The sequence below is a fragment of the Equus caballus genome, chromosome 10 (genome assembly GCF_041296265.1).
Source record: "Equus caballus isolate H_3958 breed thoroughbred chromosome 10, TB-T2T, whole genome shotgun sequence".
Taxonomy (NCBI): domain Eukaryota; kingdom Metazoa; phylum Chordata; class Mammalia; order Perissodactyla; family Equidae; genus Equus; species Equus caballus.
Window position 1 is genome coordinate 207,060 of NC_091693.1, and position 72,089 is coordinate 279,148.

The window sequence follows — 72,089 nt, forward strand, 5'->3', positions numbered from 1 at the left end:
CTGGGGTGGATGCTGGCTCTGTTTCCGCAGGGTTATCAGTTACCATAAGTGCTTCTGAGTGGGGCTCTCCTGAGATGCTGGGCTCTGTGAAGGCTGTCCAAGCATGCTGGCTTCTCTTCCGGGAGAGGCATGATGGGAGTTTGTGTGCAGAGCTCGTGACTTAACCACCCTGCTCAGCAGAGGAAGGACACCCACTCCATCTGTTTGCTTTCGTTGTTAATAGCCCGTTCACATTTCAGATGACTGTTATGCCAAATTAACCTAATTACGTATGACAGCTAATTTTCTGAATGATAGGCAAGTCTTTAGGGCTTTTTAAAAAAAGAATTGTGGAGAACATGCAAATTACAGCTGTGAGGCTTTGGTAGGGGTGGGAGTGAGGAAGAGAGGTGGCAGTCATCCAAGAGGAAGCCTGTAAAAGAAGGAAGAGCAGATGTCATTCCATCACAACCTGCCCACAGGGTCCCTTCCAGACTTACTTCCCATTTCTTCCTTTCGTGCTCTCTTTCTCTATCTCTGAATGACTACCCAAATCTGGTATTTTCCAAGTAGGTTCGCTCCAATCATTTACTGGAAACAATTGCTAATGGCCACCAGGAGTGGTGTGGATAAAGACTCTGGGACTGTGTCTCATTTAACAAGAAATGCAGAGTGGCCAGTTTACAATGTCCTCTCATACCCGCCCAGTTTTTCACTTTTCTCCATCTCTGAGGCCCCAGTCTTATTCTTGGTATCATCTTTTCCCACCTGGACAACACCAATGCCATCCAAATGATGTCTCCATGACCACTCTTTTTTAAAAGTGTTTTTTTGCGAGGAAGATTGGGCCTGAGCTAACATCTGTTGCCAATCTTCCTCTTTTTGCTGGAGGAAGATTGTCACTGAGCTAACATCTGTGGCAATATTCCTCTCCTTTGTGTGGGATGCTGCCACTGCATGGCTTGATGAGTGGTGCTAGGTCCGCGCCCCGGATCTGAACCTGCAAACCCCGGGCTGCTGAAGTGCAGCGTGCGAACTTAACCACTACGCCACTGAGCCAGCGCCCCCACGACTACTCTTGTCTTCCCTTTGCTCTTGCCTCCACAAGCTGCCAGATCCCTGGTGAATCTTACCAGGAACACCAGGGCTTGGGGTGGGGCAATTCTTCATTGAACAGGACTGTCCCGTATGTCGCAGAGTATTTAGCATCCCCGGGCGTTCCTAAATGCCAGTAGTGCACTCAAATCATTGTGACAACCAAAAATGTTCCTACACGTTATTAAATGTCTCCTGGGGGTGGCTGTACTGTCTGTGTTGAGAATTATTGTTAACATATTTTAGGAGCAAGAAATCCATCTCATCCTTGTTTAAAATCCTTTAATGATAGAAACAAAATAACTGAAAATGAATGTTTCTATGACTTCACATTTTGCTTAGGATAAATTCCAACTCTTTACCATGACCCGCAGGCTCTGCTCACCTCCTCTCTGATTCTGTTCCAGCCACCCTGACCCTGTGCTCCAACACACATCAAGGTCAGGCTCTCCTAAGGGCCTTTTCCCCACATGCAATTTTCTCTGCCTGGAATGTCCATCCATCCCCTCTCCCTAACCCTAACTTTCACAGGGTGGGCTCCTGCCCTTGCTTCAGGTCTCAGTTTATCCCTCACCTCCACAGACAGCCTTCCCTGATCCTGATCACTGTGTCTAAGTAGCCCCTCCCCCACCATTTTCTGCTACCATTGCCTTCTATTTGTTCCCTTACAGCACTTTCTCAATTTGTAATCTCATATTCATTTACTTGTTCACTGTGTGCTGTTTGTTTTCTGTCACTGATTCCATAAGGGCAGAGACAAAGTCTATTTGATTTGTGACCCTGTGCCCTGGATGAGCCCTGAGGACAGCTAGTGGCTGTAGAGACCCTCAATGAGTTTGGAGGGACCTGCTGCAGAGGGGTGCTAAACTCACTGCCCAGTGTGTCTGGGGGAGCCCCAAAGCATTCCTATCCTAATTCAGTGCAGTAATACTTGGCAGTGGGAAGAATGAATGTGCGTGTAGATACCAAAGGGCCTGTGACGGCCCCTCATAAAGGGCGAGGCAAAGAAGCCAAAAGTTTTCTGCATCTGAGTTTGGAAATGGGCAGGAAAGTCTTTGGGTCCGAAGGAGACATGTGGATGTTGGAGTGACTGTGGACTCAATGCTCTCCCACACGAAGATTCAATGAAAATACCGCCCTGTCCCTCACCTTCGCCTTGGGATAGCTGAGATCTCCTATCTAGGAGAAGAGGGCAGAGAGGAGAAAACATTGACTTTGAAGCCTGACATTTCTGCATTTAGCTTGGAGAGAATGACTTTACCTGGGGTTAACTAGATTAAGTTTATTTACCAGGCAAAATGGGAGCTTAACTCAAAAATTGAGTTCAATTATAGCAAACTACATTTTTGCACATTGAGTGTTGTGACTGAAAATTCATAGACTGTGTAATGATAATGAATGTTAATAACAATTATCCTGATATCTATAGCACTTTATGTAATCACGTCTGTCTGATCCTTACAATGACACACTGAGCATGAGATAGAGCTGGGCCCTGAATACAAGCGATCTCTCTCTGGAAGCCTGTCTCCTTGTCGCTGGGCCCTGTGCTGCATCCCAGAGCAGTCGGGGAAGGCTACGCATGTAGATCAAATACAGAAAGCCTTCTGTCTTGGAATCCTGGGTTGGCTGCCTGCCTGCCTAGGTAACCTGTTGTGTAGATCTGTCCAGAAGAGGTGGGTGGAGACCTGGGATCCACACATGGCATTTCCTGGAGTCTCCTGAGCCACCAGAAGCTTGAGATCTCTCAGCATTTGTCCTTTGCCTCACTCAGTCAAGCCCCAGGAGCAGGGCTCACTGTGGTTGGATGAGTTTCCAGCAGCTTCTCTGACGGGTTTGAGGCTGGGAGGTGCCTGCTGGTGGTTATGGGCTGAGACTGTGATGCAACACCCCACTGCTGGACTCAGGGACTTGAAGGAGGTTCCTGTACTCCTTGGTACTTGTGTGCACCACATGGGGCCTGATGGGACACTGCTGTATATGGGGCAAGTTGTGGGCTTAGGCCTGGCCCCTGCTTAGGCCCTGGTGGCCTGTTAGGCTGCTAGTCCTACCTCTAAATCTTACATGCTGTTGTCAGGGCTCCCTCAAACTTAAGGTTGAATGGTGAAATTAATACTAACATTAATGGTGTTATCACCAAGAGGAGCATTTACTGACATCTATTACATGCTAGGCACTATACTAAACCCTTTTCTATGCTAGTTCATATAATCCTTGCAATAATTCATTGCAGAGATACCATTATTGCCTTCATTTCACTGATGATGAATTTCAAACTTAGAGACATTTGGAAATAACGTCCAAAGTCAATAGCTGCACCTTGGTGTGTCTGGCTCTAGAGTGGTATTCTGAGCCACTATGCCATGTCTTACAATCACAATCATGGTCATAATGGCTGCCCTAATATGGCAGGTACTGGGCAGAGTACCTAGTGCCTAAGGGCGGTTCTACAGTTACATGCAGAGTGTACCAGTAGTCGTTCATGGGTAATTGCAAATCACTGCTAGCAAACCTCCAGAGTCAATTATTGACACCTGAACTGGACTCATCAGTGTGCTCATCAGAGGTGGTGAAGGTACCACAGAGGCCTGGCTCTCCTTCCCTTTGTGACTGAGCTTGGATATTGGGCAGGGGCTGATAAGGCTGTGCTGCTACCCCTGTGGGCTGGGTGGAAGCTGCATATCCACCTGGCTCTCTGGATGAGGCTCTTACTGTCTCTCAGGAATCCACTGCCAAGATAATCCAGAATTGACTGGTTTATCTCTGAAACCTGTAATTACTTTGCCTGGTAAGTATTGCTCTCCCCATTTGACAGACGGAGGATGTGAGACCCAGAAACCTTAAGTGTGGTGTCTGAGGATGTACAACTAGTCAGCAACAGGGCTGAAATCTGTCTGTCCTGTTCTGATGCTGGTGCTTGTGTTATCCTCATTCCTCTGCTGCTCAATCACCATCAATCTTTGAAAATTTCCTCCTTTTATTTTCTTCCTTTCAGTATGACAGTAAGACAGATCTAAGGGGCTTGGGAAAAACCATTTTGTGGTCCTAACATATATACACACATCTTCTCCATGAGTCTCTGATAAGAATTATTTAAATAATATGTTCACAGAGATTTCTCCCTTCTTTCTGAGTTTCCCCCACAGGCTAAAGCTTGTTGGTGTGCAGTGGCACAGTTGGTGGTGATGTTTTGCAGATCTGCTGGTCATCAGAATTATTTGGGGAGCTTTTGAAAAAATACCATGCCTGGGCCCACTGTGGAGTTTTGCTAGGGGTGGGTAGAGAAAAGAAGCATGTGTTTTTAACAGTCCACAGCCTCCATAGGTTTGGTAGCTACTGACAAAGAGTACAGAGTCCCAGCCTATGAGCTTGGGGTCCTGGGTCCCTATCAGGGATCTGTCAGTGGCTTGTATCTTGACTTCAATCAAGTACCTTCTTCTGTCTCGGCCTCTGTTTCTATAACTAATAAATAAGGGGATTTGGAACAAATCAGAGGCCTCAAACTGATTTCCTGTAGGGTCAATGCTCCTGGCGTGTGTTTTGTTTGAACTGTACACAGAGATGGTAGTGAAAATAATTCACAAGCATAGTGCAGGCACCCACCAAGCCACACAGACGCTGGCCGTGGTGCTGAAACGGGCTCCTTGAGGTCTGTCGTTAGGTGTTAACCCTGTAGTCGCTGGATGATGGTGCAGTCTGACAGAGGTTCTGGGCAGGCTGGGCTGCCAGGGTGATGGTGGGGATCATTTGAAGGGCCTGGGATAATGACTACTTGACAATTTAAATAGAACGATTTCGCAAACCCTGCAGCAAAGCTGGTGAGTACCTGCTGGCTATCTTTCTTACCTGTATAGTGATTTTATTAATATTATTATTTGGTTTTATTACTTTTTAAATATTAAATTAATTATCAATATTTAAGAACAGGGACATTTTCACTTATAAACATCAATATACATCTTCTCTTGAAAAACCTATCTGGCCACAATGGATCAGAATTCCTGCCTGGCAACAATTACTTGTGATTGAAAAGTCATTGCTCCTACAGGTCCTCTCTTTCCCTGAGGGAGCCTGACCAGCCACTTGATTCCCTCATGCTCCCTGCTGGCTACGATAGGCATTTGACTCTGAGATTCCCTGGCTAGTAAGGTCCTCTCCAGGCCCTAAGCTTGAGGCTGTTTTGACTCTTTTGCTCTCCATTCCCATTCCTGAATGAGGTGAAATGGGTAGGCATGTAAGAGCTGTACTGAAAAACTGGACCCTGTAAGGAGTCAGTGATTTTCAGGTGAGATTTGAAGCCTATTAAACCTGATGAAATCTCTTAAAGCTATAAATTACCCTCTGTCAGGAGCTGGGTGAGGAAGGCCTTTAGTGCAGATTAATCCCAAGACTGTTTCATTAAAATCTCCGTGTAGCCAGCAGTGGGAGGTGACATGCTGACGTGACTCATATTTTTTCCAGAGGTGACATACCTGTGCTTTATGCCACAAACTCTATCTCCCGCTTCTCCCGCTTTCAGCCTCAATTATACAAGTGGCTTGTCGACTTGGCTTTAATGCTGAATTACCTCCTTGAGACTGTGCTGGCTAAGGTCAATACTTTCTGAAGTCTTGTTAAATGTCCATCACAGAGCTGACAGTCTTGGAGATTTTCACACTGAAGAGCTAGTAGTCTCTGCCTTTGGAACCATGACTCAGACAGAAGAACAGGGCAGGCATTACCTCTCACCTGGCAGCCTTTCCTCAGAGATCCCAAATCCCAAATCTTTCCTCATTTTCCCGAAGTGAAATACAGGGGTCCCAGAACCTGATTTTGTTCCAAGAATCAGACATGTTGCTGAATCTTCTCAGTGGAGGGTGGGCTGTGTGTTTTATGCAGAATGACAACACCAAAAAAATGATAATAAATGTTTTCCTCTTTTTTCCCTCACTTATTGACTGAGCATCTATTACCAGACGCAGCGGCAAATAAGTCATCTATAGTCATCATAGGCTTACAGTCTTAGGAAGGAGATTATCTTAGTCTGGGCTGCCTCAGAAGCAGATCCTGAGACAAAGATTCCAGTGCCAGTAGTTTATTTGGGAGGTACAGGAAATAGGTGAGACGGGGAAAGTGATACAGGCAAGGGAAAGCAGTCAGCAAAGGGTGTCCTGCTTATGCCAGATACCACAGTGACCCACTGAAGCTTAAACCCATGGGAGACTGAGGAAACATGTAAAATACACACCTCAGAATTGTCCCTCCCAAGGGGAAAGGGAGTTATGGTATTTCTATGCCAACTCCAGAGGATCATGATTTGAGTGCTGCTGCCACAAGCTGTTAACTCCTTGGTACTTCAGCCCACTGGACAATAGCCTTCCAGGGTTCCAAGAAAATCTCTCAGGACCAGAGATACAGAAACTGGATGAGCCTCCTAAAATGATAGTGTTGGAGGGAAATGGGTGTGGCATTGAAAATATCTCCTATGGATACAGAGATTAATTAAATATTAACCCAGAAAAACCCGTAAAATGACAACTGTGATAAGATTTCTTAAGGACAGATGCATTTAGCAGAGGTTTGTCTTGGTCAGGTTTATTTGAACAAAAGCTTTACATATGCAGTTTATTGGGTCTTCTTTTTTTTCAAAGATTAGCCTTGAGCTAACATCTGTTGCCAATCTTTTTTTTTTCCTCTTCTTCTCTCCAAAGCCCCCCGGTACATAGTTGTATATTCTAGTTGTAGGTACTTCTAGTTGTGGCATGTGGGATGCCATCTCAACACAGCTTGATAAGCGGTGCCATGTCTGCACCCAGGGTCTGAACTGGTGAAACCCTGGGCTGCCAAAGCAGAGTGTGCGAACTCAACCACTTGGCCATGGGCCAACCCTTATTGGATCTTTTAAAACTGATGAGATTGAATAACTTGCCAGTCAGAGGCAGAGCCAAGACTTGAAGCCAGGGCCCTAAGTTGGAAACTTGTACTTTTTTCTCCCATTAGGCTTTTGCCACATATAAACTCATTTTCTTTTGGCAATATGCAGAGTGAAAACAACAGGTAACTAATTGCGTCTGAGAGAATTAAATAACAATGTGGATGTACCCCAAGGAGAGCCTTCCTTCATCTGTGTGCAAACCTAGCCTGCCATCCTTGGATTCCTGTCGTTGTATTTTTTGGAAAAGCACCACTGCATATTCCAAGAGGTGGAGAAGAGCCAGAGTACCTCTAAGAGAGAAGAAATTGTCCTTTTTGCCTCCCTGCCTTTTCATTAACTCTTAGAGCAGATCCCTAGCCTCCAAATTTCAAGGAAGCTAATAAAAGTGTCTGGCCACAATTCCAAGGATTGCTGATTTTTATTTCATGAGCTGGACACAATTTTTCATGACTGATTATGCACCAGGCTCCAATGTTGCTATTATATAACCATTTGCAACAAAAATATTCGGTAACAGCTCATCTAAAATGTTATAGTGACAGAGAATTAGGACCAAATGGCATGCCATGTTTCATAGTGAAAATAAATCCCTCTCTGGACATGGACATCTCAGGACAGCAAAGATTTGGTTTTAGATGTTTCCCTAAACTGAATGGCTTAAGGGACATAAAGGGAATACTTCTGCATTTTTCCTGGATAAACAATGATCAGCTAAAAGTTAATTAGAGGTTTTAACCCCTAGGAAGGGCAGCTTGAAGAGACCAAGGTCATTCATGCCCGTTGGTCTGTGAACAGATACCAGCTTAGTTGGATTAATACTGTATGACTTGTTTTGAAATCAGAGGCAAATTAGCAAGTGTTTACTGAGTGTCCAACTTTTCTCTTAAGGCTAACATCATTTTTACCCAGGGTAGTACTAAGGCCTTTGAAATTAGCATCAGATGCTCTTAATTTGCAATGGCTTTTTTTTGGAAATAGCAGGAAATTATGCCCAACCTTCTAAAAAGTTGAAGCATTCATTCAGATGCATGATTTTTTAACAGTGCATGGAATGGGCTTGAGAAGACCTTAATTTGATATTGGTTCCCCAAGTTACAGCCTGTTTAGACTATAAAAGAGCACTTTCCTCTTTAGGCCTTGGTTCTTCATCTGTGAAATATTAGGGTGAAACTAGGTGATCTCTGAACTCACTTCCCCTAAGAATCTGGAAGCTTTATCTCTTCTTTCTCTTCCTCCACATTTCCTCCCTTCTCTTTTCCTCCTCATCCGCTGAGCATCTACTCTGAGCCAGGTACTTGGTCCTAGGAATACAGCGGCAAATCCCTTCTTTGTAAGACTTCTCACTTGAGTGGGGGAGAGAGAGAGCCATGTGCAAAAACTGTTAGAACAACAGCACAACACACAAATAAACGCATAGGTACCGAGAACTGATTAGTAATTACCAGAGGGGAGGAGGGGTGGGGAAGGGTAAAATGGATAAAGGGGGACAGTTGTTTGATGATGGATGGAAACAAGACTTCTGGTGGTGAAAATGAGGTAATGAATACAGAAGTCAAATTACAATGATGGACACCTGAAATCTGCATGATGTTATAAACCAACGTTACTTCAATAAAAAAAGACAATTACAACACAGTGTAAGTGCTGTGAAAGAAGGGCAAGATAGTACAAGCCAAGGCTGGGATAGCATTTTAGGAAGCTCACTTTGGCTCTTTTTGGCTGGATCCTGATCCAGGTGAGAGGTGATGACAACCGGCAGTGGAGGTGGAGGAAAAAAAGAGAGATCAGAGAGAAATTTAGAGCAGAATAAGCTGTGTGTGTGTGTGTGTGTGTGTGTGTGTGGTGTGTGTGTGAGTGAGAGTGTGTGAGTGTGTGTGTGAGTGTGTGTATGTGGTGTGTGTGTGTGTGAGTATGTGTGGTGTGTGAGGTGAGTGTGAGTGCATGTGTGTGTGTGAGTGAGAGAGTGTGTGTGTGTGAGTGTGTGTATGCGGTGTGTGTGTGAGGTGAGTGTGAGTGCATGTGTGTGTGAGTGAGAGTGTGTGAGTGTGTGTGTGAGTGTGTGTGTGAGGTGAGTGTGAGTGCATGTGTGTGTGTGAGTGTGTGTGTGTGTATGTATATATGTGTGTGTGTGTGAGTATATGTGTGTGTGTGGCTTGAGAGCTGGGAGGGGGACTGGTGCTACCTTTTGCTGAGATCTGAGACCAAGGAAGAAAAGGAGGTTATGGTTAGAAGGAAAGAGGATGAGTTAAGTCCTGGCAGTACATGAGTTCTGCCTTTTGTACTCAACTTCAGGAAAATTACTCAAGCAACAGGAACGTCAGTTTGCTTCTCTGTAAAGTAGAAGTAGGAATAGTATCTACATTCCAGGGAGTTATTCTAAGGATTAAGTCTCACCTTATGGGAGAATGCTATACAAATCAGCGTTGCTGTCCAGGTATGAAGGATTACTCTATTACAGTGTGATCTTTGGTCTGTTCAGCGTTGGGGCACAGATCAGGAGAGCGGAATTTGAGTCTGGTCTTTGCCTCTTGCCAGCAGGTTGGTGGCACTGGGTAAGACATTGCCCATTGCGGGGTTTAGTTTACTCCCTGCGACCACCCCCCGCACCTGCACAATGGATATTCTGGCAACTTATGGGCTGAGTGTGGCCTCAATATATATTATATTTGAGCCACACAGTTTTTAAGAAAGCAAATTATTTGACACCATTTAAAGACAGGAAAATTTCACCTAAAATCTTGCATCTTGAACCTTAGTTCCCACATGCAATGGTCAACTGACGCCAAGTGGAGGCTGCTTATGCAGGGGGTGCCTCCAGTGCAGATGGGGGCCACCACTCCTTCCTGCTCCTGGTCCCTGCAGCTGAGTGCCGTTGGCCACTTTTCATTGTCCTTGTGCTATTTCTATTCTCACTCCTTGCCTCTTTACTCATTTATGTTCTCTTCCTGGCTCTGTATGTTTTTAGATTTGTGACCCCCTTAATATATAGTCTTCTCTAAAGTCACATCTGTCTTTCAAATTCTGGAACTCTGTCTCTAAAGATCCTATAGTGGCCTCTTGCAGGCTCGTAATCTCTGATGCAGTGGCTTCTATGATGTGTTTCTGGAGTGAATGACTGCTTCTTGATAGTGTTTCATCTAAAGGCACAATTTCACTTCCTTAGGTGGCTAGTTTAAAGCATAGAATGAAAAGGAATGACCTAGACAAGTGTGTCAGTTCGATTTTCCATTCCTTCTAAACCAAACAGCTCTAACTCACTCCGGCTTGTAGGGAAGAGGGGATTTATCAAGCCATGTGGTGACCAAACAGACTAGTCAAGTGAGCTCTTGAGACAGGGGCTCAGAAAGATGTCGCTGAGCTCAGTTTCCCTCCATTTCTTGGCTGTTCTTTTCTGTTTTGGCTACAAGATCAAACTCTACCAAGAGCAAGATGGCTCCTAGTGGTTCAAACTCCTTATTGTTTCGGGTTAAAAGCTGGTGAAAAAGAGAGTTCTGGCTGGGCCATGCACCTGTCGTTTAATTACCTGCCATGGCCAGGGGACTGTGATGCATTGGCTGGTCAGTCCTGTGTGCCATGCCCTCTCCTCAGCCAAGGGGATGTCAATTCTGCCTGATGTTCATGGACTGAGAGTAGTGAGGGGTGATTTCCTATAGGAAATGGCAGAATTACCCAAAGAAGGGAGACTGTCTGTTGTATGGATGTTGTGTATCAAAACAATATGTGTCCTTGCAGTAAATATGGGCCTTTTGCCTAGAAAAACTGATCAGAAGACTGTCAGTTCTTAGAAAACACTGTCCTTAAGGGTGAGGGGATCACAATGCCGGCATCACTAGCAATGGAATAAATCATTCATAATAGATATAAAATTATTAAAACAACTTTTCAATTTAATAAAGTAGTTTTAAAGCAGCATCAAATGAAGAGTGTGATGGTAGATAAATGGGGGCATTTTGAATGCTTCATTTTTCAGCAGGTCATTTTGACAGGTGGTGGGAGCCCTGACATTGCCTTCCGTTAGAGAGGTTTCACACACAAGACAGTGATGACGATGGCAGCACAGTGCTTCACCTAGCAGTCAGTGCGTGTTAGCCTCTCAGCGCTTTAGATGCGTGCACACTTTCACTCATTCATGTAGTCATTTAATAAAAGTTTATTTTGGACACCTAATCTGTGTCAGGCATTATTCTAGGGGTCAGAAAATTTTTTCTGTAATGAGATAGTAAATAATTTAGACGTTGCAAGCCACATACTGTCTCTATCACATATTCTTGTTCCTTTTCCTCAAATATTTAAAGAATGTAAAGACCCTTCTTAGCTCTTGGGCCGTACACACAGGTGGTGGGCTGCATTTGGTGTGCAGGAAGAGTTTACTGAGCATACCTGGACTCTAGGTGAAATGGATTATTCATTGAACAAAATAGGTGAAAATATCTGACCTTATGAAATTTTAACTCTAGTGTACATTTAATTCTCAGAAAAATCCAACATAGATACCATATTTAACCTTATTTTATTCTATTATTTATTTATTTAGCATGCTAATTTTTTTTATTGAGGTCACATTGGTTTATAACATTATACAAATTTGAGGTGTATGTCATTATATTTTGACTTCTGTGTAGACTGCCTCGTGTTCACCACCAAAAGTCTAGTTGCCATCAATCACCATACATATGTGTCCCTTTACCCCTTTTGCCCTCCCCCCATCCCCTTCCCTTCTGGTAACCACCAATCTGTTCTCTATAACCCTGTGTTTGTTTGTTTATCTTCCACATAGGAGTGAAGGAGTATGGTTAACGGCCAGACCACCCTGAATATACCCAATCTAGTCTAAAACCTTATTTTAGAAATAAGGGGAAAGAATAAGTAATTTGTCCAAAATCACAAAGCTAGTAAGAAGAAGACCTGGGCTATGAACCAAGCTCTGACTTCAAAGTCACTTTTAACCCTTGTGTTTAACTCCCTGTCACTTGCTGTGCCTTTCTCCATGATGAACCTGGAACTTCTGGCTTCAAGTCAATTAATAAAGCAAAGATAATGGAGAGACTACATGTGTGAGGTACTGTCCTGGGCATTGAGAAATTCTGCTGAACAAGACAGACATGATTCTGCAGATGGATTGTGTTTGATGCCTTGAGAATGAGAGAAATCCCTAGGAAGAAATTTGAAGAGGCAAACAGTTAGGGCTAAACCCTGAGGAACTTTGATATGTGAAACTGAGTGGAGGAGGTGGTACACCCAAGAGACAGGGATTGAGAGATATAGGAAAGCCAGCAGAGCATGCAGTCACAGAAGCCAGAGGACATTTCAAGAGAAATGACACATGCTCCCAAAAGGCTATGTGAAGTGGGGATTAAAATGTAGCCATTGGATTTAGAAACATGGAGGCCCCTAGTACCTTTGGTGAGGGCACTTTTGGTGGAGTCATGATGATGAGGCCAGCTTAGAGTGGATCTAAGAGAGAACGAATGGAAGTGAGAAGATGTGGCGACAGTGTATACAGACAACTCAAATTCTTTTGAAGACTGACTATAACGAGGAGGAGAGGAATAAGACAGGAATAAGACATGCTAAAGAGGCATGTGGGGTGTAAATAGTTTCCTTTTTTAAAGATGGGAGAGAGTAGAACATTTTTGAATGTTTATGGGATGTATCTGAAGAATAAGGGGGTGATGAAGTTACAGGAGGGGCAGAGAACAACAGAGTCAGTGGGGTTCCTTAGACGGATGGAAGGGTTGAGGTTCACAGCACAAGCAGGGGAAGGAGGCTTCCACATATGTGGGAAAGGACTTCTTCCTCAACTGCAAGGGGAGAGAAAGAGGAGAGGTACCGATGCAGCAAAGTTTAGAGATTTGGTAGATGGAAGATAAGAGAATTTCCATCTACTGGCTTCTATTTTTTCTGACAACTACATATTTCTCTAGAGTCCACTGTTATTTCTCCTGGGCCCACATATCTGGAAGGATTGATTTCAGCCTCTGTAGGGTAACAGAGGGAGACTCTGAGCTGAACACACGCAAATTGGCCACTACTCTTATTCTCTGCTTTTGTCCTTTGCTGGAAATAATCCTCTCCATGAGTTTTGCAGACAAAAGAAGCTTGTTCTTGACAAAGAAAGAAGCATGATGCTCGAAGAATAGTATGCTCGTGTCATAGGGCTGAACAGGCTGACAGCACTTGGGATGTTTGCATTGTTTGTCAGAAGCAGTGAGGCAGGTTTCTAACCTTGCATCAAATTTGCAAAACTCTTTAAAGGAATGCGTCTATAGAAAGTACGAAACCTAATACCCAAGGCAAGCATATGCAGTCCCCACTGGACCATCCATCCATGCTGCTCACAGCTCGATCTGTATGTCTCTGCCACACCAATCACCTCACCGGCAGTTGAAAAATGAAATGTCCCTGCTGAATTAGAAAATGACTCCAACTAATATTAAGACTGGTCTTATTCCTTGGAGAGTCAAACACCGAAGTTAGTTTCTTATATTTTTCAGATCACCAACCTGATCTCTAATTATGTTTCTATAAATAGAAAAATTAGAAAAAAAAGAAAAAAAACCAAAATTAGTTTTATGCTGCCAGCCTGCATTGTTTCTCGATTTTATGGTAAGGAGTGCAGAATACAAAGAACAAGGTTCCCAGGAATGAAAGGAACCGGTGCTCTAGTCATGTGAATCATAGCATCCTGAGGTTGGAGCAGACCTCAGAAGTCAGTGGTAGAACCTTTTCCTGAGGCAAAAATCCCCTCTTCATCAGCCCCGTCAGCCTTGGCCTGATGTATCAGTGAAGGGGCCCTCGCACTGCTGTGACCTTTCTAGGAGGCTTTGGTGGTGATGGAGTTCTTCTTCATGTGGAGTGACTTCGGCTTTCCTGTGTCTCACTAATTCTGTCCTGCTGAAGTATGTGGAATGTGTGGAATCCTCCTCATACAGAATGTATATCTTTTTATTGGAGAGCAAATATCTTGGCCTTCATGCAGTATAAAGTATAAAGTTATATCTTCTCTCGGAGTATCAGTCTCGCATTTATAAAATGGCCTGATTCGAGTGCCTGCCTCCTAGGGCAATTGTATAGCCTGAGTTTTGTGATGAACTTAAAGGTCATAATGCAGTGCTCTGAATTCAGAGACTCCGCATCTCATAGTAAATTCACCATCTCCCTGCTGAGTGACCTTGGGAAAGCTGCTTCATCCCTTGGTGCATCTGCTTCCTCGTGCACAAAGTAGCCACCTCACGAGGAGGCGGTGAGGTTCAACATAAACTGCTTAGAGCCATGCCTGGCACATAGTAAGTACGCAATAAATATTTAACATTTATTAATAACTAGCGGGCTAATTAGATTAATTATAAATCAGCTAATTATTAATGATAATTAATATAGTACTATTATTTATAGAATACCTGGTTCTTATATATTCAAGGAGACATTCAGCACATATGATAGCTTCTTGTGATTTATAATTGCACTTAGCAAAATTCTGGGTTAGTTAGTAGTTACTCCATCATTACTAACTGATTTTCCCTAACTAACTAATTGAACTAATTATCGTAATTTTCTGTTGTGTCTTTGTTGGCAGTTTTGCCAGAATTCTCCTTAGCAAAGATTTGTAAGCATCCTTGAAATGCAAAAACAAAAGGAAGTGGTTGACTTGGTATTACTGAGGGGAATACAAGGACGTGGCTTGCTTTCTAGCACTCCTGAAAAGCAGCAGTGCGGTCAAAGAACCTGCCTCTCCGGTTACCATCTTGAACACTGATGGACCTCAGGATCTCGGTCCATGTGTAAGCCAGTGGAGTAATACACAGGAACATTTGTTTTCAGTACTGTATTCCCCTTCCTTTTTCATCATCAATTTGAGTAAGACCTGGATTTTTTGGGTCTAATTTATGTGATCAAGATAATTCTACCTGTTTTCTCATGAGACTTTTCTGAAAAGCTTTGCCATCTTTTGTCTCTGCACACAATAAAATTTCAGAGCTATCTCGTGTTTCAGGGAAGGCTATAATAAAGAGATGTTATTGAACAAGGAAACTAAAACAGTTCACTGATTCCCACCATGTGCTTGCATTTTCTTAATGAGCATCAGACTTCTCACCCCCAAATTGATTTGCCTCACGGGGTGTCTGTGGATCTCTGCAGGGAGACGCCTCTGCTTCTGCATCTCTGATCCACTGAGGCCCCTCTGTTCCCTCCCACTACCTAGAGACGTCAGAAAATGGAAGTTTTGTCTTTCAAGTCCTTTGCATTTCAGGTGCCTGATGATTCTTTACAACTTAAAATTTGACTTGATCACCAGCTGGACGACTCTGTTTTATATCCAATGTGAAGATAGAAGGATTTGTACAGTCTCAATATACTGCAACTAGAGAAGGCTTTTGCTGGACTAGTCTATATTTTTCCTGAAGGATAATTATTCAGTTAGAGTAGTGACTACTAGGGTCTTCTTTCCATATTCGGACCAGAAGGGCCATCCATCCATGGCTTCGCATAACCAGATTAACAGGTGGGTAGAATCCAATTTAATATACGTGTTCATAAAAAACTCACCAGAAGTTGGGCCTCTGAGGGAAGACCCAAAATCTCTTGTTCCAGATCAGACCTGGAAGGGCAACTCTGCTCTGATGTTTCACATGCACTTCAAGCTCAACATGTACAAAACAAAACTCATAAAATTTCTGCCTAGAAATCTAATTTCTCCTTAAGTGTTTACATTTCAGCAAGCAGCATCATCATTCTCCCCTTTGCTGAAGCCAGAACCTGAGAGTCATTCTTGCCTTCTACCTCTTCCTCACTGCAATGCCTAAATCCTGTTGATTCTACTGTCTAAATAGTCATCGCATCTGTCTACTTTTCTTCATTTCTACTACGTCTACCAGCATCTCAAACGTGAATCATTGCAACAGCTTTTGTGGCAGGTAGAATCTAAGATGGCTCCCTTTGATCCCGGTGTCCTGGTGTTCATGACCCTGTGTAATATCTTCCCCTTGAGAGTGGGTTTGGGTGTAGTGACTTGTTTCTAGTGAGAGGAATATGGCAAAAGTGATGGGACGCCACTTCTGAGACTAGATTATCAAAGACTGCGACCTCAGCTTTGCTTGCCTGCTCTCTCTCTGGCTCGTCGCACTTGCTGGCTGTGATGAGGCATACGGCTATGTTGTGAGTCTCCCTGTGGGCTTCTGATCAGCAGACAGTGAGATATCGAGGCCCTCAGTCTAACAGCTGCAAACCACCATGACTGAACTTAGAAGAAAGTCCTTTTCCAGCTGAGCCTTGAGATGACTGCAATCCTGGATGGCATTTTGATTGCAGCTTTGGAAGCAACTGTGAACCTAAATATCCAGTTAAGTTGTACCCAGATTCTTGATTCACAGCAATTGCGAGATAATAAGTGTTGTTTTAAACCCCTAAGTTTTGGAATAATTTGTTACATAGCAGTAGATAACTAAATACAGCATCCTAACGGGACTTCCCATACCCACTGTTGCTAAACTACACTGTAGCCAAATTTGCACATTTACTAACGTGTAAATCTGATTTCCTATTGACTCATGATAAAGCCCAAAGTTCCAAACACTTGGTCAAAGATCTTTTTGACTGACTGAAGCTCTCCAGCCTCATCTCCCACGTTTCTCTCTCTGGACTCTGGACTCCGACAGTCAGTCTTTTCCAGTTTCTCCTGGCGCCATGTTCACCCTCCCCTGCAGGCCTTTGCACTTGCCGTGTCTCCTGCTGGGAGCTTCCTTTCTCCTCACCCTTTACCTGGCTGCCTTGTTGGCATCTTTTTTGCCTCAGCTTAGTATTCCCTCCTCAAGGAGATCTTTCTTTCCTGGCCCCGCCCTATGGACGAGGCTGAGAGCTGCTCTTTTTACTCCCACAGCACGCTGTGATTTCTCTACCACCACACTGAGTACTCTAGTATGAAGGTTTTTTATGTGCCTCTTAACTCTTACCCAGCTTGAGCAAGGAGCAAAGCAGACATAGGCCTGGAACATCGCAGGAGCTCATTGTACAGGAGAAGGGGAAGTTTCCTTTCTTCCCAAGGGGTAATTTGGCTGTTCAAATATTTTATGGGCGTCTCAAACTCAGCTTGTGAAATATTGAAAGCTGTTTGGGGGGAATGGCAGGGAGCAGCAGTCTCAGTCCGTTCTGCCACCAGCGAGAAGGAATTCCATTTTTACAATGTTCCAGGCCCAGTGCAGCAGGGAGTGCCAAGTGACACTGTTCCCACCAGAAAAGCACTTCCACAAATGCTTCGCTTTGCTCAGGGCTTTTGGTTTCACAAGAAGTGGGTCTTCATTATGGCTGTGTGGAGGACTTGGAGTATGTGAAACAGTATCAGTTCTGAAGATAATCTTCCAGTAGAACTCTACCAGAAAGCTATGGTGGCCAGCACTTACAGACCAGGAAGAATAATTTCCACAGTGTATGACACGTAATGGGGATCACTATGGGCAGTTCAATCTGGGACTTTATAGGGAGTGTTGATCATTTATATACCGACAAGAACAGCTGATAATTAGCGTACAAGCCAATCCAAAATCCTGTGTGTTGAGGCTTAGCCAGGAGATTGCTTATATGGAAGGCAGCTCACCCTGTGTCATGCCCTGATTATTTTCCAAATCCAAATGTCTCTTGTGCAGATGCGTTGGAGCTGCCACTTGACCCTGTCTCCATCATAAAAGAGCTTGTGAAACACACTGAAGGGATGGACCAGTGCTGTTGTGTTAGAGATACGTTGATGGGCAGGAACGCGGTGATGGGGAAGGCCTGCCCCTGCTGATCAGGTTCTGAAGGAAAGCTGGCCTCTCACATGGTCTACACTTCCTGGTAATCAGAGAACATGTGGTGTGTTGATCACGTCTGACTTTTTGGGTAAAATGGAGATGTGTGGGCCTTGTGCCTAGAAAATACAGCTGGTCTCAATACAGTGTAACACAATTTCCTCTTAACACAGACAACTTGCATTTGAATATTCAGATTTAATCTTAATAATAATAATAATAACAATTTTTGCAGTTTTTATTCCCTCCATCCATTAGTTCATTCATTTTTTTCAATATTTATTGGATATTTACTAAATATTGAAATAGTACATGGCAGTTAAGTGTATGTAGCAATCAGCATAGGCTGAGTGATGCTGCAGTACCAAATGGCCGCTACAAGTTCAGTTCATTGTAAGTTCATGCCCATCGTGGGTTGGCTGTGGCTCATCCACATTATCTCCATTCCAGGACCAAGGCAGAAGGAGCAGCCTTTATCTGATACATGCTGGCTTCATGAGCTGTGATGGACAACATGATGGCCCTCAAGTTCAGAAGCAATCACTCGCACATCATTGGTCAAAGTAAGTCACAACGCCCCCTGGTGTCAGTGGAGTGAGATTACAGTCCTTCTGTAATCCCCTCTCCCTGGTAGTAGAAGCAGGAATATTTTGAACAAATGATACAATTTACATCAGTGTAACCACCAGGAGACTCTGGATAAAGAGTTCCCAGTGACAGGATGATTTTTTTTTTTTTTTTTAAAGATTTTATTTATTTTCCTTTTTCTCCCGAAAGCCCCCTGTACATAGTTGTATATTCTTCGTTGTGGGTCCTTCTAGTTGTGGCATGCGGGATGCTGCCTCAGCGTGGTTTGATGAGCAGTGCCATGTCCGCGCCCAGGATTCGAACCAACGAAACACTGGGCCGCCTGCAGTGGAGCGCGCGAACTTAACCACTCTGCCACGGGGCCAGCCCTCAGGATGATTGGTTTTGATGAATGATTTGGCCCGTTTCACAGCAGGGAGACTTCACGGAATGTGAAGAACTTAAATGGATCTGGCAAAGTTCAGTTTTATTAAGATCATCGCCCTGATATTTTTCTGCCAAAACAGTAGTTTTTCTCTTGCTTTGACCCCTCGCAGCACTGATTTCCAAGATTCTCCCAGACTGGGTTTGTAGAAGCACAAATGTTTCAAGTTCCTTGAGCACAGCAACCTTTGGGAAGCTGGAAACTTTCGAAAGAAAAGTTTTTCCTGGAATTTGCGAGTCAAATGCTGAGTTTGCCACTCTACTGGCATTATATCTTTTGACTTCATTTATGCAAACGTTTCATGCTTGCAAGGGGTTCACTCCTAAAGGAAGTAAAGTCTTGAATTCTTACACTGCCAAATTTAATTAAAGTTGCTCATTGCTGATATCCAGCGTAAAACTGGCAAACTTTATTAGTCATTCTATACAAAAAGTGATGACAGCACATGTTTTTTTATAGCACGAATGGGATTTTTTTTAAACTTTATGCAAAACAAAGTAGCCAGTATAATTAGACAGTAATTTGTAACTTCCAACGTAAACATTTTAGGAGCAGTAGTATCAAAAGTGAGTGCTAATTAGAGAGCTGTTAGAGAATATGCGTAAGTGGTAACAGATTGACAAGCTATACCAAACAGCAGGCTATTTATAACTCCATGCTGTTTTTAAATTCTATTTTGTTTAATAGTCTTTGGACAACTCATAAGAGGGGAGAGTTTCACAACTTGATTTGCGGTTTAATTTCTGTAAATACAGCTAAACCTTGCAGATGTGACTGCAGAGCAGCTAGCCGTGATAATTAAAAAGTATTAGTAACTGGATGCCTTTCTGACTAAGTCGTTTGAGATTCTAGTATCTTTTGTGCTCCATCTCCCCAAAGAAAGGATGCGTCGAAGCATTACTTAATTATGTCTGTAACAAATAAAGCGCACTTTGATCAGCAACCTTTCAGGAGCATTTGCCTTGTAGTCATTTATTCAAACAACAAAAAAGTCAAGAAATATTTATGAGAAAGGGTAGGGGAGTGAGGCACAGACACTCATTTTGGCTGCTGTTGACCCTGTGGACACTTGACCTCTAGTTTCATTAGCAAGGAAATTGTTTAAATATTGACAAGAGGCTGAGATGTGATTTCCTGTCAAGTTTATGCCTTCTTCTGGATTTCTTAGCAAGTAATAAGAAAGAAATTTAGTTCTTGATGGGAAAGGAGATGTATCACAATGCGTAAGACTTAGTCTCTTCCCCCACGGTCATGTCCCATGAAAGTAAGTGTCAGAATTAAAGAGATGTGAACGTGTGTGGGAAGGGAGAATGTCTTGTATGACTATTGCTTGTTTAAAAAAATAGTTAAAATTCACATAACCATTTTAACCATTCACCATTTTAACGATTTTTAAGTGTAAAGTTCAATGCCTTTTAAAACACTCACAATGTTGTGATCCCATCCCCACTATCTAACTCTACAATATTTTCATCACTCCAATAAGAAACCACAGACCCATTAAGCAGTCCCTCCTCATTTCTCTCTCCCTCGTGCCCTGGCGAACACTGCTCTTCATTCTGTTTCTGTGAATTTGCCCATTCTAGGTCTTTCAAATATATGGAATCATAAATATGTGGCTTTTTATATCTGGCTTCTTTCACCTAGTATAATGTTTTCAAGGTTCCTTCATGATGTAATATGCATCAAAATTTAATTCCGTGTTATGGCTGAATAATATTCCATTGTATAAGTATACCACATTTTGTTTATCCATTCATCAATCAGTGGTCATTTGGGTTGCTTCCGCTTCTTCCTTATAATATGAATAATGTTAACATAAACTTGGTGTACAAGTTATTGTGTAAACATACACTTTCAGTTCTTTTATATGTCTAAGAGTGAAATTGTTGAGCCCAGTGGTAACTCTAAATTCAACTTTGTGAGAAATTGACAAACCGTTTCCCACAGTAGCTGCACCATTCTACATTGCCCTTATCAGTGTATGAGGATTCTCGTTTCTCCACATTCGCACCAACAATTATTATTTTCTGCTTTTTTTTTTTGGATTAGAGTTATCCTACTGGATGTGAAGTAGTAGCTCATTGTGGTTTTGATTTGCAATTCCTTAACGACTAACGACGTTAAATTAGGTATTTTTTCAGGTGTTTATCAGCCGTTTGTACATCTTTTTTACAGAAATGTATATTTAAGTTCATTGCCCATTTAATTTATTTATTATTTAAAAAAATTATTTTATTGAGGTCATATTCTCTTATGACATTGTGTATATTTCAGGTGTACATTATTGTATTTCAGTTTCTGCATAGATTGCCCTGTTGCATCACCGAGAGTCCAGTTTTTATCCATCACCATGTATATTTGTCCCTTTACCCCTTTTCACCCTCCCTCTACTCCCTTGTCCTCTGGTAACTGCTATTCTGTTCTCCTTATCTATGTGTTCGCTTGTTTATCTTCCACATATGAATGAAATCATACAGTATTTGTCTTTCTCTGGCTGACATTTCACTTAGCATAATACCCTCAAGGTTCATCCATGTTGTTGCGAATGGCATGATGTTGTCCCTTTTTATGGCTGCATAGGATTCCATCATATATATATACTCCACATCTTCTTTATCCATGCATCCATTGATGGGCACTTGAGTTGCTTCCACATCTTGGCTATTGTGAATAATGCTGCAATGAACATAGTGGTGCATATATCTTTTTGGATTATTGATTTCATGTTCTTTGGATAAATACCCCCAGTAGTGAGTAGATGAATCATACGTATTTTTGAGAAAATTCCATACTGTTTTCCATAGCCCCTGCACCAGTTTACATTCCCACCAGCAGTGTACAAGGGTTGCCTTTTCTCCATGTCGTTTCCAGCACTTGTCTTTTCTTGTCTTGTTAATTATAGCCATTCTGATGGGTGTGAGATATCTCATTGTAGTTTCGATTTGCATTTCCCTAGCAATTAGTGATGTTGAACATCTTTTCATGTGCCTTTTGGCCCTCTGTATATGTTCTTTGGAAAACTGTCTGTTCATATCCTCTGCCCATTTTTTTGATCAGGTTGTTCACTGTTTTGTTGTTGAGTTGCACGGGTTCTTTATATATTTTGGAAATCAACCCCCTTTGTCAGATATATGATTTGCAAATATATTCTCAGAGTTGGTGGATTGTTTTTTCATTTTGTTGATGGTTTTCTTTGCCTTGCAGAAGCTTTCTAGTCTGATGTAGTCTCATTTATTTATTTTTCCTCTTGGTTCCCTTGCCTGAGTAGATATGGTATTCAGAAAGTTGCTGCTAAGACCAATGTCAAAGAGTGCATTGCCTATATTTTCATCTAGGAGTTTTATGGTTTCAGGTCTTACATTCAAGTCTTTAATCCATTTTGAGTTAATTTTTGTGTATGGTGTAAGATAACAGCCTACTTTCATTTTTTTGCATGTGGCTCTCCAGTTTTCCCAACACCATTTATTGAAGAGACTTTCCTTTCTTCATTGTATGTTCCTTGTCTCCCTTCTGGAAGACTACCTGTCCACAGATGTGTGGAATTATTTCTGGACTCTTGATTATGTTCCATTGATCTGTGTGTCTGTTTTTGTGCCAGTACCATACTGTTTTGATGACTATAACTTTGTAGTATATTTTGAATTCAGGGAGTGTGACCTCCACATTTGTTCATTTTTCCTCAGGATTGTTTTGTATATTCAGAGTCTTTTGTTGTTCCATGTATATTTCAGGATTCTTTGTTCTATTTCTGTGTAGAATGTCATTGGGATTCTGATTGGGATTGCATCGAATCTGTAGATTGCTTTAGATAATATGAGCATTTTAACTACGTTTATTCTAATCCATGAGCATGGAATGTCTTTCAATTTCCTTATGTCTTCTTCAATTTCTTTCAATAATGTCTTATAGTTTTCAGTGTATAGGTCTTTCACCTCCTTGGTTAAATTTATTCCTAGGTATTTCGGTTTTTTTTGTTTGTTACAGTTGTAAATGGGATTGTATTCTTGATTTCTCTTTCTGCTAGTTTGTTGTTAGTGTATAGAAATGCAACTGATTTTTGTATGTTTATTTTGTACTCTTCAAATGTACTGTAGTCATTGATTATTTCTAACAGATTTTTGTGGATTCTTTAGGGTTTTCTATGTATAGAATCATGTCATCTGCAAATAGCAACAGTTTTACTTCTTCCTTTCCAATTTGAATCCCTTTTATTGCTTTTTCTTGCCTAATCGCTCCAGCTAAAAATTCCAGCACCATATTGATTAAAAGTGGTGAGAGTGGCAATCCTTGTCCTGTTCCTATTCTCAGAGGAACAACATATGGAAGACCTGGCCGCTGCTATGGGAGGCTGAGGGGACATGTTTTCTGGATCCACTGGAAGATGGGCAAGAGCAAGCCATGCCCACTTTCTCTGCCCCCACCACAGCTGCTCACAGTTGCATGGGCTGAATCTACTGAGATGTGGGCAGAGAGCAAGCTGCATCCATTTTCTCCACCCCCGCCACAACTGTTTGCAGGAGTGGGGTCAGGATCTGCTAGGAGATGGGCAGGGAGAAAGCCTTGCCTGCTTTTTCTCTTTTTGTTTTCTGCCCCCACTGTGGCCACTTGCAGGCATGTTCACCAGTATAAGTCTCTTCACCCTGGATCTCTGCTGTTGGAGGACAGGGAGGGGAGCTCCTCCTCTAGTTCCACTGCCTCCTGCAGGTCCAATCCATTTACTTTCAGATGTATAGAAGCGTGGATCTCTTAGGTGTCCTGTTGTGCTATGTAGGGAACCTTCTGTTGGTCAATGGATGTCTGATTGGTTGTAACTTAGAGGAGAGAAACAAAGGGAACAACTCACTCTTCTGTGATGCTGACATCACTCTCATTGCCCATTGAAAAAGTAAGGTTGTTTTCCTCTTAGTTGTTGAATTGTAAGAGTTCTTTATCTACTTTGGATATTAATAACTTGTCAAATAAATGATTTGTAAATATTTTATTCAATTCTGTAGGTACTCTTTTCCCTATCTTGATGTTGTCCTTTGATGAACCAAAGTTTTAAATTTTGATGAAGTCTAATTTATCTATTTTTCTTTTGTTGCTTTTACTTTTGGTATCATATCTAAGAATCCATTAACCAATCCAAAGTCATGAAGATTTACTGCAATGTTTTATTCTAAGTTTTATAGCTTTAGCTCCTACATTTAGGTCTTTGATTTGTTTTGAGGTAATTTTTGTGTGTGGTATGTGGTAGGGATACGACTTCATTCTTTTGCATGTGGATATCCTGTTGTGCCAGCACTATTTGTTGAATAGACTATTCTTTCCCCATTGAATGGCTTTGGCAGTGTTTTGAAAATCACTTGGCCGGGGATATAAGGGTTTGTTTCTGGACTGTCAATTCTGTCCTATTGACCCACACGTCTATCCTTAGGCCAGTACCACACTTTTTGATTACAGTAGCTTTGTAGTCAGTTCTGAAATTGGGAATGTGAGTCCTCCAACTTTGCTCTTCCTTTTCTAACATTATTTTGGCTATTCAGGATCACTGGCAATTCCATATGAGTTTTAGGATCAGCTTGTCCGTTTTTGCAACAAGGTAGCTGAAATTTTGATACAGATGTTGTTGAATCTGTAGATGGCCTTGGGTAATATTGCCATCTTAATATTAGGTCTTCCAATCCATGGATTTCCTTTGTTTAAGATTCATCCTAATTCATTCAATGATGTCTTGTATTTTTCATTGTACAAGTTTTGCACCTCCTTGGTCAAATTTATCCCTAGATTTTACTCTTTCAGATGCTATTGTAAATAGAATTGTTTTTTAATTCCAATTTTGGATTATTCATTGCTAGTGTATGGAAATGCAACTGAATTTTGTATATTGACTTTGTATTTTGCCACTTTTATGCATTGTTATGGATGGACGAACTTGTTTATTAACTTTAATATTTTTTTGTGTGGTTTCTTTAGGATTTTCTATATATAAGATCATGTAATCTGTGGATAGAGAGAGTTTACTTCATTCTTTCCAATTTGGCTACCTTTCCTTTCTTTTTCTTTCCTGCTTGCCTTGGCTAGAACTTCCAGTACAATGTTGAATAGAAGTGATGAGAGCAGACATCCTGTTCTTATTCCTGATCTTAAGGGAGACATCTTTAAGTCTTTCACCGTTAAGTATGATGTTAATTGTGGGTTTTGCATAGATACATTTTTTAGGATTGAAGAAGTTCACTTTTGTTTCTAGTTTGAATATTTTTATCATGAATAGTATTGGATTTTGTCAAATATTTGTCTGCACTGTTATGGACTAAAATATGTCCCCACCAAATTCCTATGTTGCAGCCCTAACCCATGATGTGACAGTATTTGGAGAAAGCCTTTAGGAGGTGATTGAACTTAACTGAGGTCTTCAGGATGGGGCCCTGATCCAGTAGTGCTGACGTGTTTATAAGAAGAGGAAGCAACATGAAAAGTGTGCACACAGAGGTATAAGGCCATCTGAAGACACAGTGAGAAGGTGACCATCTACCAGGCAGGAAAAAGGTCTCAGAGGAACCCAACTCCACTGGTACCTTGATCTTGAGCTTCCAGCCTCCAGAACTGTGAGGAAGTAAATTTCTGCTGTTTAAGCCCCCCAGTCTGTGGTACTCAGTTATGGCAGCCCGAGCAGATGAAGACATGCATCAGTTGTAATGATCATGTGGTTTTGTTCTTTCACCCTATTAATACAATGTATTATATTGAGATTTTCATATTTTCAACTACCTTTGCTTTCCTGGGATAAATCTCACTTGCTCATTGTGTCTAACCTTTTAATATGCTGCTGGGTTTGGTTTGCTAGTATTTTGGGGGGATTTTTGTTTCTATATTTATAATGCATATTGCTCTGTAGTTTTATTTTCTTGTGATTTCTTTGTCTGTCTTTGATTTCAGGGTAATACTGGCTTCATAGAATGAGTTGGGAAATGTTTCCCACTCTACTATTTTTTGGGAGGGTTTGTGAAGAATTTGTATTAATATTTCTTTAAGTGTTTGGTAGAATTCAGCAGTGCAGCTATCTGAAACAGGGCTTTGTGGAAAGTTTTCCTGATTACTAATTTAATCTCTTTATTTCTATAGGTCTCTTTAGATTTTGTATTTCTATTTGAGTACATTTGGATAGTTTGTATATTACTGGAAACTTGCCCTTTCTGTCTGTTGCCTACAGTTGTTCATCAAATTCTATTTTAATCCTTTTCATTTCTGTAGAGTCAGTCAGTTGTAATGTCCTCATTTTCACTCGATTTTAGCAATTTGAGTTTTCTCTCTTTTATTCTTTGTCAGTCTAGCTAAAGGTATATTAATTTTACTGTTCTTTGTGAATCAACTTTTGGTTTCGTTGCTTCTCTCTATTGTTTTTTAATTCTCTATTTTCACTTATCTCCATTATAATCCTTATTATTTCCTTCTTCTATTTGCTTTGAGTTTAGTTTTATCTTCTTTTTCTAGTTCTTTAAGGTAGAATGTTTGCTTATTTATTTGAGATTCTTTTGTCTTTAAATGTAGGCTTTTATAGTTATAAATGTTCCCCTGAGCACTGCTATTGCTGCATCCCCTAAATTTTGGTATGTTGTATTTTAATTGTCATTTGACTGAAAGTATTTTCCAATTTCCCTTGTGAGTTTTTCCGACTTTGTTGTTTAAGAGAATGTTGTTTAATTTCCACATATTTGTGAATTTTCCAGATTTCCTTCTGTTATTTATTTCTAATATTATTCCATTGTAGTTAGAGAAGATACTTTGTTTGATTTCAATCATTTTAAATTTCAGACTTTTTAAATAGGCTAACATATGGTCTATCCTGGAGAATATTCCATGTGCACTTGAGAAAAATGTGTGTTCTTCTATTTTTGCATGGAGTGTCTGTTGGATGTAGTTGGCATATATATTGTTCAAGTTGTCTATATGCTAGTGATCTTCTGTGTATTGTTCTGTCAATTATTAAAAGTAATGGGGAACTGATATCTTCAATTGTTATTGTTGAACTGTGTATTTCCCCTTTCAATTCTGCCACTTTCTGCTTCATGTATGTGGGGCTCTGTTGTTAGGTGCATATATGTTCATAATTGTTTCTTCCTGATGGTTGACCCTTTTATCATTATATAATGTCATTCTTTTTCTCTTGTAACAAAGTTTTTGTCTTCTGATATTAATATAGACACTCAAGCTTTCTTAGTTTACTGTTTTTGTGAAATATCTTTTGGATCCTTTCACTTTCAAGTTACTTGTGTCTTTGGATCTAAAGTGAGTTTCTTGTAGATAGCATCTAATTGGATCATTTTTGTTTATTCATCCTGCCAATGTCTGCCTTTTAACTGGAGGATTTAATCTATTTACATGTAATGTAATTACTTATAAGAAAGACTTGCTTCTATTTTGCTATTTATTTTCTGTATGTTTCATATCTTTTTTTTGGGGGGGGCCATCATTTCTTCTATTAATGCCTTTTCTGTTAGATAATTTTTAGTGTACCATTTTGATTCTCTTCTCTTAAATTATTTTCTTAGTGGTTACCCTGGGAATTGCAGGTAACATTTGTAACAATTAATTTATAACACTCTTCTTCTAATTAATACCAACTTAGTTTCAATAATATGTAAAATTTTGCTATATAGCTTCATTCCCCTCTTTATGTTGTCACAAATTTCATCTTTATGCATTTGTACATTATGTGCCCATGAACATGGATTTATAATTACTGTTTTATCTAGTTGTCTTTTAAATTATATAGAAAAAATAAGTTACAAATAAAACAAAAATTCATATTGACTTTTATAATTATCTGTATAATTGCCTTTATTAGTGTTCTTTATTTCTTCATGTATATTTCAGCGTATTCAGTTATTGTCTAATGTCCTTTTTTTCATCCTGAAGACTCCTTTTAGCATTTTTTATAGGATAGATCTGCTACATACAAACTCTCTGTTTTTGTTTACTGGAAAGTCTTAATTTCTTCTTTGTTTTTGAATGATAGTTTTGCCAGATATAGAATTTTTGGCTGACAGTCTTTCTTTCAGCACTTTGAATGTGTCATCCTACTGCCTTCTGGCCTTTATGGTTTCTGATGAGAAAGCGGCAGTCAGTCTTATTGAGAATCACTTGTGTGGACGTCACATCTCTTCTGCTGCTTTCACAGTTCTCCCTTCGTCTTTGAGTTTTAAGATTTTGCTGTGGATCTCTTTGAGTTAGTCTTACCTGGGATTCATTGAGCTTCTTGGAAATGAGAGTTAATGTTTTTCATCAAATTTGGGAAAATTTTGCTTGGTGGTTCCCAGAAAGACCAAATCAAAGAGTTTGCTTTTATTTAATCTACTTCAGACTCTCCCAGAGATGAGACAGCTACCCAGGGGCATTTATCAAAAATATTTGAAGGCAAATGTATTAGCTTCCACTACCAGGGACAAGGGATAACAGTTGAGGAAAACAATAGACAAATCAAAAAGCTTAGAAATTATCTCTTCAAATATTATCTCTGCCATTTTTCTCTCTCCTCTCTTTGTGTAACTTCCACTATGCATAAGTTGGTATGCTTGATGTTGGACTTCAGCTCTCTTGGGCTCTGTTCATTTTTTTCATTGTGTGCCTCAAATTGGGTAATTTCAATTGACCTATCTGGTTCTTTCTTATGCCTACTCGAATATTCTGTTGAACACATCTAGTAAAGTTTGCATTTCCATTATTGTAATTTTCAACCCCAGACTGTTGATGTGGTTCATTTGTATAGTTACTTTCTTTTTTTTAATATTCTCTATTTGGTGAGACATAATTCTCATGGTTTCCTTTAGTTTTTTGTACTTGATTTTCTTTAACAGTTTGAACATATTTAAAAATGTTGATTTGAAGTCTTAGTGTAATAAAAGCAACAGTTTAGCTTCATCAGTGATAATTTCTGTCAATTTGATTTTTTCCATGGTGTGGGCAATCATCTCTTGTTTCTTTGCATGCCTCATAACTTACTTTGTTGCAAACTGGACCTTGTGGATACTATAAAGTGGCAAGTCTGAAAATGAGGTTATCTCCCCTCCCCAGGGTTTGCTTTTGCTCCCTGTTGTAGTTGTTGTTTGTTTAGTTAATTTTGGACCTAATTTTGTAAAGTCTGTATTCTTTGTCATGTGTAGCAACTGAAGGCAGCTACCAATTCAACGGAGATGTCCTTAAACCCTAGAAACGGGGTGAAATAAATCCCTTGTCATTTATTACAGCTCTGTTTGTGTTATGCTGATGCTGTTAACAGTGAGCCTGGCCATTTACACCTCGACTATAGCCTTCACTTCCTTCCAGAGCCTGAAAGTCATCCAGAGGGGAGAACTTAGGTCTTTCTCAAATTTTTTCTGAGAATATGCCAGCCCATGGCATGTGTATGGCCTCCTCAATTCCCAGGAGTAAGTGAGTGCTTTTCAAAGCCCTTATTTTCCAAAGTGTCTCATGCTCCAGGCTTTCCTTCTAAGCTTTTTGATTTGTCTATTGTTTTCCTCAACTGTTATCCCTTGTCCCTGGCAGTGGAAGCTAATACATTTGCCTTCAAATATTTTTGATAAATGCCCCTGGGTAGCTGTCTCATCTCTGTGAGAGTCTGAAGTAGATTAAATAAAAGCAAACTCTTTGATTTGGTCTTTCTGGGAACCACCAAGCAAGTCACAAGAAACAACCACAATTCTTTGAAACTGAAGTCCATTCTTCTCCCTCTGCTGCTAGGAATCTGGGAATCTACGTTGAGAATGCAGGCTATTGTCTCCAAGGCTTCCACCAACCAGGGAGCAGTGAATGGGCTGGGTTGAGTTACAATGGCACAAAGCTCTCTTACTGGGATTCAGGTGTTTTTTCCTTAAGTGTTTACCTGTTTGCTATAAAATTATGATTTGTTTTCAATGTTCTGATAAAGTTCATTCTCACAGGTTTTACCAGTTTATTCACTGCTTTTCTGGAGAGACAGGCTTTCTGGAGGTGCCTAATCCATCACTTTTTCTGATGTCATCCTGATAATTGCTTTTTAACTTCTCAGTCTTGTGTTGACTCTAATTCTATGGCTGCCTGGACTGGAACCTGTTACTTGTTTTCTCTCAATTTTTGGAAGAGAAGTAGTATCATTATAGAGAGGAAACCTATTGATAAAGGACTTTTACCCAAAATATACAAAGAAATCTTAAAACTCAACTATAATAGACAAGCCAATTAAAAAATGGGAAAAAGACATCTCATAAAAGAGGATTGCTTCCTGGGTTCCCCAAAGCTCCTAAGTAATTTTTAAATTTGCATATGTAAATGCATACTTGCAAATAATAACATAAAATATACTGAACACAATTTGTTGTTAGGGGATTGCAAATTAAAACAACAATGAGATATGAGTAACACCTATTAGAATGGCTAATATCCAAAAAACTGACAATACTAAATGCTGGCTGAGATGCAGAGTAACAGGAACTTCATTCATTGCTGGTGGGAATGCAAAATGGTACAGCCGCTATGCAAGACAGTAAGATAGTTTCTTACAATAATAAACAGTTTTACCATGCAATCCAGGAAGCATGCTAATAGGTATTTATCCAAATGAGTTAAAAAGTTATGTCCATACAAAAACTCACATATGAGTGTTTATAGCAGCTTTATTCATGAGCACCCAAACTGGAAACTACCAAGCTATTCTTCAATAGGAGATGGATAGACAAACTATGATACATCTATACAGTGGAGTATTTTTCAGTGACAAAAATAAATTAACTATCAAAACACGAAAAGACATGGGTGAACCTCAATTGCATATTTCTAGGTGAAAGAAGCCAGTCTGATACGACTACATATTGTATGGTTCCGATTATATGACATTCTGTAAAAAGCACAAAGCTATAGAAACAGTAAAAAAAATTGCCAGGTGTTTGGAAGGAGAAAGAAGGGTTGAGTAGGTGAAACTCCCAATGGTCAAAACTGGACAACATAAGCAACAAAATCATATTGGATTATAACCAAAAATATAAAATAAATATCCACCAGTCTACAATGACATGAGTGAGTGATTGAATAAGTAAATATGGAAGAAGAGAGTGAAGAATTCCAAACAGTTTATGTAGATATTCCACTCTCAAGGTAAGGGAGCATAACTCCTCATTGCTTAACATGGATTGCAAATAGTAGATTCCTTCGAAATAGTACAGTATGAAAAGGAAAGGAGAAAAGAATAACTATATAGTGTATAACCTGGCAAACATTACCTCAACCAGGTGATTAAAGTCAGCATCAACAGATAAACCACGCTGACAGTATCTAACTTTGACATAATTTTATAAAATGGCACTTTATCTCTGTGGCCTTCCTCCCCAACCCCATAACCCCAGTTTATTTATGAGAAGAACATCAGAAGACAGAGGGGTATCCTACAAAATGTCTCATCAGCAGCCCTCAGAAATGCCAGGGTCATCAAAAACAAGGAAGACCTTGAAAGCTGTGCAGTGAAGAGATGACTAAGAGACATGATGACGAAACGCAATACGGTACCTGGATCGTGTCACGCACCAGAAAAGGCGCCTTAGGTAAAAACTAAGGGAATGTGAATAAAGTATGGACTTTACTTAAGGTCTCGGTTCATTGATTGTAATATGTGTACCATGGTGATGTAAGATGTTAATAATAAAGAAAAATGGGTGAAGAGTACATGGAAATTCTCTGCAATATCTTCTCAAGTTTTTCTGTAAATCTAAAATTGTTCTCAAACTAAAAGTCTATTAAAGAAAGAAAATGAACAATGGAGAAAATGAGAAAGTGGGAAAACGAACAGACTTGCATTCAATTCTTGGCTCTGCCACTTACTGGATATATGAGCCTCTCTGGGATTCGTTTGCTTTAACCATGAAATAGAAGTGGCTGTACAACTTCTTTGATTCAGTTACTATAAGTATTTAATAAGACAATGGATGGAATATAAACGATATAGTGCCTGACATATACCCTATATTTTTGCTGCACCATTGGAGACTAAATTCAAATAGCATAGCATTACTTTTCATTCTAAATAATTTAGTGTGTATTTTTTGAGAGAACTATCTTTTACCTAATCCTTATACAGCTATCAGATTCACAAAATTTACAATTGAATTATCTCAATTATGTCTTTTAAATCACCTTTTTTCCTATTCCAGAATCTAGTCCCAGGTCATTTAATACATTTAGTTGCCAAATCTCTTTAGTCTACTTTACTCTGGGGCAGTTCCTCAGCCTTTATTTGATTTTTATTAATTGATGCTCTTGAAGAGTTGAAACTAATTTTTTTGTAAACTATCCCTTAATTTGGGTTCGTCTAATTATTTCCTTAATCTTTTAAAAATTTAGATTAAATTTTTATCCAAGATGTTCCTACATAACGTTTAAAGTCAAACAGTTCTAAAAGAATTTTTAGGAAGACAAAAAGCAGCCCCAGACCCCTATTTTTATTGCTGTCCCTTGGAGGTGACCTCTGTTAACTCTTTCCATGGACTCTTTGAACATTTAACTCCATATCTCTAAATAACACGTATATATTTATTTCCCAGATTTTCTGTTATCTGTTTAATTCTCACTATCAAAGATGAAGATTTGGCTCTCTTTTACCTGTCCCCTTGCTATCATCATGGATTTGCATGCATGTCATCTTTCATTGTGTCAATATGGAGATAATTTTGGTTGCATCAATATTCAATGTTTACATTACTAGGACTATTAAGCACTATTCACAGCTGAGCTGTTTGGCATCTCATTTTTCTTTTTGTACATAACTTTTTGTATTTTCTGGATTTATTCCTTTCCCTCCCAGTTTCTTAGCTTTCTGTGTAGTTATCACCAAATTATCCCTAAGGTCGCCCTAGTTGTGTAATCTCTACTTGTTATATTTAAGCGCAACAGATAGTCTACCAATTCCTTTATTTATTTATTGGTGAGGAAGATTGGCCCTGAGCTAACATCTGTGCCCATCTTCCTCTATTCTGTATGTGGGATGCTGCCACAGCATGGCTTAATGAGTAGTGTGTAGGTCTGCACTTAGGATCTGAACACGTGAACACCAGGCTGCTGAAGTGGGGCATGCAAACTTAAGCACTACACCACTGCACCAGCCTCTCATTTCCTTTTTTTTTTTTTTAAAGAAATATCTTCCTGAGGCTTTTGATCTGCTCTGATCTGCATTGGTTGCTCTCTATTGCTAGTGCTCTCTTGTAATGGATCTGACATCTGGAGGATTTCCCCTCTTCACTTTTGCATTGCGTCTTCTGTTTATGTGTGTTTATATCTTTTTTTGGATTTACTTCATTTTATCAGAGTGTGTCCTGAGAATGGACCCATCAAAGTAAGCTTTTTGAAACTTTGCATGTATTAAAATAGCCCTGTTCTATTCTTGAATAGTAATTTCGCTAAATATAGGATTCTAGTTTGAGAACAATTTATACTCAGTATTTTGAAGGCATTTTATCCATTGTCTCCTTTTTTCAATGTGGCTTTGGAGAAGTTCATTAATATTCTAAATATTGATCTTTGTATGACCCCTGTATTTTACCACTTTCTGGAAAAAATATTTTTTATTTTATTTCTACCTCCAGTTTTATTGAGGTAAAATTGACAAGTAAAATTATATACATTTAAGGTGCAAATGTAATGATTTGATATACATAAACATCATTAAATGATTACCACAATTGTATTATTTGTATATTTGTATATTGTGTATTATTGTATATTTGTGTTTTGGTGTGTTGAGAACAATTCAGATCTATTCTCTTAGCAAATTTCAAGTATACAATACAGCATTATTAACTATAGTCATCATACTAAGTGTGGATCCTCATAACTTATTCATCTTATAACCGAAAGTTTGTACCCTTACACTAACAACTATCCTTTTCCCCATGCCCAGGCATATGTTGAACCATCCCTGCATCCCAGGGATAAATCCCGCTTGATTGTGGTGTATGATCCTTTTAATGTGGTGTTGAACTTAGTTTGCTAGTACTTTGTTGAAGACTTTTCATCTCGGTCCATCACGGATATTGACTTATAATTTTCTTTTCTAGTAGTGTCCTTGTGTGGATTTGGTATCTGGGTAATGCTGGCCTTGTAAAATGAGTTTGGAAGCGTTCCCTCCTCTTCAGTTTTTTGGAAGAGCTTGAGAAGGACTGGCATTAATTCTTTAAATGTTTTGTAGAATTCACCCATGAAGCTATCTGGTCTTAGGCTTTTCTCTGTTGGAAAACTTCTATTACTTATTCAATCTCCTTACTTATTATTAGTCAGTTCAGATTTTCTATTTCTTTATGATTCAGTCTTTGGAGGTTGTATATTTCTGGGTATTTATCCATTTCCTCTAGGTTCTACAATTTGTTGGAGTATAATTGTTCATAGTAGTCTCTTATAATCCTTTGAATTTCTGTGTTATCAGTTGTATTGCCCCCTCTTTCATTTATAATTTTATTTATTTGAGTCCTCTCTCTTTTTTCTTTGTGAGTCTAGCTAGAAGCCTGTCAATTTTTTTATCTTTTCAAAGGCCCGGCTCTTGGTCTCGTTGATCTTTTTAGTCTCTATTTCATTTATTTCTGTTCTGATCTTTGTATTTCTTTCCTTCTACTAACTCTGGGCTTCCTTAGTTAGTCTTTTCCTAGTTTCTTGAAGTGTAAATTTGGGCTGTTTCTTTTAGATTTTTCTTGTTTCTCCCCCCCCCCCCAGTTTTACTAAGAAATAATTGGCATATATCACTGTATATAAGTTTAGGTGTACAGAATGATGATTTGATTTACATATATCATTAAATAATCACCACAATAAGTTCAGCCAGCATCCATCTTCTCATGCAATAAAAAGATGCAATAAAAAGAAAAGAGAGGGGCTGGCCTTGTGGTGTAGTGGTTCAGTTCTCACATTCCACTTCAGTGGGCCAGGGTTCTTGGGTTTGGATCCTGGGCACTGCTCATCAAGCCACACTGTGGCAGCATCTCACATAAAGTAGAAGAAGATTGGCACAGATGTTAGCTCAGCAGCAATCTCCTTCAAGCAAAAACAGGAAGATTGGCAACAGATGTTAGCTCAGGGTCAATCTTCCTCACAAACACACACGCAAAAAGAGATAAAAAAAAAAAAACGGAAAAAAAGTTTTCTCCTTGTGATGAGAACTCCTAGGGTTAACTCTTTTAACAACTTTGCTCTATATCATACAGCAGTGTTAGCTATAGTCATCATGTTGTACATTAAAACCTTATTTATCTTATAATTGGAAGTTTGTACCTTTGGATTGCCTTCCTCTAATTCTGCCTGCCCCATCCTTCATTTCTGGGCTTCTTTCTTGCTATGTACTTCCCTCTTAGAACTGCTTTTGCTGCAACCCATAAGTTTTGGTTCATTCTATTTCCATTTTCATTTGTCTCAAGCTGTTTTTTGATTTCTCTTTTGTTTTCTCTTGGACCCATTTGTTGTTCAGTAGCATGTTGTTCAATCTCGATGTGTTTATGAATTCTCCAGTTTTTTTTCTTGTAATTGATTTCTAGTTTCATATCATTGTGGTCTGTGGAAAAAACGCTTGATATCATTTCAATATTCTTAAACTTCTTAAGACTTTTTTGCCTAACATATCTATCTTGGAGAAGACTTCATGTGCACCTGAGAAGAAGATGTATTCTGTTGCTTTTGCATGGAATGTTCTGTATATATCTGTTAAGTTAATCTGGTCTAACATGTCATTTAAGGCTGATGTTTCCCTATTGATTTTCTGTTCGGATGATCTATCCATTGATGTAAGTGTGGTATCAAAATCCCCAACTGTTATTGCACTATTGTCTATTTCTCCCTTTAAGTTCATTAATATTTGCTTTATATATTTAGGTGCTCCTATGTTGGGTACATAAATATTTACAAATGTTATATCTTTTTGTTGAGTTGACTCTTTTATTATTATGTAATGCCCTTCCTTGTCTCTTATTACGCTCTTTGTTGTAAGGTCTATTTTGACTGATCTAAGTATAGCTTCTTGAGCTTTCTTTTGGTTTCCATTTGATTGGCACATCTTTTCCCATCCCTTCATCTTTAGTCTGTGTGTGTCCTTACATCTGAAGTGAGACTCTTGTAGATAGCATACAGATGGGTCTTAATTTTTATCTTTTCAGCCTCTTTATGTCTTTTGATTGGAGAATTTAATCCATTTACATTTAAAGTAATTATTGATAGGTATGTACTTATTGCCATTTTGTTAATTGTTTTCTGTCTGTTTTATAGTTCATGTCTGTTCTTTTCTTCTTTTCTTGCTCTCTTCCTTTGTGATTTGATGACTTTCTGTAGTAGTATGCTTAGATTCCTTTCTCTTTGTCTTTTGTGTATCTACCATAGGTTTTTCCTCTGTGGTTACCATGAGGGTTGCATATAACAACTTGTATCTGTAGCAGTCTATTTTAAGTTGATAACAACTTAAGTTTGAATGAATTCTAAAGCTCGACATTTCTAGCCTCCCCTCCCACATTTTATGTTCTTGATATCACATTTTACGTCTCTTTATCTTGTGTATCCCTTAATTATTGTAGTTATAGTTATTTATACCTCTTTTGTCATTTACCCTTCATACTAGCTTTATAACTGATTCATTTACTATCTTTACTTTTTACTTTTCAGCTTGAGGAAGTTCCTTTAATATTTCTTGCAAGGCCAGTTTATTGCTGATGAACGTCTTTAGCTTTTGCTTGTCCAGAAAATCCTTTATCTTTTCCTCAATACTGAATGGTGTTGACAAAAATAATCCATAACCAATCTATAAATGAAAATTTGGGTGAGTTTATTCTGAGCTAAAATGTGAGGATTATGGCCCAGGGCCCTTCTTTGCAAATGAAGAAGGGGCACCAAAGAAGTGGGGTGTATAGAGCCGTTATATACCCCCAAAGAGGACGTTTCACATAGGAATGAAATGTTGCTTTTACAATAGATGGGACACTGCTCTGTTGGCACAGCGATTGATGGACACAGCAGGTAGGTCGCTGTCTTGGTGGACACAGCAGGGTGGCAGGTCTGTTGTCTCAAGCTGGGTGGTCACAGGTGAGCTGGGTGGTCAAAGGCAATTGCAGCAATCAGTTCCTAGCCTAAGGAAAGATGCTTATCCTTAAGGAAATGCCAATGTGGGGGGAAGTTGTACCCTTATCTTAAGGGCCTTTGTTCTTGCCATAGGAAATGTTTAAAGCAGATGTACAATGCATGCTCAATGGCCATGTCAGGTCCTTTTGGAAAAACAAAGTCGGGCTGAATTAGGTTTACACCAAATGGCTTCCTCACATGCTCCAATATATCCTATTGCTTGCCATTTCTGTTTGTCAATGATAACTTGCTGGGTAGAGTATTATTGGTTCAAAGTTTTTTTCTTTCAGAACTTTGAATATATCATGCCATCCCCTTTTACCCTGTAGATTTTTTGCTGAAAAGTCTGCTGATTATCTCATGAGTTTTCCTTGATGTAATGGCTTTTTTTCTTTTGCAACTTTTAAGATTCTTTCATTGTCTTTAACTATTGACAATTTAATTATGTGTCTTGGTGTGAGTCTCTTTGGGTTCATCTTATTTGAGACTCTGTGGGCTTCCTGGATGTGGATGTCTGTTTCCTTCCCTAAATTAGAGAAGTTTTCAGCCATTATTTCTTCAGGCAAGTTTTCTGCTCCTTTCTCTCTCTCTTCTCCTTCTGGGAACCCTTTAATGTGAATGTTAGTCTGCTTGATGGTGTCACATAAGTTCTTAAGCTAGCTTCACTTTTTTTCATTCTTTTTCCTTTTTGTTGCTCTGATTGGGTCAGTTCCACTCCCTGTCTTGGAATTCACTGACCCTTCCTTCTGTTTCATCTGGTCTGCTGTTAAACCCCTCCAGTGTATTTTTCACTTCATTTATTGTATTCTTCAGCTCTGTGACTTCTATTTGGTCCTTTATTATATTTTTTATCTCTTTGTTAAAGTTCTCAGTGTGTTCATCCATTCTTCTCTTGAGTTTGGTGAGCATATTTATAATCATTACTTTGGTCATTTCAACAGGTAAATTACTTATCTTCATTTCATTAAGAGTTTTTTTCTGTGGTTTTATCCTTTCTTTCATTTGGAAGATATTCTTTTGTTTCTTCATTTTGCTTGACTCTGTTGGTTTCTATGTAATAGATAAAACATCCACCTCTCCCAGTCTTAAAGGAGTGGCCTTGCGTAGGACATGAAACCTATCTCTCAACCCTGCCCTAGCTCTTGATTGTTTCTCAAGCTTTTGTGATTTTTCAAACATCCCATTTTATTTTTTATGGCTTCCAGAAATTGAACATGTGCCAAAACACGTCAGTGTCCCAAAGAGGAGGATCTCAGTCGGCACCTGGATTCAGGCTAATTGGAAACCAGGCCTCAGGGCAATAGTTTTTAAAGTATGCAAGTATATACAGTCCTATGGGACTGCAAGTGTGTACCCTGCTGGTCACCAGTGCCAGGATATCTAGAGGTATCCCCTGAGTGACAACCACAAAAACCAGAGCACCAAACATAAAACTGGGGTAAAAAAGACACTTCTCTCCTGGAGATACTAGTTCTTTGGAGCATGGCATAAGGAGAGTGTGAAGATGGCACCCACCTGATGGAGGGAGGCAAGGGGAGAGTGTGGAGATGGTGCCAGTGGTGAAAGAGAAATAAAAGAGAGAGGAAAAAGAAAAAGATGGTGACTGCCAGCTGGAGCAAGGCAGAGAGCATGTAACTGATATCCAACGCCTCAAGCGAGGCAGAGGCAGGGTGTGGAAATGGCATCCATGGAGCAAGAATTTTGAATAAATAAGAGAGAAAAGAAAAAATGATGACATCTGCCAGCTTGAGCAAGGTGGAGGGCGAGGACAAAGATGGTGTCCACCAGGGAGTATGAGGTAGGAGGAGAGCATAGAGATGGTGGCCACCAGGAAAGAAAAGAAGAAAAAAAATGCCTAGAGTTTAAAAAAATGATGGCTCCTACCAGCTAGAGCAAGGCATAAGGAGAGTGCAAAGATGGTGCCCACCAGTCTTCATCCCCGCAGAACAACCCAGCAGGCCCCTAAATGTGTGTCAAATCAGATGCCTGCTCTTCAGGCTGATGCTCCAAGACAAGCACATGAGCCTCTTCTACACAAAGTCTGGGTGCCCCTTGATTGGCTGCTTCCTTGCTGGGCCCTGGGGAGGCTGAGTCCAAGCACACAAGCCCTTGAGAGCCATTTCTCAGATCACTAAAGCCCTGTGGGCCTTCCAGATGTGAGCCCCATTGGTTTTCAAAGCTAGATGTTTTGGGGGCTGATCTCTCAGGTACCGGCCTTAAAAGTTGGGTGTTCCAGATGTGAGGTTCAAATCCTGCATCCTCAGGGAGAAGCTCCAGGTTCTGAGCTCCCTCTGACTGTGGTTTGCTGCGCTGGGGGGTGGCTTACGGTGACATCACATCCCAGCCTCTCTTCTCACTTCAATGTGGACCTTTTCTTATTTGCTTGATGCATTGTAGCTGCTCAGCCAGTTCTTAGGGTTTTTTTTTTTTGTTTCCCCAGAGAAAGTTGTTTCATATGTGGTTGTAGATTCAGTGTGTCCATCAGAGAAGGTGAGTTCAGGATCCTCTTATGTCACCATCTTGAACCAGAACCTCTGTTAGTTCTTTAAACAGTCTTTATTCCCCTTTCTCTGTCTCTTCTCTTTCTGAGATTCCTATAATGTGTATGTTGTTTCTTTTGATCATATCTCTTAAGTCTTGTTGCGTTTCTTCACTCCTTTTCATTCTTCTTTCTGTTTTCTCCCAGAATGGATACTTTCAGATGACTTGTCTTTGAGTTCACTGATTCTTTTTTTCTTGCTTTGTTGTATCTGCTGTTGAAGCTCTGTTTTTAATTTTTCAGTTTAGTCATGGTATTCTTCAGCTCTAGAAATTCTGGTTGTTGTTTGTTTGTTTGTTTTTGAGGAAGATTAGCCCTGAGCTAACATCCACTGCCAATCCTCCTTCTTTTTGCTGAGGAAGACTGGCCCTGAGCTAACATCTGTGCCCATCTTCCTCCACTTTATATGTGGGACACCTGACACAGCATGGCTTCATAAGCAGTGCTAGGTCTGCACCTGGGATCCGAACCAGGTGAACCCCAGGCTGCCATAGCGGAGCCCACAAACATAACCACTACACCATCATGCCAGCCCCTGTTGTGTTTCTTTTATCGGTTACTCTTTCTTTGTTGAACTTCTCATTTTGTTCGTGTTTGCTTAATTTCATTTAGTTGTCTATTTGTGTATTCTTGTAGTTCACTGAACTTCTTTAAGAGGATTACTTTGTATTCTTTATCAGCCAATTCACAGATTTCTTTAGGGTCAGTTACTGGAGCTTGGATAGTTTCCTTTGGTGTTTCCCAGATTCTTCATGATCCTTGTATCTTTGTGATGGTGTCTGTACAGTTGTGGAAATGGTCACCTCTTCCAGTCTTTACAGGTTTGCTTCTGCAGGGAAATCCTTAACCAGTCAGCTCTGGGGGTTTGGATGGCCCAACTGGTAGCATCCATCCATGGCTGGGGCTTGCCGCCAGGGTCCCTTAGTAGATGGGGCCAATGCCTGTGCTCTGAGTTCTGCTAGCACCACTGGCTAAGCTCACTTCTTGGAAGGGTGCATTATCTGGGTTCTGCATTTAGGTGTGGCTACTAACTGGACTTAATGGTCAGGTGGGGTCATTGGCTGGATTCCACAGTCAGGTGGGGCCACTGGCTGGGCTCCCTTGCTTGATAGTGTTGCTGATTGGACTCTGGAATTGGATGGGACTGCAGGCTGTGCTCCATGATCCGATGGGGCTGCTGACTATGCTCTCTAGACATGTAGGGCCACAGGCTGGGCTCTGCAGTTCAGTGGGTCCACTGGCTGGGTTTCACAATCACCTCTGGTCAGGTCGGGGTGCAGGTGAGTGGTGCTGCTGACTGGACACTCTGACTGGGGCAGGCACAGGCTAGGCTCCACAATTGCCTCTGGTCAGGTGGAACCATAGGCTGTATGCCATGGCCTGGTGGTGTTGCTGGCTGGACTTTGTGTTAAGGCAGGGCCACAGGCTGGGCTCTGCTGATGGGCGGGCTGCAAGCTGTGCTATACAGTTGAGTGGGATCACAGGCTGGACTCTGAGAGTAGGTGGGGCCACAGACTATACCATTCTGTTGGTCAGGGCTTCAGGCTGGGCTCTGCAACTGCCCTGGGGGTTTACCAGCTGGGCGCCATGTTTGGGCAGGTTCACTGGCTGTTCTTTCTGGTTTTGTGTGGCTGAAGCCTGTGCTCCATAGCTGGGTAGGGTTGCTGGCTAGATTCTGTGGCTGAGCTGTACCACTGGCTGGAGATCCCAGCTGGACAGAACTGCTGACTGTGTTCCCTGACCAGATGGGGCTGCCATTTTGGCTCCATGGGTAGGCCGAACTGCCAGTTAGGCTCTCTGGTTGGACAAGGTCACAGGTAGGGATGCTGTCATGCACTGCATGTGCTGGTCACTGTGAGCCTTCCTTTCTTTCTTTGTTCCATATGTCTGACCCCAGGTCATCTAGCCCTGCCAGTTCCTCCAGTATTCCCTGTGAGGCAAGACAGAGTGGTCCTCCCAGTGATTGCCCTGGAATGCTGGGGGAGCTGGATGTTTGTCTTGGGCTCTCTTTTCTCCACTGGGGACACCACAGGCCCAGGGGCCTCTTAGTGTCTGCTGTGCTGGCCTGGGGGAGGGGACACCATCAAAGTGAAGTTACTCCTCTTACCCTTTGAATTAACTTTCTCAATTTGTCCTCCAAGCAGGTGTTTCTGCCTCGTCTCTGGGCTCTGAGATTCTCACAAAGGCCTTCTGCTCTGTGGATAGTTACTATCTTGGTGAGGGGAACCAGAACCAGGGACCTCTTGCTCCTCTACCTTGCTGAGTCATCAGTTCGTCTGGAGAATTTCTGCATCTTCTGTTTTACTCCATTGTTCTGAAATGTTGTAATGATGTGCACTATGTGAGTCTATTTTTATCTCTTGTGCTTGGCACTTGGTGGGACCCTTTCAAATGAGAATCTTGCATCCTTTAGATCTGTGAGATTTTCTTTATGTTTTTTCCCTATAATATTATCTTTTTTCTCTTTCTAGGATTCCCATTATCTGAACTTCTTGGACTAGTCTTCTCATTTTCTTTTCTGTTTGCTTTCCATCTCATTGTGTTCTATTTCCCGGGATATCTTCTCAAGTTTATCCTCCCTCCTGACATTTGAGGGCTTTTTTTCTGCTACCATATTTTCTATTTCCAAAGATACCTCTTTTGCTCTCTAAGTGTTTGCCTTCTCTTATCTGATGATGTTAATAATAGTTTTTTGAAAGTTCCTTCTCTTTGCACACTCTCTATTTCATCTTAGCTGTCTTTTTCTTTTCTTGGCCTCTGTCGTTAATACTGGAGTGTTTCCTTAGAAGTCTGGTCATCCTTGGCTATCTGCTCATGCTCAATGGTGGGAAGACTAAAATGGTGATTGGAAGCTGTAAGTCTATATAGATGCAGATGCCCTCATATTTGGACTTTAGTGAAAGGCTCCGATTAAGGCTGGACCGTTTCACTTGGGGTCTGTGTCTGGATCTTCAGGCTGCTTCTCTTGGGTAGTCAGATGCCCCAGAGAAAGTTCTTCTTAGCTTCTAGGAATAAATCTTGGTAGCCACTTTTCTGGGGGCAGAGTAAACAAGGAACACCAAGATCCTCAATATTTAGAATGTTAACATTTACATATTTCTCCTGTTTCTATTATGGAAAACCAACTTGAAATGGTGTTATGTTTGCATGTGCTTGCTTTGTGTCAAGAACATTGGGCCTGTGTCTTGTCTTCTGCTTTCTGTTTCTGGAGGAAAGGGGAGGAGTTTTGTCTTGCTTCCTCCTTAGTGATAAGGATAATACTCTCAGTAGCGTCTGATCTGAAAAGGGCTCTCCTAATAATAATCTGCTTCTTCTCCATTAGCATCCCCAGATCTATTCCCCTCCATTCTCCGCCCTGCTCTGTGCCCTGGGAGGCTGGCCCTGCCAACGTCATCATCTGGGATTCCCCTTCCCTTTGGCTTCTGGTTAAATTTGGCCAATGGGAGGTGCCAGCAAAGAATCAGAGGGTAGAAGAGAGAGAGGAGACATATAAGGGCACTGCTTCCTCCTGGCTCATTGCTGTGACCTGGCAGCAGCTGTGTCCCTCCATGTCTGCAGCTCCTTCCAGGCAGCTCTCCCCATGACTCCTGCTCTCAGGTGACACCACTGTCTCCCCTTTGCCTCTTCAGTCCTAGGGTTGGGAACAGCTTCCAGCTCTTTCTAGTGTCTAGGTGCCTCAACACCCTTTGTTTCTTCTCTTAACCATAAATAGTCATTTTTCCATTGGGGACATTTATGATGAATTATTTTCTGCTGGCCATGTAGCTTACAAGAAAGACAGGAGTCAAGCTATCTCTTGTCTATCACGATTACTCACACTCCTCTCATCCCTGAGCTTCTGCAGCTTATGCGCGTTCCTCCTTGCAGCAAGCACCACGCTTGGCAGGAAGGGCTCACACTTTTCCACTCAGGGTCAGGTGAAGAAATGGGCTTTCCTGGAGGTCTAGACAACTGAGGTTTAACCCTGCTGCTTAAACTGTGTTACAGAAATTCTCTCTAAAATGTCTATAGGAGACATTTTTCTTCTCCAGCATCCCTTGGTTATCACTAGGGAAATCAATGGATTTGTCTGGCTGTGTAGATTTGAATGAAAAAGTTAAGGAGACTGGGCTTAATGGAAATGCAGGCCAAAGTACTCCCGGGAATTTCTGTGTAAGAGGAGGTCCCTGGCCGTAGCTTATGTATGATGCTGCTTGCTCTCCATCTGAAAAAGCCTCCAGCATAGAGGGCATCTTTCTCTTCAGAGACCTCACTTCCCTAAAACTTCCCTAATGCTCCTGAGTCTGGAAAGCTTGCTTTCCTCTCGGGAAGGTGGGGGTCCGGCAGGCTGCTGAGGATGAAGGCTGCAGAAAGTTGTCACTCCCTTTGCTCATCGTTTCCAGATAATTAGAGCTAGCTCTGGGGAAGGCCAGGCTTTTCACTGCACCTGCCAGCAGTCTGGTGGCTGCGATGCTTCTCTTTGTCTTGGGTGCCCTTGCACGTTGCTTTCACCTGGAAGGTGGACCACATCTACCCTCCCACTACTCTTTGGGATGGCCAGTCTTCTCCTAGCATCACATGCAAGCTGAGATGAGGGATTTCACTTAAGAAAAGAATTCTCAGGAGTATTTTGGCCTCTGTTTCATATTCAGTCCAATCTCTTGAACTTCCCCCGGGAGCTTCCCCAGCCCCCGTGCTCCCACTCACCCCTGTTCCTGTAGGCTGGTCCTTGTGTTCCAGCCATTCTTCATCTTCTCTGTCCAGCCAAACCCTCTGCACCCATCTATGCCCAGCTCCACTTCCACCTCTTCCAGAAAGCCTTCCATGACCCCTTCAGCCTCAAATGTTCTTCCCTCAGTCTGATCTTTTCTAACACTTTGGTATTTCCTGCAGTGCCACATTGTGTGGGTAAAACCCTGGTGTATTATCTCCTTTCATCTATATGTGAATGTTTCACTTTTTGCTGAACTACACTCTTGGCAGGTAAAGCCAATGCACCCTTCTTTTGTAGCCCACACAGCACACAGCACAGTGCCAGACGTGCACTTTGGAGCGTGTTTGCTCACTCAGTAGCTAAGTCATTTGTCGGTATGCTATTTGTTTCTAAAATCCTACATGCATGTATAAAAAGTAGTACGACAATTTCTTTGGTATGAAATGTTTGAAACAGTGTGAACTGTACATGGGTGGGAACATTAAGGGGACGATGGTTAATGTATTTCCTCATTCCTGGATTTACCTGCTCTTATGATGAAATCTAAATATTTGGATAATTTTTGGAGAGACCTTATTTATATGAAAGTGAAACTGTTATGAGAAACATAAATAAAGCTGTTCAGATGCTGGGAGGCAAAAGGAAGAGTGACTGGTGAGTAACGGGGGAAAGTGAAGCGCGTGCCTGGAGTGAGAGTCTCCCGGGACAGGTGGACAGTCCCGGGCTGGCACCTGCTGGGTTTTAACGGGCTCGCTCTTCCAGTCCCCATCTATTTGCTCCCATGGTGTGGAAGCCATTCTGAGCATTTTGACTTGTTCTGAGCTTCAGGAAGTGACTTCGCAGCATGGATCTATGTGCTGGCCCTGACTAGGGAAATGCTTGGAGGAGCTTCTTCGTGGCTCTGTGAGTACAAAGGTTACTTACTCAAATCCTTTTAATCACACATGTTGGAGCCATAAAGAATCATCTTCTGTATTCTGTTCTATAGAAGGATAAGCCTCCGGTGAATTGCAGTTAATCAAATCTACAAGAGAAGAATGTATCCTAAAAGCTTAATTAAATATGGAATGGGTGAGACTTTGCCCTCTTACGCTTTCACTTTAATTCCAGATAAGAAAAAAGGAGACAGCAGTGTTCAACTGAAAGTGAGTGGGTTGGAACCAAACATAATTTAACATCGATCATAATGATCTCTTACCCGCAGACCATATTTTAAGGAGAACAAAGTACTTTTACACCAATTATATAATTTATTCCTACCAGTAACCTTTACAGAAGGACAGATATTGGGAATATTTTTAGTATGTTTATTTTTCATTATAAAAGCAATATATTTGCATACTTCAAAATTTATGAAATAGAGAAAAGGAGGGGAAAATAAGGCAATATTCCATTATTTCTGTTTAGTCTTTAAAAATGTGTCCTTTTCTTATTATATTGCTTAATCAGTTTGAATCTCTTCACCCAAGCATTTGCCTGTGTTTTTCTATATTCTTTATAGTCATGACTTTTAATGGATTTATCATATTTTACTCTATATTTCATTCATTTTCAATTTTTTTTGTTATTCTAAACAAAACTGAGAGGAACATTTCAGTTCACGTAATTTTTGATATTTAAGATTTTTTTCCCTTAAGACTAAATTCCTAGATGTAGAATTATTGGGGCAAAGGACGTGAACATTTATAGCATTATTGACTTTTATTACCAAATTGTTTTTCAAAGGGTTGTGCAAGCAGCAAATATACTGGTTCATAAGTACTAATTCTCTACATGCTTGCCAGAAATAGGCAATAATTTTTAAATTACTAATTTAATATGTGAAAAACAATTTTTCATTGATATTCTCATTTTCAGTCTTACTACTATGAAGTTGATCATCTTTCCATGTTTACTTTCCAGTTATATTTGACGGGACAGACGTTTTTATGCTCATTGTACAAATGAGGAAACAGGTTCAGAGAAGTCGTGTCTCGCCTGTTGTGACACAGCCAGTGAGTGGCATGTTGAGTGTGGATCCGAGGCTCTGATTCTCCACCCAGGCCGGGTCTGGGGATTAGTCCCGGCTCTGCCACCGTCTCCCTGGGGAAGTCTTCTTTCCTCGAGCCTCACTCTCTATCTGCAAAATGAAGCACGTGGACCGGAATCAGCAGTTTTCATTTTAAAATATAATTAAGTTGATGATTTTCCTTAAATGAATCTTGTGCTGAAACTTAATATATGAAACTGCTACAGCAAAGCTCCTCTGAGTTGACTGGCAAGGGGACTGGCTGTGAGGGCCCCTCCTCCCTCTCTGACTCTCCATAGGACATTCCAAGGCTTCACTGAGACACTTAGACATCATCTCGTCCAGGGATTTCTCCCCAGTTTACTGAGATGCGATTGACCCCCGGCACTGTGAGGTTAAGGCGTACAGCATGATGAGTGGACTCACACACACTGGGAGATGACCCAGCGGTTTTCAAGCAGGGCTCCACTACCCCACGTAGCTTTGATATTCTGCCAACTGTAATAACTCAGACTTCCCAGGATATATTTTAAACTTATTTTCATGTCACTTTGCTAACTCGCCCACAAGTGACGGCTCTCTGGGAATCCCATTTCTGGTGGTAAAGGGTTCATGATATAGTGCAAAGAAAGCTGGGTTTAGAGACAGGACACCTGGGCTCCTTCTTCCGATTTCACATGGGCTCTCTGTTAGTTTCTCCATCTAACTTGGAAAGAACTGTCTCTGATTCTCCAAACTTACAGAGTTGTTGTGAGGGTCACAAAATGTTAAGCCATGTCTGTGCTCTCCTTTTCTCTTTCCAGGCACTTGGTGGGCTAATGTCCCTGCCTGTTTTGAAGCTGGACACAGCTATGTGATTGGCAAGCCAGTGATGCCCCTGGAAGTGACCAGTGTCATTTCTGGGTGGAGGGTGTAAAAGCCAGCACACAATTCACCACCTTCCTTCCCCCTTGCTGTGGTGATGGTGGAAGCACATGTCAAAATTAGACCCTGGTTCGCTCGGGTCTAAGAGGAACCATTACGAGCAGAGACTCTGGCATAGTCAGACTGTCCTGGAGCAGAATCAAGAAACCAAAGTTTGTTGTGTTAAGCCCTGAGCTATTAAAGTTGTCTGTTATTACAGCAAAACCTAGTCTATCCTAACTAGTGCAGTGTGTGTGATGACAGTTAACATTGTCCATGAAACTTGTTCCTCATTTCTAGAGTTACTGAGGCCCAGAAGTCCCTGAAAACCTAGAAAACATAATTCCCTAAAGATTAGTTTTGAACTGCACAGTTCAAAACACATCTAGCCATCACCCAAGATTTGTAAAATCTTTTCTCTTGCATGTTTGCAGCCAAGATGGTTAGTGAAGCAAAGCCTTGGCCAGGTCTTCGCCCCTCCGCCCTCCCCAGATGCGGAATCCTCGCCCCTCCGCCCTCCCCAGACGCGGAATCTTCAGGAGCTGACAGAATGACTGGTATTTTTCCCCCACAGATTCAAGATGTCTAAACTAATCTCTTACTAATCCTCTTATTCTCCCAGCGAGTCCAGGAAATCAGTGAGTTAAGCATTGCAGAGCACACACGGTTTATGAGAGCAATATGCTGGGAAAGAAGCTGGCTTGCAGAAAGATTTCACCTGTGCTTTATCTCAACACAGTTGCCATATTACAAAAATGGCGCTTTGAGTTGGGTTACTGATAAGGAATAAATTCATCCTGACCTTACAAAGCTTGAAGGTGATGCTTTGTAGAAGTTACAAAGGAGAGCGTCACCCGGTACAGGCAGCCTTGCAGTGGGGCTGGCCCTTTACCAACACCGACGGATCTGGCGCAATTCACAGCACCTTCTGGGCCTCAGCTCCCTCATCTGTAAGATAAAACTCTAATTCCTGACCTACTGCTTCAGGACAAAATGAGACTACACATATGAGATTGCTTTAAAAAAGAAAGGCTGCTTTTGTAATGAATTGTTACTAGCTGAAATATCTATTTGGTTTGTTTGAAAGTTTAGTTACTCAGACTCTTGAAGGAGAATAAAATTCGCCACTCCAAAAGTGTCTAACATGAGGGTTATTTTAAGCTGATTATTTTTAAGAAACAAAATACTCAGAAAGTTTTCCGTGTTACCTTCTCCTTAACTACCTAGACTAATTCAGATGAGAACCTGTTTCAGGAAGACAGCTACCATCATAACATGAAGCCAGTGGTGGACGGGGAACATGCGAAGCATTCCTGTGGGGCCCCCTCTGTGCTCCTTGCTTCTGTGTGGCTGAGCAAACACTTGTTTACCAAGCGTTTGTCCTTTTTCACCTACCTGTGAATTGCCCTCCTCCTCTTTGAAGTGCCTGACTCTCCTCAAGCCCAACATCTCTTTTGTCTTTAGCTGAGGATGGTATTTAAGGTGAGGGCTTCAGCTGTTTTGGATAGTTACTCAGTTTTCCTGGGTTTCTCCCATGTATACATGTTAGCAAACTTGTGTTTGTTTTTTTCCTGTTAACCTGTCCTTTATCACTGGGGGTATCTCAGACAAAAAATCATGAAGGGTAGAGGGAAAATTATTTTCTTCCCTAACACTCTTTAAGTTGCAGGGAACATTTTCAACTTGTCTTAAAAACACTATAAAAACATTTAAGAGAAAGTGTGGAAGGAAATTTGATTGCACATATAAGCAGAAACTCCAGGGGCTCAGGGCTGCTCTTGGCTCTACCTCACCTGTGTTTCCTTCGCGGGCAGCTTCCCTCTGCATGGGAGCCTCTGCCATCTCAGCGTCAGGACCGGGCATGCTTCTTGGGACTGAGGCCCTGCATCTGCTTACACTCGGTGCTACTTGGCTTAACTGGGTCCACGTGTTTATCCCCGGACATATGAGGGGAGGAGATCCCATTCTTATGGGGAGAGGTGGCTCCCCAAAAGAAAACTGAAGAGCTGTAACCAGGCTGGATGACCAAAACCAGTGGATGTCCACCACAGAAGGTGGAAGTATTCTTCTACCTTCCTTCTTGAGTCCAGAACTCTGAAAAGATGGACAGCCACTCTAGCAGCCTCGGCGTGGGGCCTAACACACAGCACTTCTTGACAATTTAGCTATTAATCCCCTTGAACTCAGGGCTCAAGGTTCTTTAGGAAAGCCTTTGGAGAACTTCTCGCAGCAGCTGCAGCCACATAGCCAGAACTATGAGCTGTGATGAGAGGAAGAGGAAAGGCTGTCATCTGTGATGTTGAATTGCAGGAAAGCTTTTTTTAAAACTCTACTATTCATTCTGTAATCTGCTGAAGTGCACACTGGAAATAATTTCTAGTAGAATCCATATGGACCCAGTAACTGGCATTCAGGAGGAACGAATCCCTTCACGTGACACCTCTCCCAAGTGCCCTGTCCACCTGAGAAGGGGCCGGGGCGAACTGATTCCATCAGATGTTGTACACTCGGCACGGAGTAAGGGGCTGGGGGATGGTATGGGTAGGGGAGCAGTGGGCCTTGCCCCAGGAGGATTCTAATGTTATTAGAGATGAAACTTCAACACAGGAAAAAGCTAGAGACCATCAGAGACACATTAGAGGTAATTGAGTATGCAGTTTGCAAAGGGTGCTGCGGGTTCAAGGAAGGGAGGAAGCAAGTTTACTCGGGGTGCAGAGGGAGACCCCACAAGGAGGGCTGAGAGATGGTTGAAAGCCATGACATTTACCATGACTGCATTCTCCCTGTGATACAGGAGGGGAAACAGTTCCTCTAGGTGGATTCAGCTTCCTCTGAGCCATTTCCCGAACCAACAAGAGGGACCACATCCTCCTCTATTATGAGAATGCATGAGGTGGGCGCCTGAACCACACAAGACAGATGCCTGACTCCAGGTGGCCAACCGGTGACCTGAGCACGAGCACAGTGCCTGACCTCCAGGAAGTGACTACCTTGCCCAGAGACTGACCATCCCCAGCTGCCAACCTCACTCCCCACTTCAACCACTATAACGAGTACCCCCGACCTCACCCAGGGCTGGCTGGTCAGTTTCCGCCCCATCAGTCTGGCCTGCTCGCCTTCCTTAGGTAGATTAGTTTACTTTTTCTCTGATCTGCCTGGCTTTTGTCTCTCAATAAACTTGCCTATTGTCTCCTGACCCGCTCTTGAATTCTTTCCTGCTCTAGGTCAAGAACCCACACTAAGGGCCGGGTCTGACTTGGGACCCGGGTCCCACTCCATCTGGTATCAGTCTTGTGCCTGGCATGCTGAGCACTTTGCATCTTTCTGTGCATTCTCTCGGTTTCTGTCCTCTGCAGCTGTATGGGGTGGGTACTAATGAGACTCTCATTTTACAAATGGGGGCCTAGGCTCGGAGACATTAAGGCCGCCCACACAGAAATAGCAGAGCCAAAACCAGTGGTCTAAACATCACCTACTGCTTCACGCTCAGCTTCTCCTGCAACAAGGCTTGATTCAAGGTTTTGTTGACAACAACCATAATGATCCTGGCTCTTGGCTGAGGATGTGCAGGAAGAGCAACTCAAATGAATGGTTTAGCCACAGGCTTGACAGTTATTTTAAATTAACGTTTTTTAGTGATTCAGTGTTTTTATATTATAATATTGTTTTTTACATTAAAAAAGTGAATTAAACTTTTAAAGTTTTAAAATAAATATTACAATTTGTTATAATTATTCCACTATAGAAAGATTTCCATGAAAATTTAGAATTTCTGTTTAAGTTATGCTGTAGGTTTGACTTTTTATTTTATTTTTATTTATTTATTTTTTTGAGGAAGATTAGCCCTGAGCTAACATCTACCACCAATCCTCCTCTTTTTGCTGAGGAAGAGTGGCCCTGAGCTAACATCCGTGCCCCTCTTCCTCTACTTTATATGTGGGACTCCTACCACAGCATGGCTTGACAAGTAGTGCCATGTCCACACCTGGGATCCAAACCTGCACACCCCAGGCTGCCAAAGCAGAACGTGTGCACTTAACTGCTGCGCCACTTGGCTGGCCTCTAGGCTTTACTTTTTAAATTGTTACTGTGAAATTAAAATGTTCTGGGAAATCAATACAGTAATTTCCACTGGCCTGGAAACCCCAGTGATCCAGTTCCATCCCAGACATATGTGCAAGATTTCCTCCTTGAAAATTCATGGTGAACATTTGTGTTTAACACTTAGGTTCTGAAACGCCAGTAGTCGTAACTTGTTCAATTCTATTTAAACCACCATTTTTCAAATTTATTTGATCACAGATGAGACTGAAACGTCAACTAAAAATACTTTAAACAATACAAGACTTCTTATCTTAACAAGTCAAAAACACGGCAGTGACAGAGTTAATTCAGTGGCTTTGCAATGACTTCAAGGAAACAGGCTTCTTCATCTTTCTGTTATGCCATGCAGAGCATACTGGCTTATTCCATAGGTTTTCCCCCTCATGGACACAAGATGGCTGCTACCGTTACAGGCGTCACACAAAGGCACAATACTTTTCAGCTGCAAAGAGGGATTTTTAAATGTACTTCTTTGTATCAGAAAAGAAAATTTTCCTTAGAAGCAACCTATCAGAACTCTCACAACTTATTTATAAGAGCTGGGTCACGTGCTCCTACATCATTTATTTGTTTAAGAGTGGGCATATGACCTAGTTCTGGCCAATCCCTGGAGAGGTGAATGAAATAATGATGATCGGCTGGGACCAATCAGAATGAGCCCTCTGGAGCTGCAGAGTCACTTTACCCCTTTCTTAAACAGAGTTGTAGCTCAACACCTAAACAAGTCAATATCCTGTAAGAAAAGACAGAAAGGTGAAACAGCTGTTGGGAGGCCAGCCTCAGAGTCTGCCATGACCTGTCCGTTCTCTCCAGGATTAAGGAAAAATGTAACATAAGTTGGGAAACTCAAAATGTTGCTCTGTTAATAACATCTTTAAGAACATTTTTCCCCCATTTTTGGTTTAATTGCCTAGAGCTTTGGCTATGAATAATAGGAGTCACTTGTCATTCGTCATTTCTTCCTGTATCTCCTCCATTTTTCACATGGAAATGCAGGACAGCCAGGCCACCCCATTACTGATAGAGCCTGGAAACCATTAGAGCCCCCATTAGTCTACAGATCCTGTTTCAACTAGTGACAGAGCCAGATGGAAAACCCAGGCCCTGGAACCCCTTGTCTGTGGAAGTGGAGACTTCTGGACACTGGCTCCAGTGTGGGCTCTGGACACAAGTAAAGAGAAATGAAAAACCAGGTCAGCTTTCATGCTGTGGAAGCAGTGATGCCCTGTGACATGCCTACTTCTCCAAAATCTCTTCCATCCAGATTTACCTGGAGAACGTCCACAAACGCCCTCTTGACTGAACATGTGCAGACACAGGCTGTCCAGCTCATCACGGTCAATTGTGGATGAAGAGCTGGGCCAGTCCAGGCTGCACTGCAGGCTGGCTGTCCCCTGGGCCCCACATGGACAGATGAACAGGAGCGCCTTGGCCTCTCGTTTCATCTCTGGGCTGCAGATCATTTTTTTCCTGTGTACAATAAATGCAACTCTGTCTATTCTTTTTACAACTAAACTTAATTTCGTTTGTGAGTCCCCATTCTTGGTAGGGATGGAAATTCTAATCAGTTGGGGTTTTGCACGTTCAAGGGTTAATCTAGTTCTGAGGGGCTTCCATAGTGTCAAGGGATCAGGCCCTCAGTGTGGTCATTGTCCTCTCGGCCTCTCTGAGCATATGTCCTAGCCCGAGTCCCCCTGGGAGTGGACCTGCGATAAGGACTTGTATGCAGGTGGTTTATTTGGGAGCCAACACAGTGAGTAACCCAGGGAAGGATCAGAGTATGGTGTGTTACCGAGCGGTCACACTGTGGGTAGTGGCACTCAGTCTCACCAGGATGCTTTGAGGAATACGAGGATGGCATCTCAGACTTGTCCATCTGAGCACTGACTATTTCTCCATCGCTTGCTTTCCACCTTGGTTGAGGCTTGTCTCAAGGGCGAGGGTAAACTCTTTTAAACTTCTAGGAGTTCCATGTTCCCGTGGCTGAGCTGGGCTCCTTCCTGCCCCCTCCTCCCCCTGCTGGAAGTGTTGGAGAAGCCCCAGCAAAGAAAGTTACAGAAGTACCGTGTGCACTTGGTCCAAGACAGTGTCAGCCTGAAGTTTGTCAAAGCTGCACTTGGAGCCGCAGTGAAACCAGGGGTGTGGCCAAGAGGGTGTGAGACAGACAGGCAGGTGTGTAGGGTGTCCTATTCAGTGTATATGACATGTGTGCCCTGTCTGAGCCTCAGTCTCAGGGTCTCAGATGTCTTGTGCCAAGTCCCTGCCACCTGGTTGCCCTTCTCCCATGGTGGGCAGCTGACGCTCTGCTCTGGGCCCTGGGTCATGGAAGAGCTGTGTTCCTGGGTGCTCTCTGAGGCTGCTTGGTGTGTGGGTCTGGACCTCCCTGGCACATGTGTTTCCTTTCTAGCGTCCTGGGCCTCCCTGCTCCTAATCAGAGGAGGGAGCCCTTGCTCTCACGAACGCCCACATCTCTGGAGTTTCTATTTTTCCCTCTAGTTGGATCAGAGCAAGGGGTGGGGAGGTGGTGACGGAGCTGGGCATCACTTTCTCAGCCTCCCCAAGCTCCTGGTGTTTTCTTTCTTCAAAATAAAAGGATATTTTCTAAGTTCTGGGGGTAAAAAACCTGCCTTTTCTGAGCCTATTATTCTATGCCTTGACTTCCGTGGGGCCTAAACTTTAAGATTCAAAAATGAAGAATTGGCTCCTTCCTTGGGCTGTCTTCCTCTAGGCCCAGAATCTGAGACCAAGATTTATGTGCAAGTAGCTCATTAGGGAGGTGATTCTAGGAAGCACCATGGAGAACTGGAGAAACAAGATGGGGAAGTCCACAAGCCAGGAATCACTGTGGGCAAGTGGGGTTTCCTCCTGCTGGGGAGTGTTGGAGCGAGTGCAGGAGACGACCTGAGTGATCCCACCTGAGGGCGGGCAGGGGGCATGTGCCCACCAGCTCCCGTAGCTTCTGGGTGAGAAGTTGTCATTTCCCCAGCACTCCAGGCCTTCACTGGTAGAGAGCTCTCAGGTAAAGAAATGCTATATGGCAAGAGGGGAAAATGGTAAGGCCCCAAAGGGACATGGATGCCGCCCCACAGCACCGGCTTCCACAGCCTTGCTCTGTCTCCTTCCCCTGACCATTCTTTCCCTCAGGAAGTTAACAGGAAAGGACCTACTGATTGAAAAGGGGGAAAGGCAAGAGCTACAATAAAGTGGGAAAAACTCTCAGTCATTTTACCTATTGGGAAGACTAATGACGTCTTCCATGAGCAGAAGCGGTGTTTTCATTTGTCTGATTTTAGGGTCTAGACAAATCTCAAAGTGGCCAAGTGTTCACGGTGCCTCCAGGACTGAGGACTTGTCAGCCAGCACACGGGCGATGTGTTCTCAGCTAACGGCAGCCTTACATGGTAACCTTTCAAGTTTTCGGAGCTGGCTCAGCACGGTGGTTAAGAGCTAGACAAACAAGCAAAACAAAACAAAGCCAGACTCATGGACACAGACAGCAGGTCGATGGTCGCTGGGCGGGTGGGGGGGGGGGGGGGGCACGGGGAGCCTGAGGGAGAGGTGAAATGAGTAAAGTGGATTAAGAGTTACAAACTTGGAGTTATAAATTAAATAAGTCATGGAGATGTAATGTACAGCTTGCGGACTATAGTCAATAATATTGCACTAACTTTGAGAGGTGAGAGACAGTAACCAGCCTTACTGTAATGATCATCTCTCACTGTATACAAGTGTTCAATCACTATGAGTTCGCCTGAAACTAATATACTGTATGTTAATCATACTTCAAGAAACAAATGAAGAACCAGGCTCAGGCCAGTCGGGCCTTAGTGCAAGGCCTGGCTTGGCTACTAACTTGCTTTGTGAACGTGGGAGAGGCACGCAATCCCCTAAGGCCCCAGTTCTCCTCTCTAACTGGAGGATGATCAAGTACCTTCCTCACAGAGTTATTCTGAAGATCAAACGAGCTAGCCCAGCAGGATAATGCATTGACACAGCATCAGGCCCGCAGTAGATATGTTGTCACCATCGGATGTAAGGGCCCATTTTCAGCTGGTCTGTTGTCCTGGTTGTCTACGGCCAATGTCTCTTCTGATATTGCTGTTAATAGAGGTAGGGGTATGCTATTGATTGAGTGTTTGTGTCTCCCCAAAATTCATATGCTGAAATCCCAGCCCCCAATGTGGTGGTGTTAAAGGTGGGGCCTTTCGGAGGTAATCAGGTACTTAGGTCACGAGAGTGGAGCCCTCATGAATGGGATTAGTACCCTTATAAGAAGAGACAGGAGAAAGCTTGTTTCTCTCTCTGCTCTCTCTCCACCACATGAGAGTGCAATGAGAAGTCTGTAGTTTGCAGCCTGGAAGTGGGACCTTGTCAGAACCTGACCATGCTGGCACTCCTATCTCTGACTTCCAGCTTCTAGAACCGTAAGAAATAAATTTCTGTTGTTGATCAGCTGCCCACTTTATGACATTTTGTTGCAGGAGCCCAAACAGACTGAGACAGGGTATACTGACATGGAACGTTCCCCCCCCCAGACATGCGGGCTCACACCCTTGGCCTTGCCTTCATTTGCCATCCTGCATTTGTGTTTGTGAGGCTAGACCTCACCCTCAGTCTGCCACTTGGCTCCACACAGAGGGAAATTTCTGTCCCTTTCCCCCAGATCATAGCAGTGACTGTGTTCAGGTCAGGAGTCGACCTGGAGGTGAAGAACGTGTCAGATCCCGCTTCCTTGACAGCTTCGAGAGAGCTGACCCCTGTCTCCTGAGGGCTGGCTGGCTCCACTGGGCCTGGTCACAATTCCCACTGCTGAACTTACCAGCTCATGGGAGCATTACTTCCTTCAGAGTCCCTTGAGGACAGGGGCTGGATCTTCTTCAACTCTGACCCATAGGAGGGGCCGTTGGAATTCCTCCATGTTGATTGGCAACTGTTGCCCTGAGCTGCCAAAGGACCACCCCTGCTTATCGTCCAACCTATACCTGCTCCTCCCCAGAACTTCTCCAAAATCCACTCTTAGGTAATGCTGGCCCAGAGGGGCCTCTGGACCCTGCCCAAGCCCCTTGGCCAGCATCCACTCCTGTAGGTCAGTGTGACGCCAAGCCTGGCTGTTAAGTATTTTGAATACAGTAGGTCCCCTGGAAGCAATTGCTGAATTAGAAGTTCTATGGATAGTGCTCAGAAAAGGTGATTTTCCTCATTAAAGAACACTCTCTTCCAGTCCCCACTGGGGACGTCCTTACTTCCTTTATCTCTGCAAGTCCAAATCTGGCTCATTTTTCTTGGCCCAAATCAAACAGGAAGCAAGAGCTGGGTGGGATCAACTCGAGTCCAACTTCCTCACCGAAAACATGAGGAGACTGAGTCCCAGAGCCAGGAAATGACTCAGCTGAAGGCTCAGGCATCCATGAAGGCTTTCTGACTTCTCTCACCAGCCATGTGACCGTGGATGCTGGAAATACACTGTCTCTCCACTCTGAACCCTTGAAGGGCCCAGTTTCCTAGGTATGTACTCTAGTGTGGACGCTCTTGGAAGAGTTTACGTGAATCATGGCATCCCTAAGTGGTATGTCCTGCTCTCACCTCCAATTTACAGGTGAGGAAACTGAGGCTTGGGGAGTTTAAGTTACTTGACAAACACGTGCAGTGGGTGGTCAGTGGAGCTCTTCGCTGCTGGGCTTTCATTTGCTTTTTGAGTTGTGCTCCTCCTGTGCTGTGACTCCTCCAGGCTCGGGGGCAGAGTGTCGTCTCAGCATCACAGCCCTCCACCAGCATAGGTGGGCATGCAGTAAGAGCTTAGCAAATGGTTTTGCATGAAAGAACACATGCATGCATGCTACGAACAGCCGTGCTGTGACAGGAGGTGGGGTGTATTCACAGTTCATGTCCACTGAGGGTGGGGGATGGGCAGGGGCTATGGTTTTGGATGTGAGCTGCAGAGCAATGCATGAGGGCTCACAGTGACGCCGGGGCTGCAAGTGCCGCCTGTGCCGGTCTGCATGGCTTGTCCCAAATCTCTCCTGAAAACTGCCTGGCAGCACATACACAGGAGTTTTCTCTTAGTTACTAGACACTTTGGGAGGGAGCTTTCAGCCAGATTTGCCACGCAATTCACTACCAGAAAACTCCATCGTCTTTACCTGTCAGAGAGCAAATTTTCCCATCTAATTATCCGCCCCTGTGGCTGAGGATCTAAGTAGAAGCTTGAGGGTTTCTGCACAGTCACTGTAGACTACCTGCCTGTCTGCTGAGATAGTGGTGAGACAATTCGGGGAGGCACCACAGAGTTCCTTAGCAATGTCACCTCCACTGTGACCTGCCACAGCTATTTATATGTGAATGAGAACATAATTCAACATCAGCAGTAGCTTAATTTTAGTTCTCCTGGAGAGAAAGTCCCCGCAAAACACCAGTCCGGCAACTTTGCCTGCGGGTTTTGGTTTGATTTAAGTGGATGCCCATTGTTGACAGGGCACATTGATAAGCCCACGCCTGCAAGTTCAACCCACAGGCATAAAAGATCACAAACTAGTGCAAGGGAGGCTTTGAGTTCAGGAAATTGCATATTCAGTGGGTAAATATGCACTCTCTTTCCGTTGCTGCAGAGCCTCTGTATTTTCGTGCAAGTGCTCTCAATTCACACAGGAAAGAATAATTTAAAGACTTCTTGCGTCAATAGCAGCTTCATGAGCATAGAGGGAGTTTAAAGGGAAGCGCAGCCCGCATACAATACCTGGGCTAATTTTGCACCTTGGTAGAGACTTGAGTGTTTTTTTAAAGCCAGATTAACTGATTGCAGGTGTTCTCTACATAAGAACGAGTAATGCAGACTGCACTTGCATTCAGTCCCTGAATCTTGAAAATCAGAACCCAAACGTTGGCCATAGAACTGAAACTGGAGACGGTATTACTTGGTCCTTCAGGGTAAAACACTGGCCTTGTCTTTCCCTCACGTCTCTGCTCTTCCTCCGTCCATCCGTGTTTGCATCCATCCGTCCAAGCAGCGTGTGCTGCACTGGAGAGGCCTCTCCCTGGGCGCTGGAGACAGACGGGACCCCACTCTTGTGAAGTTTTATTCTAGGGAAGTGGGTGTGGGAAGGTGGACAAGAAGGAAGTAAATAAATGAATCAATGAGGTAATTTCAGAGTATGAAAAGTGCCATGACGTCTTAAGAGATAGTGACTTGTGGGTGGGCGGCCGCTCTAGATGGAGTGAATAGAGAAGAGTTCCCGAGAAGGTGGCCTTTCAGCCAGTGTTTGAGCTACAAGAAGCACACAGTAGTCACAGGTCTGAGCAAACCGCGTTCCAAACAGAGGACAAGCCAGCACAGAGGCCCTGGGGTGGGCTTGCATGTGGCTTCTGGAGAGACGCCGCCTGAAAGCCTGAGCTGAGAAAGGAAGGGTTAAAGCAGACGGCCTTGGAGCTGTGTACCTGACAAAGACGCGAGTGACATGAATGGCTCTCAGCTAAGCACCTTTACTCAACTTCACTTTTAGAAACATTCTTCAGGCTCTGGCTGTTTTCCTCCTTTGGCCACTTGGTGGCACTGTGGCACCATGTGATTTTGCTAGGTCCCTGCTGGGATTTGTGTCGGAGATCAGGGCAGACATTGTCTTCCCGAGGGGACCACCATTTCCTGCTATGTTAAGCAGCACTTTGCTACTGTGGAAATTCTTTTCCAATAGGAAGGATTATTTTTACTCCAAACCTCGAAGACAGTTGCCATGTCTGCACGAGCCCCCAGACTCTGATTCTGGAATCGCAAAAGGTCCCAAGTTTCTGCCTCAATGAAGCTGCCAAGTGGCTCACCTCACCAGTAAGGCAGAGTAGGGCCCTCACATGGTTTCCCGGGGAGTGGGAGAGCCTGGAAAGTTCTCTTCTGGAAAAGCAGGCATGATAACTACACAATTAATGAGATGCCCTCCTCTCCATCAATAAACCTTGGGAACTGGCTGCTGTGAGCCACAGGGGAGATTCCTTCCACTCCCTGGGTTGATGGCTATCGAGTCATCTTAATATCCTGTTAACATTATGCCACTAACGCCGTGGACGGACTTGGATTCTGCAGAGAGCACTAGTGATTGAGTGGGATGCACACGATGCTAGTGCAAACCCATAAGCCAGGGTGAGTCCCGTTTTCAGATTTGACTCCCTTTCTTGGGGATACCAGCTTCTCTCCTGTGGCACAGACTGCACCCCACAGGTACTCTCGACCTCTCCTTTAGTGTGGGCATGGCTCTTGGGTCCTTATAGCTCTAGAATCAGCATTCCTGGCACCATCTGTTGTTCTTTGCAAAGCAGCATAATCTCTTTACTCTGCCTTATCAAAATGAGGGTGTTGTAAGACCTCATTATGCTGTGAAGTCAGCCGGCCTGGATCAGGTCCCTGCTAAGCCGTTTACGAGCTGTGTGATCCTGGGCCAGTCCAGTCATCTCACTGAGCTGTTGCTCCTTGCCTTTGCAAACAGGATAATGCATCTTTCTCATAAGGAGGATTAAGATAATTAATAAGGGCTAAGCCACCATGTAGTTGCCGATGCTTTGTTATTTCAAAGTATAATTGCCATTATTCCTAATACATTTGCTTCTGTGTTTTCTCACCTAATTCTCAAGAAGGGAGACTAGAAAGGAAAACCACCACCAACAATATACTAGGAATTGATCATACAAGTTTACAAGCCAGAAAAACCTGCAGGTCAAGGGGGGAGAGGGCCTCCCTGCCATGATTGTTTCAGCATTTGCAGGTGCTGTAAAATCAAGCTATTTGCCTTTCTTTTTTAAAATTAATTTATTTTTTATTGAGATCTATTTCACATACTGTGAAATTCACCATTTTAAAGCGTACAGGTTAATATTTTCACAGAGGTGTGCAGCTGTCACTATTATCTAATTCCAGGACATTTTCATGACTCAAAACAAAACCCCATGTACTTGATGGTGTCCCTCAGACCAGGAGGTTCAGTTCATTCTTCTTCATTCTTTTTCCTTTCTGTTTCTCAGACTCGATAATCTGAGCTGTCTTCAAGCTTGCTGATTCTTTCTTCTGTCTGCTCAAATATGCTGTTTAGCCCTCCTACTGAATTTTCCCTTTAGGTTACTGTACTTTTTGACTCCATAATTTCTACTTGGTTCCTTTCAATAATACATCTTTACTGATATTCTCTATTTGATGACATATCACTCTTATATTTTCCCTTAATTCTTTGTCATGATTTCCTTTAGGTTTTTGAATATATTTAAAATTGCTGGTTTAAAGTCTTTATATAGTGGAGCTGATGTCTGACTTTCCCTAGGGACGATTTCTATTCATTGTTTTTTCTTTCTTGTGCATAGGCCATACTTTCTTGTTTCTTTGCATGTTTAAAAATTTTTTGTTGAAAACTGGATGCTTTAAATAATATAGTATAATGTAGCTACACTGGAAATCAAATTCCCTCCTCACCCTAGGATTTGTTGTTGATGTGGCTTTTTGTAGTTGTTTGTTTGCTTAGTGACTTTTCTGGACTAATTCCTTTTTTTTTTTAAGATTGGCGCCTGGGCTAACAACTGTTGCCAAACTTTTATTTTTTCTGCTTTATCTCCCCAAACCGCCCCTGTACACAGTTGTATATCTTAGCTGCAGGTCCTTCCAGTTGTGGGTGGATTAATTCTATATAATTTGTATTGTCTGTTGTGTGTCACCACCGAAGTCTCTACTCAGTTTCTTGGTCAGCTGATGCCTGCACAGAGATTTCCTGAAATGCCTGGAACCGAAAGGTCTCTGAGTCTTTGCAGAAGGCGGGTGTTGGGGCACACCTGCAGCACTCAGCCAGGCGGCTCACAGGTGCCCCTTAGACGTTCCTTCCCTCTTGTGCAGAGTCCAAGGTCAGCAGAGGGGAATGTGGGGCCTTCTCAGTTGCCGTGAGCATGTGCACAGCCCTGTGGGGCAGATTCGCAAGGTCTCCTAGATTCCCAGGAACACAGAAGAGCCCTTCAAAGCCCCATGGACATCTCATTCCTCAGTTTTTCCTTTTAAGCTTTTTGATTAGTCCATTGTTTGTCCCAACTATTTTTCATCCTCTCAGGCAGCTGTACTCTTAAAACACTTTCCAGTAAATGTTTTATACAAATGCTCTCCCTCCCCCAAGGCTTTTAGCACTGGACCACTGATAAAGACAAGCCTTTTTAATTGGATCTCCCAGGGAAACCCCAGACGGGTCATATGACAATTCTCTGGGAATAGATCTGTTCTGCTCCCTCAGTACAGGTCCCACAAACTGCTGTCTTCAGGGTCACCACTGAGCTGGAGATGGGACGGCACTAAGGAAGTTAAAATGCTGCAGTGTTCCCTGTCCTTCCTGAGTCAGTTGTTTTCCTTGTGTAAACAATCCCTGGGTTACTACAAGCCTTTGGTTAATTTTGAGAGTTCTGAAAAGTTTGATTCTGACAATTTTCGCCAGTTTTTTCATTGCTGTTATGGAGGAGTGAGTTTTCAGAAGTCTAGACTCTACCGTTTTCACAGATGTTCACCTACGATTTTCCTTTTGAAGTTGCTAATGAAACCTATCTGGCCACGTTGGGGCCATGTCTACATAGTGCCAGAGAGCCTATTGGTTTAGGGAATGAGACTAAAGAAAGTAACACTGACTTTCACTATGAGATGCAGCTGTCTGTGTCTTATTATCTCCTAAAGGTTTAGAGAAATTTCTGAAACAAAACTGTTTCTCACCTCACAATCAATTAATAATGGAGAAATATAACCTTAAATTAAACCGCAAGTGGGAGGGTGCTGCAAAGTTAAGATTGTTATCATCACCACTTACGGGACAGACATGTCATTCCAGTCCAATGCTGCCATTGGTCTACTCGCTTAGTAAATCTCTGTTGAACAGCTGGTGTCAGTTAACTCCATGCTTGGTCATGTGGAAGAGACAGAGCCCACGAGATGCAGTCGGGGCAGTGGCGAGGGAGCAACAGGCTGGGCGGGGCTGCCTGAGAGGCCCAGAGCCCCCTGACTCAGAGGAAGGGGTGTGCAGCCTCCCTGATGGGCCCCTGAATGAGGTGGCACTTGGGCTGATCGACTTTGGGCAAAACCATTTTTCTGGTTATGTATTCCCAACTCAAAGCTTTTATCCTTGCTCTTGCTTATTCCTGGCACTTTCTTGCTTCATATACCTGGGTCCCTTCTCTTCATTCAGGTCGCAGTGCAGAGGGGCCTTCCTTTCGTACCCAACCCATTACTTCCTCAAACTGCCTTTTCATTATCTTCCTAGAACTTGTGGTCATCTGAAAATGCTGTATTTACTTGCTTATTTATTGCACGTCCCCTGCTCCCTGTCCCCACCTCCGCTTGAATACAAACCTCCCAAACCAGGCAACCCATCTGTCTTCTTTACTCTCCTGTTCTCAGGGCTCAGGCCAGTCCTGCACATGGTTGATGCTCAATAAATGTCTGTGGAGTGAACGAAGAAACTGGAAGAAATGGATGTTAGGAATTGATTCCCCATGGCCTGGCTCTCTCTGCCTCAGTTGTACCCATTCCCCATCCCTGCATAGTCCCCACCCTGATTCCAGGCCCAGCTTGGTTGACTGAGGGGACGGGGCATTCTCTCGGTCTCAGGAGCAGCGTTGCAGAGCAAGGCACGGCTTACAGAGGAACTGAGTGAACGTAGCACCCATTTTCTTTTCTGCAGCTGGAGCAAGCCCTCAGAGGCACTTCCTTCACAGCCTTGGTGGTCATTGATAGCAGTGACAAGATGTCATTTTATTATTATATTATTTCCTTTAAATGAACTAAGTAATAGAAGAGCTGCCAAACTGGGGATGACTGGTAAAGACGTGAGTAAAACAATACAAATGTGCACGGGGAAAGGGGGAAGCCATGATAATTTTTTACCTAGTTGGCTGAAAACAAGCCAGGTCGATTCCTGAGAGTAGACAAACATCTATTAATGAGACCCGGAGGAAGAATGTCATCCTACCACAAAAGCAAAATTTCTCAAGGAGTCAATGGAAGCTGAGTGTGTGTTTGTGTATTTTGTCCATCTGTGTGTGACTTTGTGTGGTTGCGCGTCTGTGTTTGTGTGTATGTAATTGCCGGAAGTACTTCCCAGATGTCATAACTATGGTTCCACATACCTGACCCATGGTTCCACATATTCACTGTCACTCCATGGTACTTCTCTTCACATTCTGGAATACGGATCAAACCCATAGAGGTGAATGTGGTGAGATGATAGAGGCACTAAAAGGCTTTCTAGATGGGGTCAAAGTGTGCAAGGTGACCTGGGAAGGGGCTCCAGAGTTGATGTGGGCTGCCACGCACCTCCGTCTGAGAGATGAAACATCCTTCAAGTAAGAGGGAAATGGCAAAGCAAGAGGGATGGACATCGTTGGGAAAAGCCAACCCTTGGGAGGTCCAGTATGTGGAAGCAGTACACGAAGGAAGATGGGGCCACTTTGCAAAGAGAAGATACGGAACTTGGTTGTAAACAGAGAGGACGGTGGCAGCGCTACGGGTGATGGATGCTGTGGTGTGGGCTGTGCAATCAGGTGTGGGGAGAGCACCACTGAATATGTAAACAAAGGTGAAACCATAGGTAAACTTTATCTGGATCTCAGAGCTCCCCCTCCCCTCACAGCGTTCTGATTTACAGGCGGTCGGCAGAGCCTGGGAGGTCCACGCTATTGAAATGAATTCAAATTGTTTTATCCAGAGAGTGTGAAGAAAGAAATGGTTTTGGTATAAAGCTCACCACCAGAGGAGCAGTCTGCCATGTGCACTTGACAGAGATGGATGGGGTCTTGCTGGGCAAGATATTCCCAGGGTGGGAAGGACTGCTGCTGAGCTCCCCAGCAGGGGCAGCACAGATGAGGACTGAGACCTTTGAAAACATGCAGGAGAGACTTAGCCTCCGGCTGCACCAATGACCATCACCTGGTGAGTTAGACATCAGCAGTCTGAAATCCCCAAGGAGGACTGGGTCCAGACACTAAAAGTTTAAGAAGGATAAAAATTGGCTGCTCTGGGGTCACGAGTGTGATCAGAATGAGTGTTATAAATAAATAGAGACAATGAGTTTTCCCAACATCCTTTACCAGAGTCAAATTTGAAATTCCAATCCAGTGTGTACTCATTCATTTTCCTCTCTAAGAAGAGTTCTCTAGTGGGAGGTCTCTGAGACACGTGCAAGAGGAAATCTCCCCTACCCTGCCCATCATTCCATGGAGCAGGCAGGATTTGGGATGCTGTGATTCTCAGAGCTCGAGCCCAAGGGTCCTGCACTCTGAAGACACATGCAGAGAAGGCCACGGCCCCTTGCCCCTGTCTCAGCTGCTCTCTATCTGGCTGGAGTGAACAGGCCAAGGAGACAATGGTTTCCATGGGGTGAAGAAAGAGCACCGAGTTACTCAGACTGGGTGCCAGGAGGCCAGTGGGTTTGGGGTGCCAGGAAGGTTCACAAATCTTCACTTTAGGAGAAAGTCAGGTCTGAGGCCCTAGGTGGTGGGCACAGGAAGTCTGTGCAAACTTGTGCTGGGAAAGACACTTCTAACGATAAAAGGGGCAACAGGGGAGTTGTTTCCTGTCAAGGGAAGACAGAGGCAAAGGCAGGGCCTTTTCCCATATGTGGAGTACTGGATGTCAGTGTCCTTATTTCCCCCTGTCTGCATTCAAACGAATGATGTGGGGTTTTCTCTAACGGGGGCACTGTGTGGTTCAGTGGCTGGCCCAGAGACAAGCAGGCCCCTGGCTGACCTTCTCCACCAAACCACTTCTGCTTCCCCCTGGTCAGGGTGGGTCAGGATGTCGCTGTGCTGTTAAAACTAGTCTTCAACCTGTGGGTCTTTGTGAGAGCAAAGTGATGGTCCAGGAGTTTGATGCTACTGCTTAAAACCAGAGATGAAACTAGTTTAAGGTCAGATCAGAATAAAGAGAAAAGGAGCTACTCTTAAGACTCTGAGAGAAATAGACAACAGTGACTTGTTTTAAATTATAGCCCAATGTGTTGATGTGCTCACAGTGGAGCATTTGACAGTGTCTATATATTCTCAAATGCGGCCTCGCTAAGATGCTTCTGGCAGCAGTGATAGTAATTTTAATTGAGAAGAGGGTCCACACAGATATATAGAAATAGACATGGAAAGATAAACATCTCTACTCATATACATATATACACATAGATACAGGTATATATCTACCTATAGCCATAAATAAATGTCTATAGCTATCCCTCCCTTCCTTCCCTCTCTTCATAGCCATAGTTGAGTCTAAAAGATGCTAAAAGCGTTGATTGAAAGGTAAAAACTCATTTTAAGTAGTTAACTGCATGTGATCTAAGTATTTACAGAGTAGTTTTTAAGTGTCTGAATTTACTCAGCAAAAAAAGAGGAATCTATGCTTTCCTTCCTGTTTGTCTTTTTGTTTTACCCCTTAACATCCTGAAAGTTCAGGAACCCTCTTCGTTCACACTGGAAACGGCCCTGCCCCTGGCCTTGGCCCGTGACTGTCTGACAGTCCCGCACCCTTCTCGAGGCCAGGGTCTTCCATCTGCACACACCTATGGATGCCGATTGTGTTTTGAGGCTCTGGTCCAGGTCTGTAGAAAAGATCTGACCCTCTGAGGCATCTTTTGTGACCTCAGAGAGACAAGGCTAACGGCTGTGTGTGTGTGTCACCTACCATGTGTGTGTGGCTCCCAGGGGTCACAGGGCGTCCGGATGCCTGGAGCTGAGCCCGGCGGGGCCTGAGCTGCAGCAGAGACTCTGCAGGTCTGTATTTGCTCTCGTGTTGAGAGCTTCTCCTTCAGTGATGCCACTTCATTTGCAATTGTAATTATTTCCCTGAAAACCAGGGAACTAAGCTTTTATTTTATGAAGTAATAAAACTAATTAGCCACAACAAATTCTGTCTATGCTTAGTTTACTCGGGACTACATACTGTATATTAGTTTGCCTCTTGCTAGGAGCCTCTTGGCTGTGGCATGACACTGCTGCTTCAGCCCCACCAGAAGGGAGGCGAGAGGGATGCTGCACGCAAGATCAGAGCCTGCTTCATGCCACCGATCAGTCACAGACAGGGCTGTGCCCCGGCCCAAGGCCATCGGGTTTGCACCATGAAGCCAACAGCAGAGTTCTAGGTGCTGCCTTTGGGAATAAAGAACAGTGTTGATACACAGGACACCAGGGTACAGTCTAGGGCCTGGAGAGAGTTCAAGGCCATGCTCAGACCCAAGAAGAGAGAGAACGTGGCCCCCAGCTAGGCAGACCCGCCACAGAACACATCTCCCCTGACCAGGCTCGCCTTTGGGCTCCATGAGAGGGTGCAGGGAGGAAGTCGCCAGGGCAGGCACGAGCTCCTGGGCTCTCTGGCCAGGGTAGCTCCTGGGGAGGAGAAATACAACAAGAGTTAAGGTGACTAACCAGCAGAACTTGCCATGCAAATTACAAGCAGAAAGTGCATTTTAATTAGACTTGGCTACTGCTTTCATTCCATTTCCAAATATTGAATTGCCCTTTCATTTCTTGCGTGAGTAATCCCAGTCCTGATTAATTGGAAACACTAGGTCCTTGATGCTCCCCCACGTCACCCCTGGAGAGCACTGGGCTTCAGTGATACGTCTAACGGACTGTGCTGCACTCTATCTCCTTGGCACAGCAAATAAAGCAGGGAAATCATTTATTCCCGGCCTCAGCAAGCAGCCTCAGGGGTCTCTGTGGCCCGGCTCTGCCCCGAGCTGAATAATGGTGGCAGTGCCGCCTGTCTTCACCAGCAGACAGACCATCGCCCTCCCATGCCATTAGCCAAGACAACATCAAACTCTTATGGAATTCATTCCAGACGAAGCACAGCCTCCTTTATCATTGTAGCAAAAGCGTTGGGAATTATTTTTCCTCTGGAAGATTAATACCCTGCATGCACCAACTGGATAACTCAGGATGTTCTCTTTTGGTGCCAAAATGGTTGCATTTTGACCCTGAGGAGAGTGAGAGTGGAGCTGGAGGGCCCTGTGGTTCCCTGGGTGTTAACCAGGCCCTCGGCGTGTACTCCCTGTGCTCCGCGCCTTGGTGATGCTGTGGGTCAGGCGCCAGGGAGGCCAGTGTCCTGCTTTTACTTCCAAAAAGTGTCTGTCCTTGGAGATCAATCTCATAAAAACTAACTCCTTGTGTCCTTTCTTACACTTTTGAAAGCCTATTTTCTAAGTTAAGATAGTCCTGTTTGTTTCTTGATGTTAAATTTTTTTTACCTCATTCAAATAACCAGTCCAAGCTGGGGTGAGAGGTATGCAGGTTGCTATGGTTACAGGTAAGTAACGTGTGACAGCCTTCTGGGCTGCCTCCTGAAGGAAGGTTGCTTGATTGCTCCATTGGGTGCTGGGCAAACGGGTCAAAATGTTAGCTTTTAGCCTATTTCATGATATTTGGAATGTGGAAACATCTCTACAGGATTGTAAATATTTTATTTACTTCATTGATTCTTAAAGAAAACAATAGACTCTCTTTTCTTCTTCATTGGGAGCAAACATTTAAAAGGTCTTTTTCCTCCTGGCTGCCCACAGAATGCAGACTGAGGTGCCCGGGGCTGGAGAAACCGCCCCGGCACCCGGGAGGCGGGCGCTGTCTCTGCAGAAGAGCTGGCTGGATCAGCAGTGCCCAGGCCCCGGCCTGCGGGTGAGTGGCTGGGCCAACGGCATCTGCTAAGCAGGGTTTCCGGAGGATCCATGGCCAGTCTCCGGGGCTGAAGAGAGGCCTGGTCCCGGCACACTCAATCTTCTCAAGCCCCGACATTAGATCTGCTGCCGGCGGACCTGCCCTCCCAGACAGGGCTCCTTGGTGTTTGTACTGGAGGTTTGCTACGTGGGGCCGCCAAGGTCCCTTCTTGAGTCCTTGAGGGCAGTCCTGTGGGGCTATCATCAGGTGCACTGCCCTTCCATGGCCCACGAGTGGGCTCTGAGGACAAGCTGTGCTGTCAGAATCTCTGCACAGCTGCAGACTGCAGGGATGCGCGTCCTTTTCTGATCAGGGACCTGTAGCCTTCAGTTTTGTGAGCTCCACCACGTCCTTCCAGCAGATCTTTTTATTCTATTTAAACAGGCTACAGTCACTTTCTATCCTTTCCAACCTTGTAATCCTGACGGAATCACTGTCTCTCTTTTTGATGATTACTGGGATTTTCTGTGCTAGGACTATAAAGTAATTTGGTTGATTTTAAAAGAAACTACCCAGAACTTAAATATGCAAGGATGTCCTTTTAAAGGTCTCTAAGTTCTGGAATATTGTATACCTCTGGCTTTTATGGCAGACACCACAGGTGGTCCATCAACTCCCTTATAACCGCCCTGTCTGCATTTGCCATTTGTCTAGGAGCTTATTTTCCTCCATAAGGTCTTTTACTTGGGGAAGGAACCTTTTCACAGTCCCACTGGATGAACTTCACTAGTCTAAGGCAGCCATGCTAACTCCATTCCCACTGCTGGTGTCAGGCTTAAGAAGGGCATGGGACGTACATAAGGACCGTGAGACATGAAGGAGTGATGGCGGATGGTGGGCATCTAGAAAAGATTTCTTGGCTCTTAGAAAGAGACATGTGGAAGAAATAAGTCCTTTTTAACCTCTGTGCACTGAAGTGTGACAAAGTGACGCCTGAAGCAGAGAGCGCCAGCTTGGGACCTGAAGGGAGCTCACTGAAGTCAAAGCCAGTAAGATGAGCATGGCAGACTATTAAGGTGCAAAGAACCTGGGCCCTTTGTCATGCTGTTGTGCATCTGAATTGCCAACTTCGGAACTGCTCCACTCCATTCTGATTGCTACATAACACAGCAATCTTCTCTTGTTTAAGCCATGTGAGTTGAGTTTTCTGTGATTCGTAGTCCAAAGTATTCTAACTAGCATCCAATCCTTGTTCAAAATAAATAGAACATGAAACTTATGAAGTACATCATTGCTTACTGCCATTTTAGGGGCTCTTATCCACAAAGATAAATGTGCGTCTTTTGAGAAAGGATTTAATATTGGGGAGTAGTCAAAATGTATTAAAAGATTATCCAAACTGGATATGACTTATTTGATTTAACAGAAGAATTAACTGTGGAATAATACATCAGTTTCTTTATGAGGGCTACAAAGCTGGTCTGGAAGCTATGCCAAGAGAAGAGGTCCCAAAATATCATGTACCAAGGCCACACCACTGGAACAAGTGCACAGGTCCTCAAGTGACATCTTTGAAGGACAACATTCATTGACTACTCTTACATGTTTGTTAAAAACTAAACGCATTAGTAGACTTCATATACACACCTATTATATGTCATCGTCTTTCAATTCTGTAAAAGTTGAGTTATACTGGGGTCTTTGGGACAATAATTGACGTTTAGGTCAACGGTCCATATTCAAGTTATTTCAGGGAGGGTCATATGGCACAGGTATGTGGCATGGCTAGAAACGTTGGGTGCTCATGTACCGATTTTAACAGCTGGTGGCACACTAATTCAGAGCATTAGGCTTTGGAACTGAGTGGTAGGTGATGGAGAAGGAGTTAAAACAATTTAATTGAGTGACTTTGGGCAACGCCTAAAGCCTCATTTCTTTTATCTGTAAAATGAGATAATAATAAGTAGTAGTTGGGAAAACTCAATGGGAAATGCATAAAAAGCATTTAGAAAGGTGGCTTTCCCCTGGCAAGCACTCAGAAAGCATTAAGCATTATTGCAGTTAACCCGGCTCCCTACAAGGCAGGGCTGCCTGGGAATTGTCTGTGCTCATAGAGAGAGAGAGTGGACAGTTGCTGGAGACCATTCCACTTACTGTCACCGCCACTGCCTCCCGTTACCGTTTGTACTCCCTTCACAAATGTCCAAATGACACCAAAGCCCACTGACTACTTCAGCAATGGCTACTTCTTATAGTTTCAGAGAATTTAAATGCAAATTGTTATGCTGCTCTTTGACGTCATGGATGCCTCGGAACCTGGGAACTACTGTATCAGGATCCCCTAAGTCCCGGGCCCTCCCTGAAACCTGCTGCATGCTAATTCTAGGAGTCGGGCTCAGGAATGTGCACTCATCGCACTCCCTGGTTATTCTCATGCAGGGGAAGGTGCTTGCACTACGAGATTAACAACCTTGTTCAGAAGATGCAGGCGAAAAACAGCAGCAGCTAACATCATTGAAGATTTGCTAGACCCAGGCCTGTCTTAACACCTTGCATATGTTGCCTTGGTGACATCGCACTAACACTTCTGTGGAATACTACGGTTATCCCACACAGATTTGTGTGGTTAACTGTACAAACAAGGACACGGAGACTCAGAGACCCACTGGAAAGCAGCCTGCCTCCAAAGCCAGTGCCACCTGGGTCTCTGTGCTAAGTAGCGTCACAGAGCCCCTTGGTGTTCCCATGAGCATCAGAACTTCCCAGGGCTCTTGGAGCGGACAGGGGAGCAGCGGGGGCAATCAATTTCTGGGTCTTAGGTCCTATACCCAGAAGTTTTGCCCTAACTGATATAAGCAGAATGACATGGGGTTAAGAACACAGGTGGACTGGGTTCACATCCAGGGTCTGCACTTATGAGCTGAACGATCGGAGTGGGCGACTTAAAGTTGCTGGGCCTCAGTTCCCCATATGCAATAATAATAGTACCTACCTCATAGGGTTGTTACGAGCATTACATGAGTTAGTACCTATAAAACACTAACAGCAGCATTCAGTATACAATGCGGAAGTGTGTCAAATAAATAAAATGAGTTCCACGAACTCTAAGCCTCAATAACTTCAGCTGTGGATGGAGAGTGGGATTTGGAAATGCAGCTGACTTTTCCTCGAAATTCCAAATGGTTCGGGCAGCTCCTGCCTGATCCTGGCAGTGCAGGCTGGGCTGGACACTCGCGGCATCTTCCACCACAGGAGCACGGAGCCTCCCGGCATCCCTGACTTTGTTTTGTTCTGTTAACTGTTTTAAAGTGCCTGAATCTTTTACTTGATTCTTACATCCTTTTTCTGATTACGTAAAGTGCAAGTCTCCTTTGAGACTTAAAGCTTATTTATAGTTACAGAAACAGCTTTGAATTACTGTTTGTCTCCTCTCTATAGAGCCAGGAAGCATCAGGACTTTTTAACTCATATGTTCATGCATTCGTGTATTTGTTTATTCATTCATCCATCCATTCAGATACACACATATCCAACCAATCACTATTTGTTCTTTCGTTGCAAAACGTCGCCTGACTCTCTGCTCTGTCTTGCCCTGGGTGCCGTGGAGAGACTGTCGGAACACAGTCCGTGCCCTCTAGGAGACGGGCTAGTGTGGTGGACGAGCATGTGTGACTGAGGCACACGCAGAGTTGCACACGATGCATGCCGTCAGATCATGGCCTTCACGCTGCCTCCTCATCCTTTAGGACTCGCCTCCAGAGTCGCCTCTTCAGAGAGAGCTTTCCTGGTCAGTCCATCTAACTTCACAGCGCTCCCCCATCCCACTGGCCCACCTTGTCTCTTATTATCCTTACTATCATTTCTTCAGCGCACTCACTGCCATGGGAAATAAGCTTTTTTGTTTATTTGCTATTGTGCATCTTCCCCAGCTAGCATTTAAGCTTCATGACAGCAGGATCCCCATTGATGAACCTGTGACTTCATGGCACATACGACAGTGTTTGACAGAGTTCGGTAAATATTGGCTGAATGAATGAAGACAGCTTCATGTTTTCTTTATGAGATCTTCAGAAGGAAATGTAACAATTCCAGCCTCTAGTCCCGGAGGAGAACCGTTACTACTCAGCAAAAAGCCTTTTAACCACTGGGCTATTAGATATACCAGCAAAGGGGGCCTACATTGTGGTGGCTGCAGCCAGTGATCCACATCCTGCATCAAGCTGCATTCTCTCACACTTGCTGCACATTCCTCACTGGTCCCCTCTGCAGCCCCAAGGGCAGCCTGGGGTGCTGATGGCAACACGTCACGTTGACATCTAGTCCCTGACCTGAAGACTCTCTCAGT

At 43.0% G+C, this 72,089-nt stretch overlaps 2 long non-coding RNA genes across 2 annotated transcripts in view; one reads left to right on the top strand and one right to left on the bottom strand.

Moving 5' to 3' along the window:
• The first annotated feature begins 17,628 nt into the window (after positions 1 to 17,628).
• On the top strand, positions 17,629 to 28,062 carry LOC138915672 (uncharacterized). The gene is made up of 3 exons (XR_011421775.1): positions 17,629 to 17,815; positions 18,220 to 18,332; positions 25,112 to 28,062. It is a non-coding gene; the product is annotated as an uncharacterized lncRNA (long non-coding RNA).
• Positions 28,063 to 70,584: 42,522 nt separating this feature from the next.
• The window catches only part of LOC138915673 (uncharacterized), a 10,800-nt gene continuing 9,295 nt past the window's right edge, over positions 70,585 to 72,089 (bottom strand). The window contains exon 3 of the long non-coding RNA XR_011421776.1: positions 70,585 to 72,089. This exon is cut by the window's right edge and continues 3,745 nt beyond it. This is a non-coding gene — a long non-coding RNA (uncharacterized lncRNA).